The sequence below is a fragment of the Aplidium turbinatum genome, chromosome 3, assembly GCF_918807975.1.
Source record: "Aplidium turbinatum chromosome 3, kaAplTurb1.1, whole genome shotgun sequence".
Taxonomy (NCBI): domain Eukaryota; kingdom Metazoa; phylum Chordata; class Ascidiacea; order Aplousobranchia; family Polyclinidae; genus Aplidium; species Aplidium turbinatum.
This window is the reverse complement of record NC_137474.1, coordinates 6,942,492-7,014,580: the sequence shown is the minus strand read 5'-3', so window position 1 is coordinate 7,014,580 and position 72,089 is coordinate 6,942,492. Positions and strand designations below refer to the sequence as shown.

At 39.5% G+C, this 72,089-nt stretch overlaps 3 protein-coding genes, 1 non-coding gene and 1 pseudogene across 4 annotated transcripts; 3 read left to right on the top strand and 2 right to left on the bottom strand.

The window, feature by feature from the left end:
- The first annotated feature begins 13,764 nt into the window (after positions 1-13,764).
- Positions 13,765-18,478, top strand: LOC145765910 (general transcription factor IIF subunit 1-like). Its single transcript, XM_082577576.1, has 4 exons — positions 13,765-13,980; positions 14,419-14,535; positions 14,740-15,736; positions 15,939-18,478. Exons 1-4 carry the CDS (start codon positions 13,876-13,878, stop codon positions 16,328-16,330), a joined length of 1,611 nt encoding a protein of 536 aa, XP_082433702.1. The 5' UTR covers positions 13,765-13,875; the 3' UTR covers positions 16,331-18,478.
- On the top strand, positions 18,477-33,091 carry LOC145765909 (man(5)GlcNAc(2)-PP-dolichol translocation protein RFT1-like). The gene is made up of 11 exons (XM_082577575.1): positions 18,477-18,601; positions 23,974-24,113; positions 24,319-24,405; positions 24,696-24,987; positions 25,413-25,629; positions 26,055-26,148; positions 29,795-29,882; positions 30,478-30,616; positions 31,064-31,175; positions 31,452-31,598; positions 31,990-33,091. Exons 1-11 carry the CDS (start codon positions 18,524-18,526, stop codon positions 32,261-32,263), a joined length of 1,668 nt encoding a protein of 555 aa, XP_082433701.1. The 5' UTR covers positions 18,477-18,523; the 3' UTR covers positions 32,264-33,091.
- On the top strand, positions 20,588-20,695 carry LOC145767666 (U6 spliceosomal RNA). The gene has a single exon (XR_014288835.1). It is a non-coding gene; the product is annotated as a U6 spliceosomal RNA (small nuclear RNA).
- An 11,835-nt stretch (positions 33,092-44,926) lies between the features above and the next one.
- LOC145766162 (SCAN domain-containing protein 3 pseudogene) lies at positions 44,927-45,640 on the bottom strand (annotated as a pseudogene).
- A 5,733-nt stretch (positions 45,641-51,373) lies between these two features.
- LOC145766211 (ATP-dependent RNA helicase DHX8-like) lies at positions 51,374-55,041 on the bottom strand. Its single transcript, XM_082577876.1, has one exon. It carries the CDS (start codon positions 54,957-54,959, stop codon positions 52,116-52,118), a length of 2,844 nt encoding a protein of 947 aa, XP_082434002.1. The 5' UTR covers positions 54,960-55,041; the 3' UTR covers positions 51,374-52,115.
- Between the last annotated feature and the right edge of the window lie 17,048 nt (positions 55,042-72,089).

The window sequence follows — 72,089 nt, the reverse complement described above, 5'->3', positions numbered from 1 at the left end:
GAAGAGACTCTAAACCAGGACATGTCGACACTTTCGGCATACCTCCAGAGATGGAGACTGAAGCTCAGCGAAACCAAAACAGTGACGACAGCCTTCCACTTAAACAACCGGGAAGCGAAGCGTGAGCTCAAGATCAACACCGATGGAAAAACCCTGCCCTTCTGCCCAAACCCTAAATATCTAGGGGTAGTCCTGGACAGGTCGCTCACTTACCGTCAACATTTGGAGTCACTACGCAAAAAGATCTCAACACGCACAGCTTTGCTAAGGCGTCTGGCCGGCTCAGGCTGGGGAGCCGGAGTCGATACCTTGCGCATTGCCACCATCGCGCTAGTTCACGCTCCAGCAGAATACTGTGCACCTGTCTGGAGTCGCAGTGCCCACTGCCATCAAATTGACACTGCCATAAATGACGCCTTGCGTATCGTGACAGGATGCCTGCGACCTACACCATCGGAAAATCTCCCTGTCCTTGCAGGCATCCAACCAGCTGAGCTTCGTCGCGAAGAAGCTATCCTGTCTCTTTCTCGTCGCGCTACGAACCCCAACCACTTGCTCTACTCAAGTCTCTATGAGTCTGTGAACGAGAAACCTCAGCGACTGAAATCGAGACACCCATTTGTACGTGCCGCACAACTCCTGATGAAAACTGCTGAAGACCAATCCATCAGTGCGGCTACCTGGGCGGACCACCAATGGAGCTCGGAGTGGAAGAAGAACTCTTCAAGACTCCAAAGTTTCATCTCCGACACCGGCAACCACCCAACCGGAATGCATTTGCCAAGGAAGGCCTGGGTGCGGCTCAACCGCCTGCGTACTGGCGTCGGACTATTCCGCTCGAACATGCACAAATGGGGGATGGCTCCATCCGCGATTTGTGAGTGTGGCAAGGAGGAACAAACCGTAGACCACACCATTTGTAATTGCGCCATCTACCATGCGCCAAATGGTGTGCGTGGTCTGCGTGAACTGGATGACAAATCAATTGAATGGCTGCTCGACACCTGCCCAAACATCTAGACCGCGTCGCCGCCACTGCCCAAGGGTGGTAAAAGGCAGAGCCCCTCGACCCTTGGAATGGCGAAGAAGGTTCAAACGAAGAAGAAGAAGCAGGCACTCTTCGACGAGTGGGTGATGTTAAAGTGCCTACCGAAAACTCACAACAATTTTTGGATGATGTGACAAAGTTGCCAGGTTGGCATATTTTATGCCAAATTCCACAAATTTGGCCTTATTTAAAGTGGTTTGGCATCGAAAAATGCTGTTTGGCATATACGTCATAGTTTGGCATATTTTTGGCCTTTTTATTGTTGTTGGCATCAGGGATGCCAGGTTGGCATTTTGAATGCCAAATTGACATTTTTTTAGGTTATTTGGCATTTTTTGACCAGTTGTTTGGCATTTTTTCCATAAGTGGACCTGGCAACTCTGTGATAAGATGTTAATTAAGCAGGTTTGAGACAAGACAAGACGATTTTGGACTTGGCGACCTTACTAGGCTATCACACACGCCTGTTCCAGACGGTTGTTCGCCTGGTCAAACGTCATGTAGAAACCGTTCGGGTCTACTGAATATTACGTCATGGAAATTCCTAAAACATGAGCCAAAATTGCACCATCGTCCGTAAGACTCGTGTCAATCCTGTTGAAACCGGTTTAAACATGAAATGTTGCGTCGCCTTTGAGTTATCACAAATTTTTCTGATTCATTCTCGAAGTTGTTTGTTGGAAGTCGGTCGCACATTTAACTGGTTTATTTGGTGCTTGCTAGCTGGACAAATTCTCCGTCTTTTATCCAAGTAATCTGTATCGTAGTGACAGTTTTGAGGTGTAAGGCGTTGCACCAGCCATTTCGATAGCCGCGGGCTAATTTTACAGAAATACACTGTTTGAAAAGAAGTTCAAGTGTGTGTTTCTTCGGTCATTATATACAGACGAACGGATTCGGGAACTTTATGTTAAAATTTTCCCACGAAGAGATTATGGTTTACCGCTGTGACCATAAAAAATAAAAGACGAGTTCTTGTCAGTTGGTAGGTCAAGAAGAAATTAAAACAAAAAAAATAAAAGACGATTTTTGTCAGTTGGTAGGTCAAGAAGAAATTAAAGCAAGAAAAATAAACGACGAGTTCTTGTTAACTGGTGGGCCAAGAAGCACTTGAAGGCATAAAAATAAACGACGTGTTTGTTGTCAGCTAGTGCAGAAGAACTAATTAGAAGTACAAGAAATAATAAAAAGAAGATTTGTTGGTTGGTAGTCTACACTCTTACAGAAGCAAAGAAAAGTGAAGACATTTCTTCTCAGTTTGGTACAGAAGAAAAATAACTTTGACAATCATTGGCAAGAAAGAAGATTAAAAGACAATCCATCTGTGCTTGTAGATTCAAGTGGAAGAATCCAAGCAAGTTTGTGGACTTTAGGACTTCATACTCGTACAGCTACGGTATCGTGCATTTAAATTCTTTTTTGTATTTTTACTGTCTTTGCAGTTAAATTTTTTATAACTACTGTAGCCTAATAAATTTGTGTGTTTGTGTAACTTAATTTTTTTTTTTTAATTGTTAAATTTAGCCCCAACATTTAATATGTCTACACTCGGTGGCGACAAGGACTCGACCGCCGTAGACTCGACTGAGTTTAAGCCTGATGATGTTCTTTGCGGTCGGGCAGGCCATTCTGGGGAGGGACCCATTAACGATGAGGCTAAGTCAGTTCGAGAGGCCCGGCATCTTAGACGGGATATTTTGACTGAAATTGGGAAACTTTCTGTAGCCCTAGGTTCTTTGAGTGATAAGCAGGAACTGTTAATTTTTAGATCTAAGTTATCTACTTTAGAAGAGGAATTACGGCATTTCCATGCTCTTTTGACTAAAATCTTTAACTCTGCAATCTTGGCAGAACTTCGTGATAGGGTAGATCCCGAATTTAACTCGTTAAAAAATAACTTTGAACAAAAAGAAAGTGAGTTCTCAGATATGTTGGATGCTGACATACATCCTGAGGATAGCGCCTCAAATGTAAGCACTAGGATGTCTAGGACTTCGTCTCGGATAGTGGCACAAATTAACCTGCAGCTAAGACGAGAGGAGCTCCAGATACAAGCTGAGGCCGAAGCGAGAGCTGCTGAGGCTGCCGCGAGAGCTGAGGCCATTCGAGCTGAGGCTGCCGCGAGAGCTGAGGCCGAAGCGAGAGCAGCTGAGGCCGCCGCGAGAGCCGAAGCGAGAGCTGCTGAGTTCGCACTCAAAGACGCTCAGTTGAGGGCTGAACAACGTAAAGAGGTAGTTTTAGCTGAATATCGATCAGAGGTGGGCTCTCGGCGTAGCTCTAAGAAGGGCTCTTCTAGGCATTCCAGAAATGAACATCAATCGCAGTTTAATTTACATAACCTTTTCCAAACGCCCGTTCAACCTGTGAGTGGACCAGGGCAATCCACACGTTTTCCAGCTGTTTCAGGAGGTCTCGGGGCCGCGGCTAAGGGTCTTCCGAATGCTGTAGAGCTAAGGTCTGCGAATTACAACCGAACTCCTCCCCCAGAGCGTACAGGTCACGGGGCCGCCATTAGTAGTAATGCTTTGCCCCCTTCACAGTTTTCTGCACCGCTAGGTTTTGATCGCCCAGCTACACGTAATTTGGGTGGTTGTGAGAGGCGTATTGCGTCTCCTGATTTTAACGTGTGTGAGGATCGTGGTCGGGCTGTGCATGTGACTGAGCCCACTCAGCCCCTTAAGGGATATAGCTTGTCTTCTCCCGCTAAATCGAATTCTCAACAGCAGGATTGCATATTTGAATACCAAAATAGTAGGACGTTTTTCGATAAGGCGGCCTTGATTGGTTACGATGGTAATAATATGCCATTTATCTTCTTTAAAAATCGTGTTACGGCCTTAATGGCAGCTTCGCCCTTTAAGGGGACTCGTTTGACTTTGTTACAAGCAGCTTGTGTTAGGACAGCTGCGCAAACGATTGCTAATTTGGTTTCTGACACCCCTGGCTTGTCAGAGGAAGACAGGATAGAAATGTCGTTAGCTCGCTTGTCCCAGCGTTTTGGGGTTCGTGGAGGTCTTTTTGCAGAACCGGAAATTAGAAAGTATCGCTATGGTAGCAAATTGACTTCGACCTCTTCCAGTGATCTGAAAGAGTTTAAAGATGAATTATCGCAGTGTTTGCTTTACGCGCAAGCTTATGGTCAGCGTGACAAATTGGAAGGACGTTTTGTTTTGGATTTGGCTAAGCGACTCCCGTTTGACGCTAATCAGCGTTATCTTGACTTTTTAGGTGATCAGTATGGTGGCACTGATGAGCCTACTTTTCAGAGTTTGTTTGAATTTGTAGTACGGGAGGAAACGCGTAAGTCGACTGATTTTAGCATTATGCTAATGGGCGATTCTGGTGAGTCGCAGCATTTTAAAAAGTTTGGCAAAGGAAAATTGCCTTCATGTCCGGTTAGGCAGACGTCGGTAAAACCCCACGATGATGTGATGTCAGGGAGTTCGCAGTACTGGACTGTTGTTGGCGCACCGCGCGGTGGTGAAGCCAGACGTAAAAACCTACCGGCATGCATTTGTTGTTCGTCACGTGGTCAAGTTGAATATCATTTTTTGTCTAATTGTAAAGAGTTTTTGCGCTTGACACCTAAAGATCGGAGAGATGTCATTGTGAAAGCTGGCAAATGCTTGAATTGTTTGCGCCAGCATATGGTTAGGGATTGCGTTCATGCAAATAACTGTCGTAAGTGTGGGCCTAACAACGATAGGAAACACTATTTTCTTCTGCATGATTTTTATGTGACGTCACATGATTCTCTGGATTCTGTTGGGAAAGATGATGCTCGTGCCAGAGTTCCTGTGCGTAATGTTAAGATTGGAAATGTTAAAGCAGCCTTTAACCGCGTTACTGCTGCTCGTGTTTTGAATCCAATGACTGGCAAATCGAAGTTGGTGTATTGTCAGCATGATCCTGGTTCGCAGTTGACGTTTGTTTCGAGTGACTTGGTGTGTGAACTTGATCTTAAACCGTACGATAAAGCGTCGTTTAAAATGGATACCCTGGCTGGTCAGAAAGCTACTTGTGCTGACCTTGTCAAACTCAACATCCAGTCGTTAGAGACAGATGAACTGTTTTGTGATATAACTTCCGTGGTTAACCCAGCTTGGGCTGATGATGTTAAAACTTTACCGCATAAACAAGATTTAAATGGTTTCCGTCATTTTCATGACGTGAATATGTTTCATTTGAATGATTGTAGTACTGTAGATGTACTGATTGGCAACGACAACGCTTATTTGATGTGTGCAAAAGAAGAGCGTGTTGGTGAAAATCGTAGTGAACCACATGCTTTGCTCACTCCTCTCGGTTGGTTGGCTTGTGGTGGTAAGTCACCCTTAGATGAAAGCGTTGCTAAAGTGTGCAGAGTGCAGACGTCTTCAGAGTCGGATGTCATCTCTGGCTTTCAGCGTAAAATTGAGTCTCGTGATATGGAAATAGCAGACCTGAATAAAGTCATTCAGGATTTGACGTTGCAAAATGAAACCTGTGAATTGTCTCGCAATGATAAGTTGGCTAGAGAACTTGTTGAACCAAATATTGAGTTGAAAGATGGTCGATTTGAGATACCTGTTCCGTTGAAGGAAGATATTGATCTACCTAACAATTTTGTGTTGGCGTCAGATAGAGTTGCTGCTTTAAGGAAGAAAGCTTTAAAACAACCTGAACTTCGTGATTTCCTTACTGACACCATGAAAGATCTTAAATCAAATGGCTATATTGAGCGTACTGGTGAAGCAGGAAATGTCAAGGGATTTGAATGGTATTTACCGTACTTTGTTACGTCACAATTAAAAAAGCGCATTGTTTACGATGGCAAGTCTGAATTCCGAGGAACTTGTGTTAATGATGTAATGTTTTCGGGTCCTGACTTGTTAAACCCTCTGGTAGATGTCTTGGCTAGATTTCGGCTTGGTAGATTTGGTCTCATGGCTGATGTGACTAAATGCTTCTTTCAAATAAAGTTACCTGAGTCGCAAAGGGATTTGTTTCGTATATTGTGGTTTGAAGATGATGACCTTGAAAATGGTAGGATGGTACCATTTCGTTTTTGTGTACACCCTTGGGGAATAAAGAGTAGCCCGTATATCGCTTGCTTGGCTATAAAGAAAATGATCGAGCAGAATCCCAGCAGTGCTGGTGAATTGACTCTCTGCAATATTGCAAATAATATGTACATGGATGATTTTATATTTTCGGCTGATAGCTTAGAGGAAGCTCAGCAAATCACTCATGAATCAATTGCTTTGTTTGATAGCCGTGGGTTTAAACTTGGTAAGTGGAGTGCTAACAAGGAGGCTATGATTGTCTTGTCAAATTTGGATAATGAGATGCTTTCACCTTTGATTCGTGACATTGACTTTCAGACTGAAAATATGACTTTGCCATCAGCGAAGACATTGGGTTGTGTGTGGCAAACCGAGTCTGACGAGATGCGTATCGCATGTTCCTTAAAGCCCTTAACTAAACACACGCGCCGAAGTATGCTCAGTCAGCTTGGACAAAATTTTGATCCGCTAGGCTTTGGAGCGCCATTTTTTCTAAAAGCACGCCTTATACTTCAGCAATTGGCGATAGACAAGTTTGATTGGGACACCGAGGTCCCTGATAGCTTTGTTAAAGAGTGGGAGTCGTGGCTTCGCTCTTTGGACCTGCTTAAGGATTTTTCGTTACCGAGATGGTATTTTGCAAACTCTGGTGTGTGCAGTCCGGATGATATTGTTTCATATCAATTGCATGGGTTTAGTGATGCTTCGGCGCAAAGTGGCGCCTGGGAGGCAATGGTTAAACAATTTAAAATTGCATTTTTTCACATTTTGGACTCTTCAATTCGTAAGCCCAAATTTATTGAACTGCTTACGTACACAGGCAGTGCCGTTCGGATCGTGAACGAACGCCCTTTGGTACCTTTGAGTGACGACCCTAGGGATTTTACTGTCATCACCCCTGCCTCACTTTTGACCCCATACTTAGACCCATACTGTGCTGTTGGGCAACCACATGATCGTGACCAACTAAGAAGGGATTATCGGTTCAATTTGTCACTTTCTCATCAGTTTTGGAGTAAATGGATCGAATTTTACTTGCCAGGTCTTCAGGGCCGGAAAAAATGGCTAAAAATGGCCGAGAATTTGGAGCCTGGTCAACTTGTAGTGGTAGGTTCTCTCCAGGACATTGGTAAACGTGGGAAGTATCAACTTGGGAGGGTGCATGAGGTAGTTCCACAAATTAGGAAAGGGAAGCCTGTGGTTCGTAGAGCTAAAGTTGCCGTCTGCAACTATGATGAGAGTACGGGGAAAGTGAAAGTAGACTATGTGTTGAGGGATATTTCGTGCCTCGCCCCCGTAAAGAACACCTAAGTGTTATAGGGTTTGAGCCTGGTTTTGTCTGCGGTGGCCGACACTTGTCTGAGCCCAGAACAGTCGGTTATTATCGCAATCATTGTATATAGCCAGAGATGGGCAAGATCACCAGTATTCGTGATCTTGAAGATCAAGATCAAGATCACCAAGAATAGGTGATCTTGAAGATCAAGATCAAGATCACCAAACTATGTGATCTTGAAGATCAAGATCAAGATCGTGATCTTGAAGATCAAGATCACTTTCAAGATCACTTTTTGTGTACTTGAAAAAAAATGAAGTTTTTGATCAATGATGTAGTAAAAAATAATCACTATAAGCAACCTGGCCTGGGTAAAGGTATATAGTTGGTATTGCTAACTTTTACTTTTAACTACTCGATCGCTGGCCTAAGAATTGTAATAAGTTAGTGACTGTTGCTATCAGGCCTATCAATTTTTGACGTAGTTTGCGTAGAATCGCAACGTCACACCCAAGGCCGAGGTTAATTACAGTAGTAAGTTACTGAAAAAGTCGCAAAATTTGAAATTGTTTGTATACTTTTTATTTATAATAAATGAAAATAAATAAACTTTAAACTGCATAATTTTTTACCAAATTTTTGTCTGGTTCATGTGGGAGTTTTTATACGTGTTAGGCTTACTAAGTAGTTTTAGCTTTCACTGTAATATGTCAATGTTTATTGCACCATTTATCCATCTTGCAACCTTGATAGTCTTGATACTGTTGTCTGCTATCAAAAAAGTTCAGAGGTTTGCAATCAGACAAACCGCTCCATACTCAGACCCTAAACAAGTCTTGGTCTGGTTGATTTGCTGCAATAAACCACTTCGCATGACCAAAGTCGGCTGGAGTCCAGATTTTTTAACACCGCCATTCTAGACTTTTGAAGCATCTAAAATTAGGTCAAAGAAAGCAAACATTTCTTTTAATTCACACATGGAAATTGTGAACAAAGTTAAATCATTTTTTATTATACGTCAACATAAAGTACACGGAAGTTGACTTCTTTATTATGACCAACACAGAAAACTTTTTCAATTTTGAAATGGCAACACTGACCAGATTAAATGGAGACTTTAAATCGTTTTTTGTTGGACACATATCATATTAACAGTGGCTTAATGTTAGTAGTTACCACTAACTACTTTGTGCAGTACAAGTTCTAAAAAAATGCCTCTATCTACTAAGTAAACTTCAATTTTAAAGTGATCTTGATCTTATTGTTCTTCAAGATCAAGATCACACAAAAAAAAGTGATCTTAGATCAAGATCAAGATCACCAAAAAAAAAGTGATCTTGAAGATCAAGATCAAGATCACGATCTTGATCTTCAAGATCACTTGTGATCTTCAAGATCAAGATCATGCCCATCTCTGTATATAGCATCATTTTTGCGTGTACCTAATACCTATGGTACCAATTTCATGTATCGTCGTGTTTATTCTTATTGCTGTTCATTCTTTGCATGCCCTTTGTATTTGCGTATTAACTTAAACGTGAGTGATTCAAACAATTTGTGTATCATGTGTTTTTATTCATTGGCTCAAAATTGTCGTCAATTCTTTTTTAGTTATGCCATGTCAGACTGTCATAACTAGGGGCCGCTATGTTCCAGACGGTTGTTCGCCTGGTCAAACGTCATGTAGAAACCGTTCGGGTCTACTGAATATTACGTCATGGAAATTCCTAAAACATGAGCCAAAATTGCACCATCGTCCGTAAGACTCGTGTCAATCCTGTTGAAACCGGTTTAAACATGAAATGTTGCGTCGCCTTTGAGTTATCACAAATTTTTCTGATTCATTCTCGAAGTTGTTTGTTGGAAGTCGGTCGCACATTTAACTGGTTTATTTGGTGCTTGCTAGCTGGACAAATTCTCCGTCTTTTATCCAAGTAATCTGTATCGTAGTGATAGTTTTGAGGTGTAAGGCGTTGCACCAGCCATTTCGATAGCCGCGGGCTAATTTTACAGAAATACACTGTTTGAAAAGAAGTTCAAGTGTGTGTTTCTTCGGTCATTATATACAGACGAACGGATTCGGGAACTTTATGTTAAAATTTTCCCACGAAGAGATTATGGTTTACCGCTGTGACCAACGCCATGCCGATGTGCAGCTTTTAATTCGACCGGTAGGCTAGCCTATCTGCCACACATGATAGGATTTAAAATCCTTACTAGAATTTGATAGTTTGAGCAACAGTTGAAACTTATAGTCGTTATGTATATATTGTGTGATATTCTTAAAACAGTGTTGAGATTAGGAGCGTTGATTTGCACAGCAACCAAACCTAGCCAACTTAGTGAACTTACCCACCGTACAGTTGACTCTCACAACAAAACAGTGTAAGATAACCAATTATGAAACTAAAGCGAAGCTAGAGCGGGTGGTTTTGCCACCTTTTCCCGTTCATTGACGTGTTGGTAGGTTTATATTGACTACGGTATGATGGTTAGTATTGGTATGCCACCGATGTTGTCCCCTAAACACGTCGTCCCCCCGATGTCGCCCCATGCCGATGTTGTCTCAGGTCGATGTCGTCCCTTGAAAACGGTGTTGCCAGATGTTTAACTTTTTTGTTTATTTAAATGTTGGTAAAAATTAGGGTTTTTCAAAACGAACTTTGCAAGTCGAAACGAAATTTTGCAACTTTTTCTTTTTTTTAGAAAACACTGAAAAAAAACAATCATATAGCCTAGAAATTAATTTTTATTTTTGAGATGTATTATAATCGAATAAAATCAGAGACTTTTAAAAGGTGCAACCTAGTTCGTACCCTGAACAGTTTATACCCTCAGTTCATACCCTGAAAAGATCGAGAGAAAAAATTAAAAAAGCCGAAGTCGGTGATCGCAGTTTAATAGCACAAAGCCGAACTCGCTGATCGGAGTTTCCGCAAACAAACTCGAGGGTTAGGGTTTGCGGAAAAAAAAAACTGCGGAAAATATTTGCGGAAACTGCGATCAGCAAGGAGAGAGAAACCTTTTATTTTGTCTGCTGCAAAAAATAGGGTTAGGGCATAGATTACTCTATGGTTAGGGTAGGGTATAATGGGGTAATTCCGGACATGGGGTAATTCCGGACAGCCTGGGGTAATTCCTGTTCTAATCGTATTATCAGTTTATTTTATTTCAAAACAGAAATATAAAGAATAAATGCACACGTAAATACAAAATATCAAAGTAAGTAAACAACACAACGCAAACAAAATACAGTAGAATTCGGTTAATCCGGATTCGGTTAATCCGGATCTTCGGTTAATCCGGATCTTCGCCTAATCCGGATGAAATTGGAAGTACAAATGATTTGTAATCTTTTTCTTAAGAAACAGCTTCGGATTATCCGGATTATTTAATCCGGATCTTCGCCTATTCCGGACAAAAGTTGCGCTTTCTCTATCGCTTTATCCGGATTTTCCCGACAGTTTTGCCATTTTATGCTAAAACGTAACGTGGCTTATTGCGAGAAATTTCTTATCTATTGTTCCGTTAATGTGACGCAATAAATTATTGCGGATTTCTTCTTTTCATGAACAGTAATCCCTCCTAACGCAAAATTCGTGCGCAAATGCCCAAACTCGTACTGTCACTTGAAAAGATGTCGGTGGAATTTTCGGCGGTATGTCGGTGATGTTTTTCCAATAGAAGACTAATGTTTGATTTTTTGTAAGTTTTCCAAAGAAACTCGTCTTCCGTAACTGTTTTCAAAAGTTTTGAGTGACTACAGATTATTCCGACACGCATGTCTGAAGATATAACTTTTGCCAGTGTGTTCTTGCGTTAGACGCAGAGTCTACAAATACAATCGTTTTACATGCATAGGCTACTGCATTTCAAAAGAATTCTATCGTTAATATGGTGATCGCGCGTCTCGGAATTGACAGATGACCACACTAATGCGTTCAATTTCGGTGATTTTTACCGATACCCTTCTATCTAGGTAACGTCAGGCTTGATAAAAACCGTCATCGGTTAATCCGGATCTTCGCCTAATCCGGATGGAATCGCCGGTCAAATCGAATCCGGATTAACCGAGTTCTACCATGGTTCTACTGTACATTAATGCGTTCATGAAGTGACTTCCCCAGTCCAAGGATAAAAAAAAACATTCAAACACAATCTTTTTCAGAGTGAGCAAAATGTTCCTTTTTTATATACATATAATTTAGCTTTCGAGCGCCAAATGTGGTAAAATACTGAAAAAATAAAGTTGCTGTGTTGTCCGGAATTACCTGTAACGGTAGGGCTACGGGGAAATTCCGTTTTTTGCATTAAAAGTGTGCATGTCCGGAATTACCCCACAGACGGGGTAATTCCGGACAGTTAGGCACTGGAAAAGTAGGCCTCATCTTGTGGCCATCTTAAAATTATTTTAGAAAATTGCTGTAGCATACTATTAACATATGCGTGAATGTCTTAAATTTGCATTGGGGTCGATTTAAAAGTATAACACGTGAGCAATGGTAATCCGAAAACGGAAATTTTGTTCGGAATTACCCCGTTATGCCCTAAAGGTTAGCGGAAACTGCGATCAGCGAGGGTTAGGGTTAGAGAGCATAGATTACTCGATTGTAGAGTTAGGGCCGAGTTAGGGTAAGCGGAAACTGCGGAAAAATGTTTGCAGAAACTGCGATCAACGAGGGTTAGGGTTGGATGCAACCTAGTTCGTACCCTGAACAGTTCGGACCCTCAGTTCGTACCCTAAAAAGATCGAAAGAAAAAATTAAAAAAAGCGGAAGTCGCTGAATGCAGTTTCCGCAAACATTTTAAAATTTTCCCCCTGAAAAGATCGAGAGAAAGATAGCACAAAGCCGAAGTCGCTGATCGCAGTTTCCGCTAACCTTAACCATAGGCTAATCTATGCTCTAACCCTAACCCTCGCTGATCGCAGTTTCCGCAAACATTTTCCGTAGATTCCGCTAACCTTTACCCTAACTCTAACCATAGATTAATCTATGCTCTAACCCTAACCCTCGCTGATCGCAGTTTCCGAAAACATTTTTCCGCAGTTTCCACTAACCTTTACCTTAACCCTAACTATAGAGCAATCTATGCTCTAACCCTAACCCTCGCTTATCGCAGTTTCCGCAAACATTTTTCCGCACCTTCCGCTAACCTTTACCCTAACTATAGAGCAATCTATGCTCTAACCCTAACCCTCGCTTATCGCAGTTTCCGCAAACATTTTTCAGCAGTTTTGCTAACCGCAGTTTCGGCTAACCCTAACTCTAATCATCGAGTAATCTATGCTCTGCTCTAACCCTCGCTGATCGCAGTTTCCGCAAATATTTTTCCGCAGTTCCGCGATTTCCGCTAACCCTAACCCTCGAGTTTGTTTGCGGAAACTCCGATCAGCGACTTCGGCTTTGTGCTATTAAACTGCGATCAGCGACTTCGGCTTTTTTTAATTTTTCTCTCGATCTTTTCAGGCTACGAACTGAGGGTCCGAACTGTTCAGGGTACGAACTAGGTTGCACCCGTTAGGGTTAGAGCATAGATTACTTTATGGTTAGAGTTAGGGTAAAGGTTAGCGGAAACTGTGGAAAAATGTTTGTGGAAACTGCGATCAGCGAGGGTTAGGGTTAGAGCATAGATTACTTTATGGTTAGAGTTAGGGTAAAGGTTAGCGGAAACTGCAGAAAAATGTTTGCGGAAACTGCGATCAGCGAGGGTTAGGGTTAGAACATAGATTAGTGGTTAAAGTTAGGGTAAAGGTTAACGGAAACTACAGAAAAATGTTTGCAGAAACTGCGATCAACGAGGGTTAGGGTTAGAGCATAGATTACTTTAAGGTTAGAGTTAGGGTAAAGGTTAGCGAAAACTGCGGAAAAATGTTTGCGGAAACTGCGATCAGCGAGGGTTAGGGTTAGTGCATAGATTACTTTATGGCTAGGGTAAAGGTTAGCGGAAACTACGGAAAAATGTTTGCGGAAACTGCGATCAGCGAAGGTTAGGGTTAGAGCATAGATTAGTCTATGGTTAGGGTTAGCGGAAACTGCGGAAAAATGTTTGCGGAAACTGCGATCAGCGACTTCGGCTTTGTGCTATCTTTCTCTCGGTCTTTTCAGGAGGAAAATTTTTAAATGTTTGCGGATGCTGCAATCAGCAACTTCCGCTTTTTTTAATTTTTTTTCTCGATCTTTTCAGGGTACGAACTGAGGGACGAGGGTACAAACTGTTCAGGGTACGAACTAGGTTGCATCCCTTTTAAAAATGGTAGCCTACCAAATTGATTGTTTTTTTTTGTTTCCTAGAAAAAAATTTCTATTGTTGTATATCAGTGATCACATACTAGGTGCCTGAGGTTACTATTAGCTAATCAAAAGGGTTTTGTTTGTGCATTTCAGGTGTATAATATCAATTTTAGAAAACAGACATAATTTGGTGCATTTAAGTATTTATATACCGGTACTTGTACTGTGCTGTTGCACAGTTGACTGAACTAGGTCTATTTTACAAAGTGAGAAATGAGTTCAAGAAATGCAGATGAATATCTTGTCTCTGTTCCTAAACCTGGTGCAAAAAAGTACAATGTAATGAGGTTCAATGTTCAAGATAAAATCGATATCCGGGTAAGCAACAACAATAATATTTTTGGGGCTGTATATAATAGTTATTTATTTGTTTTTTTATTGTATATACCGTGTAATTTTACTAAAGTTCTTGGATTATGGCAACAATAAGTAAATATCCTACTGTTGAAAAATTTTTTGGTTGGCCTAAATCTCCACCAACGTAAAATTCACTTAAAAAATGGGGCTTGTAGGTTTTAAGCCGCCTATGATTTTATGAGAGAACAATACGGAAGAGGCATTGTTGACCATCGGGCGGCTTAAAACCTACAAGCACCGAAAAGTGTGCCATTGCTCAATTTTTTTCAGTTGTGGGATATTTTATATTCTGCTTAGGCTTTAGGATATGATTTCACCAGATTTATGTTCTAGAAAGATCATAACATGTATCTTTAGTAATGATAAATTAACAGTTTTTACATCAATGTGTTTTAATAGAAATGGGTCAATGCTTCTCTCTCTCGAGATATGAGTGCAAAGAAGATTTATGAAGAAGAAGAAGTTTATCCTGAGTTTGGTGAAGGAAGTGAGTATGGAAGGAAACAAAAAGAAGAGGTTTGTTTTGCATTTTGTTTCACTTCGCTCTGTTATCATTGCAGTTTGAAGTTTTTATGTTCTCATTAGAATGTTTTTTTTTTTTGAGAAGAGCTGTTAGTCCTTATTTGGCGGTTTTGTGTTGGGCTAATAATAGAACAATCCATTTTTTGCCTCTAACTCTTTAAGTTGCTTTCTTACATGTTGTGTACACTTGTTTTTCAGGCTCGCAGATTAAAGTACGGCATCAAGCGCAATAAATTTAATGTAGAAAACCAGCCATGGAATCTTACTGTAACTACTATTGACACACAAACTGATGTGAAAAAAAAGCCAAATGGGAAAAGTGATATCAAACCAAATTTAACTACAAAGGATTACTGTGGAAGAAAAGAAGGTGGCATCGGGGAAGGGTCCATGTATTTTATTTTTACACAGCGACCAGATTTCACATTTGAAGCTCTCCCTGTTGAAGATTGGTACAATTTTAAAAGAAAGATTCACCACCGTACTTTAACTGACGAAGAAGCTGAAGCTGCATGGGAGAAACGGGACAAAATTGTGAACCATTTAAACTACATGGCCAGAAAGCGACTGCACATCAGTGATGAGGAGGAGGGTGGAGAGGAAGGAGCAGGAAAATCTGGAAGTATAAAAGTTACCAAGAAAGAAAAAGGGAGCAGTAGCCTTATGATTCATGACAATGAGGACTATGAACTTTATATGAGTGACAGCAGTAGTGAAGATGAGGAAAATGACGGTGACAAAACCAAAAACAAAAAAAAGAAAACCAAAAAACCAACACCTGAGGAAAAAGAAGAAGATAAAGAGGAGGCTATTGAAGACTCTGATGATGGTGAGCATGAAGGCACTGAAGTTGCTTATGCAAGTGATATAAGTAGCGAAAATGAAGAAATTAATGATTCCAAAGTCGTACCACGTGGACTTGATGAGCTCACGTCCTCTTCAAGCAGTGAAGATGAAGATGAAAACAAAGCTAAAGTTGATGCTGCCAATGTAGACAGCAAACGTTCTAACAAACCACCACGAGGCAGTGACGAGAGTGCCTCATCATCCGATTCTGGTAGCGACATTGAAGATGAAGATTCGTTATCAAAAAGCGCACTTTTTATGCAAAAAAAGAAAACTCCTCATAAAAACAGAAAAGAAATGAAAAGCAATTCCAACAGCAGGTCATCCACTCCAAATAGTGAAGCATCGGGTATGATTTTTGTAGCTCTTCTCTCATTGGTTGTATTATGTTAGTAGCACTTACTAATATAAAACTAAAAGATGTTAGAATAAGAAACACACTAGAGTAAAATTATTTGTGCTTTAATGTAAAAATGATTCAACAAAACAAGAAATTACTGCAAATTCTGCATGATATTCAATAGTCTATAATGATGTCTTGTTGTGTTTAGGGTCAAACGTTTATTCAAAGCTGCAAGATGTGTCTAAAAAGTTGGAAGATCAGTCACGTGTGACAGTTGGAAGCAAGCGTAGTGCTGTTGCTAGTGAGGTTGGGTCAGCAAAGCGACTGAAAATGGGCCCGAGTGGTTCAGGCACAAGTGCTCCAGGCACAAGTGCTCCTATAAGGGAGCTGTCCCAACACGGCATCACTGAAGAAGCAGTACGACGCTACCTTATGCACAAGCCAATTACAACCAAGGACTTGCTGAAAAAGTTTAAAATGAAGAAAACTGGTTTAAGCAGTCAGCAAATAGTTGACAAAGTTGCCAAAATCTTAAAGAAACTTGATTTGCAGCAACACAAGATCAGTGGCAAAATGCACTTATTTTTAAAGTCGTCATAATCGTCGCACAGTTTCACACAAGTTAACTCTACGCTAAGCGTACTTTCTGCTGTTTATCTGAAACTATACCAAGAGAAAAAAAATAGAGTTTGAAAATGCAAGAGAGTGTTAAATGCCAATACTGCATCAATATCTGCATTGTACAATGTACATATACCACTTTAAACGCGCGTTTTCATTGTGCATAGCTATTTTGCCTTGGCGTTTATTCATAGTGCACCATGTTGTAATAGTCTGAGATAGTGTTGGGCGATATTGAAAATAACAAAACGATACGATATTTGAAAAAATACTCGATATTTCGATACTTTTCGATATTTTTGTACTAATTAAGAAAAGAGTTTCTCAGTCTTCGAAATTAGTGTCGGCAATTGCCGAGGTGATTGCCGACGCAGATGCATGAATGGCGCATTAGCGTCGGCAATAAAAATGCCGAGGCCACAAGAGCGCTTGTAAGGTTAGGGTTAGATATCCCTCCCAGTCGTTATGCCACAGCCATAGGTTTGCTCCTTAGTCAACACCCTGATGGAGCTCTGCGAAAGAGGCGTGTGGATGGGTATCAAAGCACAAAAGCGGGAAAACGTGGACGCTTCATTGCGAACGGCAAAGACAGTGTAGATTTACAGCCAAGCGATGAGCCTCTTGATGTGTCCGATTCCAGTGATGACACGACAATCTCATCCTCCGATACAGCATCTGATGATTCCGATTCTGACACCTAGTTCTTCATCAAGCAGACTTTGTGTTGCTCGCAGTATCCCAACTGTGCCGAAATTATGTTAGTGCATACCTAAATCGAGGCAATCTTCTCGCAGGGGAGCGATTAATTTGTTACCGGTACTTGGTTGAGCAATTAACGTTATTTTATGATAATTCAACGTCGCTAGATGTCGAATTAATGTAAAACAAACGTAACTTTCTTATTGGGCATTGTTGTTACGCAATATAACCAGCCGGGAAAATTAAATCGATTTGTGCTGACTCGAACGTTGAATCAACCCAAAATTAACTTACTTTTCCTCCTCGTGAGTTATTCAACGTGAATTACCGTAACAGCGTGCGTATCGCGTTGCTCGCTTTATCGCTACTTTTGGTATTATTTCATCACAACAAATCACACAGTGCGGCCGTGATAGACTACTCTAGCATATTTTTCGCTTCTCGTTTTCCATGTTTGGTACAATTTTTTTCGTTATAAACGTTCACAGCAATTGCCGAGGCAATTTCAACTTTTGCCGTTTGGCTTTGGCAACGTTTTTGTAGGGGTTTGCAGTTATGAGTTATCGAACGATATTGAAATAAATATCGATATTGAAAAGATATCGTATCGTATCGAAAATTCGATATATCGCCCAACACTAGTCTGAGATTCGGCGTTCTGAAAATTGAATGAGGCTGTTCACCTGGCATTTAGTTAAATAACATGAAGCGTTATACTGGTGCAAATTAAGCTAAACTATCACAAGATGTATAAAGTGACAATCTGCTTTTATTCCGACGTTTCGTCAATCAGACACGACTGCCCTCTTCAGGGCGCTTAACCAGGCAATGATCAATAAAAGCAGATTGTCACTTTACACATCTTGTGATAGGTTAGCTTAATTTGGTGTTCTGTTACTGTAGTTACTTTCTTTGAAACTTGACACTTCTTCATGGCATGTTTGTAGGTCATATAGCATTGCTGCACTGCCATTGCTTTAAATGTGCAGTGACGTTAGTAGAGGTTTTTACTAAAAGTGACAAGCAGAGCTCAAATTTGTTCACTAGCCATGTATTTTTTATGCAACTGATCTACATACACACAACATATTGACAATTTCGGGCCCAATTTAGAGACTTCCATGTCAGCTTTGCTTTTGCGCTAGAAACGCCAAAGACATCGTGTATATGGGCATGCATGTATTACGTACAATTTTGGTGGTATAGCCAGGTAGCAAAAAGTTTCTTTAAATGGCTATTTGGCACATCAAAACTTAGTGTTTTAAGCTATAACGCATTCTAAACCTAACGATCGTCCACCATGTAAACAGCAGGTGGGCAATAGGAAATGTGACTTTTAATCTATCATTTTGACTGGAGGAGATGACAAAGTGTCACGGCATTTTACGTTAAGTATTATATTGTGTAAAACTTGTGTTACTGTTGCAGGATTTTGTTTGGGTATAAACCACTTTTGTTGTATTGTAATTTAACATGGCCAAGTCTGCTAAAGAGCTCAATGCAGTCCTCTCAAGTGCTTCTAGGTTGGCTTCATACAACATGATCTTGCAGGTAATTATTCATGTTTTGACTTAACAGAAGCAGCCCTGTAGACTTGTTTCATATTTGGGAAGTGAACTAGGCTTCACATTAGACTTGGGGTGCTGTGCTGTGGTCGAAACATAGATCAAGGACCAAGGTGTTTGTTTGCCATTTAGAGCGTATACCACTATACCACTGTGCAGTAGCAATGTTTCACAGTATTGAAAACTTTCACAGTATGTTATTGTTTTTTTTGTAGTGTAAATCAAACTAAAAATGCACTTTAAGCATTACAGCTGTGCTGATTTGTTTGAAAACGTAACAAAAGAACTACCGAGTCATTCCATTATAATTCAACAAATGGTGGACACCACCATCTCTTAGATTTTCTTTATTTTTACATATTTGGTACATACTTTAGAATAATATTCATAACTGTTAGAATTTTTTTGATACCTTGTGTCGTTTTCAAGTTATCGCAATTTAAAATTTGACATTTTTGCCACTAGTGGCGCCATTGTGCGTGGAAATATTTTGAGAAAATGCTCTAAAGTCACCATTTCTTGTCCAATTATGATGAACAAAGTGTCTATTCTCATGTTCTCATGGGTGAGGAATTCAATTATGCTATTTAAATATCAAAAAAACAATTGCTTGATATGAAAATCCTCATGTTATTTTTTTTAAATTCCTCAAACTTTAAGGCCCACTCCCCCATGATTGCATAAATTTTTTTCTAATTGGCTCCATTTTGTAAAGTGATTGTTTATTTACCAAGAAATGAAAAATCTTTCACTGAACTTTTCTCTAAGTGCTTTTATCACATTAACTGTTAGCATGCCCATATTGCAAGCTAACAATAATATTTAAGCTAATTGTGAAGTTAGGGATAACAATTATGACTTCAGAGCCATTATGACTTCATGAAGACATAAAAATGATGTGGTTAACCTCAATTTAAAATAAGTAATATCACACCACATCAGAAAAATCAATTTATTAAAATATAGAGCTTTTGCCACACAAGTGTGGCTTCTTCAGTATAATCTTATTCAAATAGAATTATATTTGAATATTTTCAATCGTTTCAATCTTATTCAAATAGAATTATATTTGAATATTTTCAATAGCTCCTATTCGAATAAGATTATAATTACAGGCTGATTTTATGCAACCTGTAATTATTTACGCAGTACTCCACCAGTTAGCCTTGGCAGTTAGTCTTGGCCAGTATCTTAGGCTACTGCAGATTCATTTATTTATTTAGTGACAGTTTTTAGGTAATGCTTTTTTATGTTTGCTTTTTAGGCACTAATGATGCTCTATAGCAGGGGTCACCAACCTTTTTTGCATGCAGGCCACTTTGGCACCAAGGAGAGCTGTGGCGGGCCGCACTAATAAAATGTTTGGTAGGTTGACTCTTATGCTAGAAAAGAACGCATTTCGTACCCAGTATCCAGCGTTACATGTTGTTCATATTTATGTTGGAATACCGCAGCAACAAAATTAATCGAGCAACGCTACTGCCAGGCCAAGCTCCTTTTACAACACTTTTGACTTTTTTAACAATGCCTAATAAACGAGGCCACTTGTTTTGTGCACTTATAGCGAGGCGAGCGGTTTCATCAAAATATTCATCGCCAAGCAAGAGTGGTGTTGTCACTCCGCTTCACACAAAAAAATCTTGCAATTAACAATTTCAGTAAACAAGGAAATGTTTGACACATCGCAATACAGGCAACAATAGTTACCTGTAAACATATCAGCGAAAAATAGGCTCCAATAACAGGGAGAAAGAAACCAGGCACTATGAAACAAACGCTTGTGGAAATCACCGAAAAATCGTAATTCTATCGTAATTCATGAACAGTCTTCCCTCTAAAAAAGCAATGAGTTGGTTTTTTATCCTTTTTGTGAGAGTCTATAAAACCGTCTTTCTTTTATTATAGACAAATGTCACTTGCGATGCTTATCAGCGTGGCAAGAATTTGTTGATTAACAACATTTTGCAGTAGCCTACTTGCTTCGGCAGTACATATACTAAAATTGGAACGATATAGAAAAGATTAGCATGGACCCCTGCGCAAGGATGACAAGCAAAATCGTGAAGCGTTCCATATTTCTTTAAAAAAAACAAAAAAACATTTTGCCGCAAGTTACTAAGCTAAATATATTCATAATACAATCAGAAAAAGTCTTTAAATTTATATATAATATTTTGCCAATTTATTATAAATTGAATTGGCACACCGACCTATTTTGCCAACAAAAACTTGCATAAAGATAAGATAACACTGCTCGTGAAACACCATAACGTTGAAACGCACGCTAGTGTTTACATGACATTTGCAAACTTAAAATAAGCAACCCTATGCTCACAGACAATTTCGAAATTCGAAAACAGACGTTTTAATCAACCACTGGGACAGTGTGGCTGGACATCGCATTGGAATAACTTTAAGTGACCCCCACCTAGAACTACAATCTGAATGGTCTGTCGGTGGAATCGTATGCAGAGCGAAAATACGCTTCCCGGAAAGTATTTTTTGCCTTCGTGCTCTTTAACTCCTCAAGAAAAGTATTTTTAGTTATACTTGTACGCTGATACCTTCCGCGGACCGCAGCGATACAGCGTGGCGGGCCGCCACTTGGTGACCCCTGCTCTATAGTTAGAGCGAAATGCATATGCCAATAGGGCTCTGCTGATTTTCCATGTATTTTTGTAATAAAGAATGATTAATTGATACTTGATGGAGAATCGCTGGCCTGCTGCTTCTTAGTCAGGAGATTCCCTAGCCTATCCTTAATGGAAATCAATATATGTAACTTCACAATAGCTTAAATATAATTATTAGCTTGCAATAGCTATGCTAACAGTTAATGTGATAAAAGCACTTAGAGAAAAGTTCAGTGAAAAATTTTTCATTTCTTGTTAAATAAACAATCACTTTACAAAATGGAGCCAATCAGAAAAAAATTTATGCAATCATGGGGGAGTGGGGGGACCTTGAAGTTTGAGGAATTTAAAAAAAATAACATGAGGATTTTTATATCAAGCAATTGTTTTTTTGATATTTTAGTAGCATAATTGAATTCCTCACCCATGAGAACATGAGAATAGACACTTTGTTCATCATAATTGGACAAGAAATGGTGACTTTAGAGCATTTTCTCAAAATATTTCCACGCACAATGGCGCCACTAGTGGCAAAAATGTCAAATTTTAAATTGCGATAACTTGAAAACGACACAAGGTATCAAAAAAATTCTAACAGTTATGAATATTATTCTAAAATATGTACCAAATATGTAAAAATAAAGAAAATCTAAGAGATGGTGGTGTAAAATTTCTTCAAAATTTGTTGAATTATATTTGAAAAGAATTTAATTTGGAAAGATTGTACTTGTGTATACATACTTGAGGTATTCAAAGCTTGCTTGCACTATCAGTGAGATGTTTTCAATACAATTTGTTATACGGCATCGCATGCATTCAACGACTGATTTTTACAAACCCCCTTTTTTTGGTGAATATTTCCATTCCAGATTCCATTCCTTGAAGATTCTTAAGAAGAAGCCGCATTATTGCTTTCAACGACGTTTTTTGGTTGCTGGTGTTGTGATTGTAAATGTAGTTTCGACAATGGATGTACTGCTCCAAGTTAAGCGACAAAAACTCGAAGTGGATCAAAAGAAATCGAGTAATGAATCTGCCCCAAAAGATTGTCAAGACAGCTCAGAGATTGCAAGCTCTAAGAAAGAGTGGCGCATATCTCCTGTTGTAAGTGATGAGCTGCTTGCTACAGATGAAAGTATTGGGCTTGTGGAAGGTATTGCTGCGTCCATAAAGGATAGGCAACAAGCTAAACCGATTTTATTACATCTGACAGAAAAATGTCCTTTGGTTGACTTGCAGCATGTGAAGAGAATTCGTAAGTTCTCCGATTCAAGTCATGGCGACGTGTTACAAGTTCTTTTGTTTGTTGCAAGTGATGAAAAACAATGTGACATATTGGGAAAAATAAAAAAATTGATGAAATTAGAGACAGACAAAGCTACCTTTTTCGATATTCTACCTTTTTTAAGCAACATCAGAGCCACGATAGAGAAGTTTGTACTTGTATCTGTGGCCACCAGGCCCCCACAGACTCGAGCTCAGTTTGAGCTGGCAAAAATGCACTGGCCTATCTCCTTCCACGAAAACAAGGCAATTACAGATTTGCTCAACTGCAGCATGTTTTCTGAATGCGATTTAAAAGACATTGAAAAGAACATGAAAATCGCGATCTCAACAGCAAAAGCTGGAAAATCTGTTACTCAGGGCTCTATACACGGCGTAGTTGTAGTTGATCCAACCACAAACGCTGTTGTAGCTTGCTCTTACGATTTGAGCCAAACAGCATGCCCACTATCAGACGATTACAATTGTGTACACCCACTAAATCATGCTGTGATGGTTGCTATTGACTTGGTAGCACGGTCTCAGGGTGGCGGTGCCCATACTTATCCTTTTCTGACCACGTTTACTCAACCAGGTGAAGGCCTTTACTACAGTAAATCTGAGAAACAATGCGAAAAAAGTATCAACCGCAATGAAGATGATGAACAACCTATTACTGCTGACGATGATCAATATTTAAGCGTGTGTTCAAAGTCTTATCTTTGCACAGGCCTAGATGTATACTGTACTGTAGAACCTTGTGTGATGTGTTCTATGGCATTGCTGCATGCAAGAGTGCACCGTGTCTTTTACAGCGTGAGCCATCCCGAAGGTGGTTTGGGAACTGTGTATAAAATACATGCCACCAAAAATTTAAATCACAAGTTTCAAGTTTTTAAAGGAGTGTTAGAAAACGAATACAAAGATTTGATAAACTGACGATTCTGTGCTCTTGAAACTGTATTTTGTATTGCGCATGCGGCTTTTACTATCGCATTTTCAGGTTTATCTATTTTGTTGATCTATTGTATTTTTATATGACCTCTACCTAACATAAATTACCATAAAAAAGATTATAGAAATGTGGAGATTTGTAGAAATAATTAAGGTCCCGATGGAACAACAGTAGAAGACGCCATGCGCGAGTTTCACCCATGTTTGAGATTACCGGTGGTGCCTATCCAAGTTGTCTTGAGCGGGAATCCATCTTGTGCACCACTGATATCCCAAACAAGGGTGAAACTCGAGTATGGCGTCTTTCATTTTCGGTTCGATCGGGGCTTTAATTCCATAAAAGGGATGTTTATTGCCAGTGTGCTATTACTGTGTGTCACACTCCAAAATTTGCTTCTTAAAATCGATCGCTATTGTTTTCATTGTCAGGCTTCTATAAATTTCACATCGATTGGTTCTTGCAGTAATTGTTAACTTAAGATGGTGATGATGTGATGCGGTATTTCAGTTGTCCTTCAGAGTCCTTACGTTCCTCCTGAACGCGTTCATGCTGAGGTACGTGACGAAAGATATCCTTGGCATAGTCAACGTGCGGCTCCTTCTCTTGTACAGCACTGTGCTGTTTCTTTCTCGGGAGGCGTTCAGAAGGTAGAGTTTTTGAAAGTAATTTTGCCCTGTTCTAATATGCTTGAAATCAAAATTTCAATAAATTCTTTGTGTTTTTTTACAGACCATATATGTAGAACATTGTGTTGTTTTCGAGCACTGCTAACCACACTAACCAGTATCATTATCTTGTAACGTTATAAACTGGTAACAATGCCCCTATTATAACAGTTTATTTCCATTTAAGAGCCTGTTTGAGCACTGAAGTGGCATCAGAAAGCAAGAAAAAGGATTCAATCAAATGGACTCAAACCATAAACCTATTGTGGTGTATGTAAGTCCATATGTTGCGCAGTACGCTCGTTTTAGCGATTTGTGCTCGTCACATTGCGGTTGTTCACTTGTAGCGATGACGTCACCGCACTCTGATACTCTTCATGGTTTTGCATAAGTTTTCTCACACGTTTAGATACTGAAATTGAATTACGTTAGATGGTGATGGGCCATGTTAAAACCACCTCTAGGTTTTGCTAAATAAAATATCAAAATTTTACGTTTTCTATTAATCTCACTGTGCGTTTTGATGCATAAATTGTTAGTCACAGAAAAATCACTATTTTGCAGAATTCCGGTTGGGCTTCTATTCACAGGCTTGAGTGTTTATTGTTGGATCGAATTCCTTGAAGTACCTGATCCGTCCGTGGTTTCCAACTACAGACTGGCTGTCATTGTCTTTGGATTCTGTTCCTGGATTGAGTTGACAGTGGAGCCACTATGGGTGGTCGCTCAGGCGTTTTTGTTTGTAAAATTGAAGGTGGCTGGCGAAGGCTTTGCCATCCTTGCAAAAAGCCTAACTATCCTACCTCTGGTCGTGTATTTTCCACATTTGGGCCTGGTATCTTTTTGCATTGTTATGGTACGTTTTACGGATAAGTGCAGTTGTGAAATACTGATATATTTTGAATTATATGTTATCTTTTGGGCAGCTCGACAAAACTGCATACGAAACATTCAAGCTGCAATATCTCAAGGTTTTTTTGTATCGGCTTTTCACATCAGAGTGAAAGCATTGCGTCAAAGATTTTCGTTTTCTCGAGATTTTTGATGAGTTATTTTTTGCTTTCTGTCTTATTCTCCAAACACCCGGGAACATCTTGAATCAGGTGGTAAAAGGATAGACCCTCGGTCCCAGAGGCTCACACCACGACGAAGAAGATTTATTCTAATTTTCAATCACGCACGTCTACTGTATAGATTTAGATTGAAAAGTTTACACAAACGTTACCATAGGCTACTAACCAGATCTTTTAGTGAAATCAAAATTTTAGAATTAATGTTTAGGTCGTGTTTTCCATTACCTACATATCAATCTACTACGGCTATTTCATTTGGTTCATTGCCAGCGGAAAAGCGAAAAAGTTAGACGATTTTCCGTTGCAAAAAGTTAGAGACATGTTTCCGAAGCGAATACCAGAAGCACCGATGGTCAATTTTCTTGATGCTCGACTTACCATTAGCTTTATCAAGCAATCGATTTTAAAGCAGTTTCTTACTGAAGGTGAGAAGGTTTTTGCTGTTATTTTTTTTAGAATTAATTTCAGTTGTGAGAAAATATCTTATCAAACCCACTTGCGCTACGTCTGAGGATGGGTTGTGTAGGGCCGAATTGCAATATTAACCTAGTGGGTGGATGAATTTCGGTATTAGGGCTTCATTGTGTTTTTGCTTGGCATTTTAAATGTATTCTTTAAACAGTGATAAGTGATTAAACTGTCGTTTTTACAACGTCATTCGTGTGAAACTTATTCTAATTCTGCTGGGTTTGAACGGACAAACTTTAATCGACTGACGCTTTAGTCTATCTTGACAGCAAATCAGTTTTTTTTACGTTAATACCTCCACAGACTTTGGATTATTGCAAAAAAGATTTTTCCAACTATTTAAGCACACCTGACCAGTGACCATGTTATTCTTTGTTGACAGGAGAGAAGTATGTGATGACCGTACTCAATGTGTTAAGTTTTTCCGACCAAGGCCAATATGATATTATAAACAACATTGGATCATTGGCAGCAAGGTAGTAGTAGTAGTCCAGTTTTAATCCGGTGATGTCCCCGTTATCGAGGGTTACCGAAGGTAGACATATGTTTTTTAATCAAGACGTTGCAATAAGAAAACATTTGATGAAGTAACAATGTAGGCTAGTTATTGCTTTTATTGAAATGTTTAAATTATTATTATCAAAATTGTTATCACAGGAGTTATCATAACACAAAAATATTTTAAACTTTTTTAAGGAAAGCGTAAAAACTACTAAACAATTTTGTCTAGTAAACAGATCAGTGAGACGGTCATTCGGCAGGGCTCAAAGAGTCAGACAGAATTTTTTTTGTCTTGTGTAATGGTGCCACCATACTTAATACAGTAGTCCCCGGTTAGTATGCCCACCCATAGGCGTCGATTTTTTCTTAGAACAGAGGAATTCTGGGTGGGCGAGAGTTTTCAAACAGATTTCATTGAATGTGTATGTTCGCAAATTCGCAATGGTTAGTCTTTCTCACAAAGAATATGCAGTATGCAGCAATTAAGCTTTAATAGGTTTGATGTTTGCTTTCTTGCGCCTTGCGATCTTATGAGCGCTGCTAAACTAAACAAACTTCTTTTATGTTTTCCTGTGCGACCTAAAAAGCGCGTGACGCATGACCTGTTATCTTTAAAGTGGCACCTTCGGATTTGCCGCAAAATGTTCGGACAGGTGACTGCTGACTGTTCCGTTGGTCTGCGGCAGATAACCGATTGTTTTACGAGGCCCACAAACAGCAGCTACAGTAACAAGTACCATCAGGGTTAAGACGCATCCACTGGAATTCGGAAAAAAGCTTCCTTTGCAACACACGACCTTCCCGAGCCGGAAGCTGATCCGGCATCATGCTAACGTCAAATGGAGCAGGTAGAGATCCATGGCTCATGCTGTCTTCTACAACTACCGGTGCATTGCCTGAGACATTGACTTCACAACTGGCCATCCTTGAAGCACTGCTTTCTTCATTAATGTCATCTCTACGTTCATTCGTGCTGGACGTGGCTTCTTCAGCGTTATCATCTCGACGCCTTTTGGAAGCTGGTTTTAGTGTTTGGCGATATATCGAATTTTCGATACGATATCTTTTCAATATCGATATTTATTTCAATTTTGTTCAATATTTTAACTATTACAGCTCTAACTCGTAACTGTAAACCCCTATAAAAACGTTGCCAAGGCCAAACGGCAAAAGTTGAAATTGCCTTGGCAGTTGCTGTGAACGTTTATTACGAAAAAAATTGTACCAAAACATGTAAAACGAGAAGCGAAATATATACTGTACATACTAGAGTGGTCTATCACGACCGCACTGTTTGATTTGTTGTGATGTAATAATACTATCATCATCATCATTAAGTTCCTTCCTCTCGTCGAGGGTTGGAGGTAATGAGACGCCAAGTTTCTCTGTTGTGAGATTTTTTTACTGCAGTTTTGTAATTAAGTCCTGACCAGTCTTCAATATCATTAGTCCAAATTCTTGGTGTTCTGCCCCTATTTCGTTTGCCGTTCACTTTTACTTCTAGTAGTTGTCTTTGAATAGAATTATTGCGAATGTGGCCAAAATATTTCAATTTTCTTGATTTAATTGTTTGTAGAATTTCCATGTTGGTTTGTATTCTGGATAGTACATCTTTTCTAATAATACCAAAAGTAGCGATAAAGCGAGCAACGCGACACGCTGTTACGGTAATTCACGTTAAATAACTCACGGGGGAGAAAAGTTAATTTTGGGTTGATTCAACGTTCGAGTCAGGACAAATCGATTTAATTTTCCCGGCGGGTTATATTGCGTAACAACAATGCTCTATAAGAAATTTACGTTTGTTTTACATTAATTCGACATCTAGCGACGTTGAATTATCATAAAATAACGTTAATTGGTCAACCAGGTACCGGTAACAAATTAATAGCTCCCTGCGAGAAGATTGCCTCGATTTACGTATCCACTAACATCCACTAACTAATTTCGGCACAATTGGGATACTGCGAGCAACACAAAGTCTGTTTGATAAAGAACTAGCTGTCAGAATCGGAATCATCAATCAGATGCTGTATCGGAGGATGAGGTTGTCGCGTCATCACTGAAATTGGACACATCAAGAGGCTCATCGCTTGGCTGTAAATCTACACTGTCTTCGCCGTTCGCAATGAAGCGTCCACGTTTTGCTGCTTTCGTGCTTGGGATACCCATCCACACGCCTCTTTCGCAGAGCTCCATCAGGGTGTTGACTAAGGATCAAATCTATGGCTGTGGCATAACGACTGGGAGGAATGTGTAACGCTAACCTTACAAGCGCTCGTGTGGCCTCGGCATTTTTATTGCCGACGCTAATGCGCCATTCATGCATCTGCGTCGGCAATCACCTCGGCAATTGCCGGCACTAATTTCGAAGACTGAGAAACTCTTTTCTTAATTAGAACAAAAATATTGAAAAGTATCGAAATATCGAGTATTTTTTTTAAATATCGTATCGTTTTGTTTTTTTCAATATCGCCGAACACTAGCTGGTTTTAAGAATCCGCGAATAGATGTTTGACTTTGCTTCATGTTTAACTTTTCAATAATGAAATGACAACATCGCGCAGTGCCACAATTTATACTCAGCAACAAGTTTGTGAGGAAAGATTTGTAAAAAGCGATTGTTTCAGTACGTCTTTAGTTTGTATCGGTTATTTTATTATAATGTTCATTATGATGTCATATTCATATTCCCTTACGCTGACCCGGAGCTGAAGTTTGATTGCGACGTAACGAAAGTGAGACCATTCGGAGAAAAGATCAAACGTGGCTTTTTCTCACCAGGAATTGCCAGCGTGTGGCAGTTGCCGTAGCAACAACAATGCAGTGAGTAGGCCTACCGCCTTTTTTTCAACGCAGTGTTGTTGCGGAATTGCTTTGTTCTGTCCGATACACAGCGAGAGACATAGCGTAAAACAAGAAGTTGCGCGGCAGTTGGTTGGATAATTCAGCGTTTAACAAAAGCGGAAATAATTGTAACGAACACTTCATAAGTGTCATGGAAACAGGGTGGGCGAAACATATTTTGCCCACCCTCGTTTCACGGCCGGGTGGGCGCCGCCCACCCGGCCCACCCTATTTCGACGCCTATGTGCCCACCCGCTTAATGAGTCCAAAACTGAGGTGGGCTTCTTCTTCGTTTGAACCTTGTTCTTCGCCACTTCAAGGGTCGAGGGGCTCTGCCTTTTACCACCCTTGGGCAGTGGCGGCGACGCGGTCTAGATGTTTGGGCAGGTGTCGAGCAGCCATTGAATTGATTCGTCATCCAATTCACGCAGACCACGCACACCATTTGGCGCATGGTAGATGGCGCAGTTACAGATTGTGTGGTCTACGGTTTGTTCCTCCATGCTCCATGCACACTCCTCCATGCCACTAGTAGGTGGGCTTAATAAGTGGGGACTACTTGTTTATATTAAAATTTGAAATTCATTTTTAAAATTGTGCTCACAGGCGCTGTACAGTGCACACGACAATATCAAGCAAAGTCTTCAAGCAAAGCGGAAAAAATTCTCTCGAAGCCGTGTTTTCATTTGCAAAAACGAGATTAAATCTCCTTGCTAGATCCAACCAATGCATTGCTTCGTGTTTAATTGACTTTTACTTGTCTTCTCTATGCAGGTTCCTGTTCCTACCAATTGAAGAAAGTTTTTACCTATTCTTTACGAAGGCGCTCAAAAGAGGTGAACCAGCAGACAGGCAGCCTTCGGTAATAACATTGTTTTGGCGTTTTATCGATGCACAATATTGAACTCTATATATGAATTGTTATTTAAATCGTGAAGATTAGCTTACACAGTTAATAAACTATGTTGGTGTAGTAGCACCACTAAATTATTGTCTGTGTTCATTTTACGTACAATCGCAGCTGCTATTATTTTAAAAGGTCTTGTTAACGTTGTTTTTACATAAAAATGCGACATTTCGCCGCTATGTCAATTAAAGCACACATTCCCAGACATCAGATCAATCGTTTTTTACATTGATTTGCTGTCTGAGTTTTACCTTTACCAAGCTTCACATTGAACTAAATTGGTATTTAAGAGCAAATTGGACCGGCACCTTTCCTCCATAGTAATGAAGATATACCCGAATTCTGCTGCAGTTGGCAAGCCTTTTTTTTGTCAGAGATGGTTTCTATTTTCTCTTATTCACAAGGTGGTACTGCTATTTTGCATTTGCATCATCAAATGGTGGAAATTGCATTGCACAACAATCTAACCTCTTAGCGTAATTGATTCAGAACCGATTTCGCTATAATAATAATAGCATCTTCGGCTTATTCAAATTTATTCGCAATGTAGGACCAAATTCGAGCCATCACCGACGTTTTGTTTTGCCTGCTTCGTTTTGTTGTGTTGATCGGCGCGATCATCATGTCGTTTGGAATCCCATACTCGGAGTTGCTTTTAGACATTTATGGTGGTTCCATACTAAGTCAAGGTATGTACTTTTACGTCAATCTAACGTTGCGTCAAAGTTACGTTACATTCAACGTTACGTCAATCTAACGTTGCGTCAAAGTTACGTTACATTCAAAGTTAAGTCAATCTAACGTTGCGTCAACGCCAATTTTACGTCAATTGAAACGGTCTGATAAAGGACAACTATTTGCCAGCTAGATTAGTCTCATTTTAAAGTTGCGTACGGTTTTGCGATGTTGTGAAATTAAACCGAGAGTTTTATTTCTGCAAGTAGTCCGGTTGCAAGTTGTCATTATTCTCGTTTCATAAATATCAGTAATATTTTTTCAAACTGCTGTAATTTTCATTTACGTCTGTGATGTATTTCTCTTGCAAAAACTTAGGATCGTGCTGATATTTGACCACTATAGTGTGTTTGGATAAATAATTGCGAAATATCTTCACTGAATCCGGTTTCATCCGGCAGGTACTGGTCCTTTGCTGTTGAAGGTCTACTGCGCTTATGTCTTGGCTCTTGCTGTAAATGGAACGACAGAATGTTTCGTGTTCGCTGCCATGAGCCAAACTGATGTAGAGCGGTAAGTGTACAGACTCCTCACAGCGACTGGTCTTTGACTGTAACCCTTATAAAGCAGTTGTGTAGTTTACAAATATGCTTCTATCCACCTTATAAATTAGTCCTTTTTTACATTGATACAATGACTGTAGACGTTGAATCAATGTAAAAGGGACGATTTGCTGGTTGGATAGTTGTTCTCTTTGGGTGAATACCAAACAGTTAGCAGTTAGCGCTTTATCATAACTTGTTTTGCTTAGTCTTTTCTTCAACTCCCTTATCTCGCTTACTGATTTAGGTACAACAAGAAAATGCTTTTATTTTCTCTTTTGTTTTTGACGTCGTCTTACTACTTAACGCGAGCCGTCGGATCTGTCGGGTTCATTTTGGCAAACACCCTCAACATGTTCGTCCGTATCCTGCATAGCATCGTCTTTATCAACAGGTAATCTTACTCTTGAGTGATGAGATTGTCCTGTGTTTTAAAAAGAAACTTTATCTCATTTGAGGGTCCGCTGGAACAATAGACTCTTTGTTTCGTTTGCTGAGTTCCATTTCGAGCTAGCAAAGATTTTCTTTACGTCATTTTAACGTCGACAAGTGATTGAATTGAGATAACGGCATGCTCGAAGATAGATCCAAAAATCGGCTTCCTTGTTTTCCTGTTCATTTAATAAATCACATTTTGAAATACCGTGCATAACTCAAGACTGCAAATCAGTCATTTTTACATTGAATCAATCAGATGTTAAATCAATACGAAAAACGACTAATTTGCTGTCTAAGAAGCACTTAAACATGGAATTGATTAAATCCTTACCTTTTCTATATTCCAGGTTCTATTCGAACCTCTCCGTCCGTTCCCCCTTGTATGGTATACTCCCCAGTCCGAGCGTCGTAGTTGCTCTGCTTGCTTCGGGCGTTGTCTGTGTATATTCAGAACATCTGCTTTGCTGTGGACAAGGATGGTTGTATCGGTTCACTCATATTGGTGTTGGCGCCTTATGTTTGACAATTGTAGCTGGTTTGATCTGGTTCAAAGAAACTGAAGTTATTTCGTTTTTGCGAATGCAATATTTTTCAAAATTTGATAGAAAAAAAGCAGAATAGAATGTTGTAATTTAGCCTAATTTTTGCTTCTTTAACGTTTTTACCTATGCAGTATGCAATATAGTGAAGCGTGCCCAATTATTTAAGTAACTGAAAAATCTATTGTTTAGTTGTGTGTACAAACCTTTCATATCGATGAGTGGAAGCGTGTCTTGCTGTCAACGAATTATTTCAAGGAAATATGAAAATCGGCTACTTATATTTTCGCCGAATTGACTGATCAGTTTCTTGACTAAGGTTTAAGTTTAGTTTTTTTATACTTTGTTTAAATTGCGTTTAGGTTTTGTGCCGGTGCTAGCTACAGACATTGACCTTGTCACCCAAACACTTATTCATGCACGTTTTGAACTATTCAAGGTTTTGCCACCTTTTCCTATTCATTGATCTTCTGAAATATCACTTATTGCTGGCTTTGTGTTATTCGTCTGGACAAGTTGAGAATGAACAGTGAACTAAAAGATTATGATTATATTATGACGCACTTTTTTAGGAATCGACAATGCTTCTGCGTGCTTTCGATTATTATCGTTTTTCTGCGTAGGCTATTTTCTATCATTCTTTACCACCGTAAGTGTTGTACCATAAATCAAGATGAGTGGGGGGTGGAGCATGCAAACCCAATGGAAATTCTGAGTTGCAACCTATTGCTAGACTCTTTTGACGCATAGGTCATTGTATGCAACCCTCAATACGAGGAAAGATCGTAATGATGATGACTTAGCTAAATGGATTCTACATCATTTAAGTAGCCTACGATGCCTCCTGTAAAATCTTCATAAGAAATTTCTATTTACGGGAATAACCAACCATTTTACTTCTGCGTAATAAACATAGAAAAAGAAGTTTCCGCTTTCGTAGCTTGCTTTGTTTTGTAAAATCTTTTAAGTCTTCCCCTTGAAGTTGAAATTGTTTTGTATTTGAAATTAGACATTCGTACAAGATAAGCCTAAATACAGTAACTTTCCGTGCATGCTACAATGCATTTAGGCAGTGGCGCCGCCAGACCTTCAACAATGGGGGGGCAAAAAATGGACAGTGCAAGACAATAGCGTAGTCAAAAATTTTGGAAAGGGGGGTGTTGACAGCCGGCGGGCGAAGCCCGATGGCGTGCTCGCCGAAGGCGACACATAGGGGTGTTCAATTTCGATTATTTGAATATTCGAAATTCAATTTATTTTCGATTTCCGAATTTCGATTTCGAATATCACAACTATTCACCAAACTGCAAAATGTGATTTTATTGTAAGAAACGACATGAAAATTCGCTAGAAAACGCGAAAAAAAGCCATGAAAATTTGCGAAAAAATAACGTCTACAGCTCCAGGCCCATGTTGGTGTTTATGAACACAAGCTGATCGACATGGTCACCCGTCAGTCGGGATCTCAACTTCGTGACGATCAGGCCAGCTTTTGAAAACGATCGCTCCGCTGGAGCCGAGGTTGCTGGGATCCCAAACACTTCAAGTTCATTTTCACAGCGAGCGATTCACTGCCGCGACATTTCACTGCAGAATGCAGAGGTTTCGACTCGAAAGCGACATCGAGTATGTTTGCAAGCGCATCAAGCTAAACGCACGCTCCGTCTACGTAAGCAAATTATGTTGTTTTGGGGTGCATTCGACATCTGATGACATTGAATCGACGCAAAATGGTAGATTTTTGCTATGTCCCAGGAAGCAAAATTAGTCATTTTTACATTGATTCAACGTCTGCAGACATTAAATCAATGTAAAAATGACACATTTTGTTGTCTGGTGTTGAATTGTAGCATCGCAACTCGTTCTAGTGATTATTTATAGCGAAGCTGTTGCGGTTTGCATTCAAAAAATGTTTTCCTGCTGCCGATCGCTAGTTCATCTATTGTTTTATGTATCAATACAGCATAAAAAGTTGCCCACACACAGAAATATGCGCAGGCCCGTAGCCAGCCGGGGTAGCCAGACCGCAGAGCAGGCAACTTTTTTTCAGGGGGGCCTCGCCCCCCCTGAAAAAAAGTTCTCCTCCCTTGGCATAATCTCAATATTCTCGGGCAAAAGCTACAATTATAATGATTTTGCATATTTAAATTTGTTCGCCCCCCCCCTAAAAAAGTTGTCCCCCTTGCTCTGCGGTCTGGCTACCCCTTGCTCTGCGGTCTGGCTACGGCTCTGCCCCCACGGCTTAGGCGCCTATGGATTCGGTAAAAAATGGATAAAACTGCGACAAAGCTCAGCCTACACTTTCTGCTATTGCACAACCTAGCTATCTTTATTCTTGAGAAATTTGGCAATAAAAATGCCAACCTGGCATCCCTGGTGCAGGACTGGCCGTTGGACCCGCGAGAGCGTGTGATAGTCACGTGATCGACGATGCGCATGCGTCGAAGTCTTTTTTCGCTTGCAAAATGAGACAAGACAGATTTCGCGCCACTCGCGTTACTTTCAACCGCGTTCAGCCGAAAGGGCGGCTATAATTTCGAATATGTCCGACACGAATTTCGAATATCACCATAATCGAAATTGAACACCCCTAGCGGCGGGGGGTCTGGGGGGCCTCCCCCAGAAAATTTTGAAAAATTACTTTCAGTTTGGTGTATTCTGAGAGCATTTTCAACAAAATTGTGGGTATAAATATTTCTGTAAAATGGTGCTGTCCGGTGGCATAGCAAAAGGATAAGATCACGTTTTCTTCGGCATTTTTCGGAAATAAAGCTAAGTCTCTATGTTTTCTTGTTGCTAATTCCAGACTGAGATATTTGAATGTTTGGTATTGGCAAAACTCGCTCTTTTAATGCAGTTTTGTTTAAAACTAGGCAAACTTTGTTTTAGAGACATAGGTTGGTTGCTTTTTTTTGCGAGATTATTACAGTTTTATTATTTATCAATTTTCTCCTTGGTTGATTCAAAAAACGATCTTATTCCGGTAAGTCACTAACTTTTATGCTCTGAAGTCAACCCAAAGTTTAGAAAATGTAACGTCTGTTCCCGACAATTTTCACCAAATCAAACGTCATATAAAAACCGTTCAAGTCTACTGAATATTACGTCATGGAAATTCCTAAAGCATGTGCCAAAATTGCACCAGCGTTCATAAGAATTGTGTCAAACCTGTTTGGGCCTGTTTGGGCCTGTTTAAACAGGAAATATTACATCAGCTTTAAACACCTGTTGGAATGACTTCATAATTGTCTTTCATTATTGCGTCACAGTACTGCATACGTGAATTTGAGATATTGCTATCTATTCTGGTCATTCGTAAAATGATTGTTTGAAAGTTGGCCGCACATTTAACTGTTGGCTTAGTGCTTGCTAGCTGGACAAAGGTTCCGTCTTTTATCAAAGTAATCTGTTCTGTAGTGACAGTTTTCAGTGGTGTACGCGTTGCACCCCCTCGTTTTTGGTAGCCGTGGGCTAATTTTTACAGAAATACACTGTTTGAAAAGAAGTTCAAGTGTGTGTTTCTTCGGTCATTATATGCAGACGAAAGGATCCGGGAACTTTAAGTTACAATTTTCCCACGAAGAAATTATGGTTTACCGCTGTGACCATAAAAAATAAAAGACGAAGTTGTTGGTTGGTAGGCTACAAAAGCAAAGAAATAATAAAAGAAGATCTTGTTGGTTGGTAGTCTAAAGAAGCAAAGAAAATTAAAGACATTTCTTCTCGGTAGGCAACTGAAGAACTTTAAGCTAAAAAGTAAAGACATTTCTTCTCAGTTTGGTACAGAAGAAAAAATAACTTTGACATTCATTGGCAAGAAAGAAGATTAAAGGCAATCCATCTGTGCTTGAAGATTCAAGTGGAAGAATCCAAGCAAGTTTTGTGGACGTTTGGACTTCACATACTCGTACAACTACGGTATCGTGCATTTAAATTCTTTTTTGTATTTTTACGGTCTTTGCAGTTAAGTTTTTTATAACTACTGTAATTTTGTGTGTTTGTGTAACTTAATTTTTTAATTGTTAAATTTAGCCCTAACATTTAATATGTCTACACTCGGTGGTGACAGGGACTCGACCGCCGTCGACTCGACTGAGTTTAAGCCTGATGATGTTCTTTGCGGTCGGGCAGGCCATTCTGGGGAGGGACCCATTAACGATGAGGCTAAGTCAGTTCGAGAGGCCCGGCATCTTAGACGGGATATTTTGACTCAAATTGGGAAACTTTCTGTAGCCCTAGGTTCTTTGAGTGATAAGCAGGAACTGTTAATTTTTAGATCTAAGTTATCTACTTTAGAAGAGGAATTACGGCATTTCCATGCTCTTTTGAGTAAAATTGTTAACTCTGCAATCTTGGCAGAACTTCGTGATAGGGTAGATCCCGAATTTAACTCGTTAAAAAATAACTTCGAACAAAAAGAAAGTGAGTTCTCAGATAGGTTGGATGCTGACATACATCCTGAGGATAGCGCCTCAAATGTAAGCACTAGGATGTCTGAGAGCTCGTCACGGATAGTTGCACAAATTAACCTACAGTTAAGACGAGAGGAGCTCCAGATCCAAGCTGAGGCCGAAGCAAGAGCTGCTGAGGCCATCGCAAGAGCTGAAGCCATACGAGCTGAGGCTGCCGCGAGAGCTGAGGCCGACGCGAGAGCTGCTGAGGCCGCACGAGCAGAGGCTGCCGCGAGAGCTGAGGCCGAAGCGAGAGCTGCTGAGGCCGCCGCGAGAGCCGAAGCTAGAGCTGCTGAGTTCGCACTCAAAGACGCTCAGTTGAGGGCCGAACAACGTAAAGAGGTAGTTTTAGCTGAATATCGTTCTGAGTTGGGCTCCCGGCGTAGCTCTAGGAAGGGCTCTTCTAGGCATTCCAGAAGTGAACATCAATCACAGTTTAATTTACCTAACCTTTTCCAGACGCCTGTTCAATCCGAAAGTGGACCTGTACAATCCACATGTTTTCCAGCTGTTTCAGGAGGTCTCGGGGCCGCGGCTAAGGGTCTTCCGAAGGCTGTAGAGCCAAGGTCTGCAAATTACAACCGAACTCCTCCCCCAGAGCGTACAGGTCACGGGGCCGCCATTAGCAGTAATGCTTTGCCCCCTTCACAGTTTTCAGCGCCGCTAGTTTTTGATCGCCCAGCTACACGTAATTTGGGTGGTTGTGAGAGGCGTATCGCGTCTCCTGATTTTAACGTGTGTGAGGATCGTGATCGGGCTGTGCATGTGACTGAGCCCACTCAGCCCCTTAAGGGATATAGCTTGTCTTCTCCCGCTAAATCGAGTTCTCAACAGCAGGATTGCTTTTTTGAATACCAAAATAGTAGGACGTTCTTCGATAAGGCGGCCTTGATTGGTTACGATGGTAATAATATGCCATTTGTCTTTTTTAAAAATCGTGTTATGGCCTTGATGGCAGCTTCGCCCTTTAAGGGAACTCGTTTGACTTTGTTGCAAGCAGCTTGTGTTAGAACAGCTGCACAAACGATTGCTAATTTGGTTTCTGACACTCCTGGCTTGTCAGAGGAAGACAGGATAGAAATGTCGTTAGCTCGCTTGTCCCAACGTTTTGGAGTTCGTGGAGGTCTTTTCGCAGAACCAGAAATTAGAAAGTATCGCTATGGTAGCAAATTGACTTCTATCTCTTCCAGTGATTTGAAAGAGTTTAAAGATGAATTGTCGCAGTGTTTGCTTTACGCGAAAGCTTATGGTCAGCGTGATAAATTAGAAGGACGTTTTGTTTTGGATTTGGCTAAACGACTCCCGTTTGACGCTAAGCAGCGTTATCTTGACTTTTTAGGTGATCAGTATGGTAGCACTGAGGAACCTACTTTTCAGAGTTTGTTTGATTTTGTAGTACGGGAGGAAACGCGCAAGTCGACTGATTTTAGCATCATGCTAATGGGCGATTCTGGTGAGTCGCAGCATTTTAAAAAGTTTGGCAAAGGAAAATTGCTTTCATGTCCGGTTAGGCAGACGTCGGTAAAACCCCATGATAATGTGATTTCAGGGAGTTCGCAGTACTCGACTGCTGTTGGCGCACCGCGCGGCGGTGTGGCCAGACGTAGTGACATACCGGCATGTTTTTGTTGTTCGTCACGTGGTCAAGTTGAATATCATTTTTTGTCTAATTGTAAAGAATTTTTGCGCTTGACACCTAAAGGTCGGAGAGATGTCATTGTGAAAGCTGGAAAATGCTTGAACTGTTTGCGCCAGCATATGGTTAAGGACTGTAATCATGCAAACAACTGTCGTCAGTGTGGGCCTAACAACGATAGGAAACACTATTTTCTTCTGCATGATTTTTATGTGACGTCACGTGATTCTCTGGATTCGGTCGGTAAAGATGATGCTGGTGCCAGAGTTCCTGTGCGTAATGTTAAGATTGGAAATGTTAAAGCAGCCTTTAACCGCGTTACTGCTGCTCGTGTTTTGAATCCAATGACTGGCAAATCGAAGTTGGTGTATTGTCAGCATGATCCTGGTTCGCAGTTGACCTTTGTTTCGAGTGACTTGGTGTGCGAACTTGGTCTTAAACCGTATGATAAAGCGTCGTTTAAAATAGATACTCTGGCTGGTCAGAAACCTACTTGTGCTGACCTTGTTAAACTCAACATCCAGTCGTTAGAGACTGATGAACTGTTTTGTGATATAACCTCGGTGGTTAACCCAGCTTGGGCTGACGATGTTAAAACTTTATCCCATAAACAAGATTTAAGTGGTTTCCGTCATTTCCATGACGTGAATATGTTTCATTTGAATGATTGTAGTACTGTAGATGTACTGATTGGCAATGACAACGCTTATTTGATGTGGACAAGAGAAGAACGTGTTGGTGAAAATCGCAGTGAACCGCATGCTTTACTCACTCCTCTCGGTTGGTTGGCTTGTGGTGGTAAGTCACCCTTAGTTGAAAGCGTTGCTAAAGTGTGCAGAGTGCAGACGTCTTCAGAGTCGGATGTCATCTCTGGCTTTCAGCGTAAAATTCAGTCTCGTGATATGGAAATAGCAGACCTGAATAAAGTCATTCAGGATTTGACTTTGCAAAATGAAACCTGTGAATTGTCTCGCAATGATAATTTGGCTAGAGAACTTGTCGAACCGAATATTGAGTTGAAAGATGGTCGATTTGAGATACCTGTTCCGTTGAAGGAAGATATTGATCTACCTAACAATTTTGTGTTGGCGTCAGATAGAGCTGCTGCTTTAAGGAAGAAGGCTTTAAAACAACCTGAACTTCGTGATTTCCTTACTGACACCATGAAAGATCTTAAATCTAATGGCTATATTGAGCGTGCGGGTGAAGCAGGAAATGTCAAGGGATTTGAATGGTATTTACCATACTTTGTGACGTCACAATTAAAAAAGCGTATTGTTTACGATGGCAAGTCTGAATTTCGAGGAACTTGTGTTAATGATGTAATGTTTTCGGGTCCTGACTTGTTAAACCCTCTGGTAGATGTCTTGGCTAGATTTCGGCTTGGTAGATTTGGTCTCATGGCTGATGTGACTAAATGCTTCTTTCAAATAATGTTACCTGAGTCGCAAAGGGATTTGTTTCGTATATTGTGGTTTGAAGATGATGACCTTGAAAGTGGAAAGATTGTACCATTTCGTTTTTGTGTACACCCTTGGGGAATAAAGAGTAGCCCATATATCGCTTGCTTGGCTATAAAGAAAATGGTCGAGCAGAACCCCAGCGGTGCTGGTGAACTAACTCTCTGCAATATTGCAGATAATATGTACATGGATGATTTTATATTTTCGGCTGATAGCTTAGAGGAAGCTCAGCAAATCACTCATGAATCAATTGCTTTGTTTGATAGCCGTGGGTTTAAACTTGTTAAGTGGAGTGCTAACAAGGAGGCTATGATTGTCTTGTCAAATTTGGATAATGAGATGCTTTCACCTTTGATTCGTGACATTGACTTTCAGACTGAAAATATGACTTTGCCATCAGCGAAGACATTGGGTTGTGTGTGGCAAACCGAGTCTGACGAGATGCGTATCGCATGTTCCTTAAAGCCCTTAACTAAACACACGCGCCGAAGTATGCTCAGTCAGCTTGGACAAAATTTTGATCCGCTAGGCTTTGGAGCGCCATTTTTTCTAAAAGCACGCCTTATACTTCAGCAATTGGCGATAGACAAGTTTGATTGGGACACCGAGGTCCCTGATAGCTTTGTTAAAGAGTGGGAGTCGTGGCTTCGCTCTTTGGACCTGCTTAAGGATTTTTCGTTACCGAGATGGTATTTTGCAAACTCTGGTGTGTGCAGTCCTGATGATATTGTTTCATATCAATTGCATGGGTTTAGTGATGCTTCGAATCAAGCTTTCTCTTCTGTTGTTTACTTACGTAGACTGGTTAACGGAGTTCCGAGTGTGTCTTTCGTTCTGGGTAAATCTACCATTGTTGTAAAAAATCAGTTTTCTTGGCCGATAGCTAGGAAAGAGCTTGTTGCCGCTTTAAATACAGCAAGACTCGTGAAGCAGGCCTACGAGGCATTGAAGATGCCCGACTGCAGTAAGTATTTTTTGGTGTGATTCTCGGACTGTGTTGCAGTGGGTTAAGAACCCTGATTTACGTTTGAATAAGTTTATTACGCGTCGAGTTGAGCATAATTTATTGTTGTCTGGAGCCCAGGATTGGCGTTTTTGCCCTACCGATATGAACCCAGCTGATGTTGGCACAAGGCCAAATCTTATTACAAAGAAAGAGTTTCGAGAGTTGTGGTTAAATGGTTCTAGTCTTCTCTATCAGTGTGAAGAAATTCCATCTGTAGAAAACCCCACTCCAGTACCTGTCCATAGCCCATATCTTCGTGACGAAGAGGGGTCGCTTGACGTTGGACAGGGTGGCCTTCACAGATTGATCGAGGCCGCACCTTCTTTGTATGTTATGAAAAAGAGAATCGCTTATTTGGTTGCTTTTGTTGAATTTTTGTGCTGTAAAACGAAAAAGCGTAGCTTTATGAAGCCAAAACTGGACGCCTCTTATCTTAATAGAGCCTTAGACTTAACTGTGAAGTTTGTTCAGAAAAGCGTGTATGGCGATGTGTTACATTTAATGACTAAACGATCGCCGGATGCACTTGAGGAAGTGATAAAGCGGGGTAGTGTTGGCGCTTCGCAACGTGAGAAGGAACGCTTGAAAGGATTGCGTTCACTTAAAAAGTACAGACCTTGTGTAGATGATGCTGGTGTAATCCGCATTGAAGGGCGCTTAAGTAATTCTCCCGAGATTTCTCTAGAAGCAAAGCATCCGATTGTTTTGCCTTCGAAGCACCCCTTCACTAGGCTTGTTGTACTGTCGCATCATAATCGAAATGCGCACTGTGGAGTACAGCACACTTTGTTGTCTACGCGACAGAAGTTTTGGATCGCTAATGGAAATGCTTCCGTGAAGAGGTATCTTAATGATTGTGGTGTATGTGCGATTGAGAAAGCTCGGCCTATAAGGCAGCTCATGTCTGATTTACCTTTGTCTCGCACAACTGCCCATAGGAAACCCTTTTTTGATTGCGGCTTGGACTATCTTGGACCATTGACCTTTGTTGAAGGTAGGAGTCACAAAAAAGCTTGGGGACTCTTATTCACATGTATGGCATCTCGCGCTATTCATGTTGAGCTGGTTACGTCATTGTCGCTGAGTGATTTTTTACTTGCCTTTACAAGGTTTACAGATTTACGTGGGCAGGTTAATGCTATCTATTCCGATAATGGAAGTACCTTTCAGGCAGCATCTAAGAAGTTACCCGAGTTGATAGAATCAGCTGAATTTCACAACGCCCTGAGACAGAGAGAGATAAACTGGGAATTTATACCTCCGTATGCTCCGGCGCAAGGTGGCGCCTGGGAGGCAATGGTTAAACAATTTAAAATTGCATTTTTTCACATTTTGGACTCTTCAATACGTAAGCCCAGTTTTATTGAACTGCTTACGTACACAGGTAGTGCCGTTCGGATCGTGAACGAACGCCCTTTGGTACCTTTGAGTGACGACCCTAGGGATTTTACTGTCATCACCCCTGCCTCACTTTTGACCCCATACTTAGACCCATACTGTGCTGTTGGGCAACCACATGATCGTGACCAATTAAGAAGGGATTATCGGTTCAATTTGTCACTTTCTCAGCAGTTTTGGAGTAAATGGATCGATTTTTACTTGCCAGGTCTTCAGGGCCGGAAAAAATGGCTAAAAATGGCCGAGAATTTGGAGCCTGGTCAACTTGTAGTGGTAGGTTCTCTCCAAGACATTGGTAAACGTGGGAAGTATCAACTTGGGAGGGTGCATGAGGTAGTTCCACAAATTAGGAAAGGGAAGCCTGTGGTTCGTAGAGCCAAAGTTGCCGTCTGCAACTATGATGAGAGTACGGGGAAAGTAAAAGTAGACTACGTGTTGAGGGATATTTCGTGCCTCGCCCCCGTAAAGAACACCTAAGTGTTAGGGTTTGAGCCTGGTTTTGTCTGCGGTGGCCGACCCTTGTCTGAGCCCGGAACAGTCGGTTATTATCGCAACTATTGTATATAGCGTCATTTTAGCGTGTACCTATGGTACCAATTTCATGTATCGTCGTGTTTATTCTTATTGCTGTTCATTCTTTGCATGCCCTTTGTATTTGCGTATTAACTTAAACGTGAGTGATTCAAACAATTTGTGTATCATGTGTTTTTATTCATTGGCTCACAATTGTCGTCATTTCTTTTTAGTTATGCCATGTCAGACTGTCATAACTAGGGGCCGCTATGTTCCCGACAATTTTCACCAAATCAAACGTCATATAAAAACCGTTCAAGTCTACTGAATATTACGTCATGGAAATTCCTAAAGCATGTGCCAAAATTGCACCAGCGTTCATAAGAATTGTGTCAAACCTGTTTGGGTCTGTTTGGGCCTGTTTAAACAGGAAATATTACATCAGCTTTAAACACCTGTTGGAATGACTTCATAATTGTCTTTCATTATTGCGTCACAGTACTGCATACGTGAATTTGAGATATTGCTATCTATTCTGGTCATTCGTAAAATGATTGTTTGAAAGTTGGCCGCACATTTAACTGTTGGCTTAGTGCTTGCTAGCTGGACAAAAGTTCCGTCTTTTATCAAAGTAATCTGTTCTGTAGTGACAGTTTTCAGTGGTGTACGCGTTGCACCCCCTCGTTTTTGGTAGCCGTGGGCTAATTTTTACAGAAATACACTGTTTGAAAAGAAGTTCAAGTGTGTGTTTCTTCGGTCATTATATGCAGACGAAAGGATCCGGGAACTTTAAGTTACAATTTTCCCACGAAGAAATTATGGTTTACCGCTGTGACCAACGTCATAGAGGTTATAAGAGTTAAACTGACTGGTAAAGCGGTGGTCGAATACCTTTGTGGCAGAATTAGTGGTGCGATACTGACGAGCCCAGCCTCATGGGCGAAACACGGTGTCTATCGCTGTCAATTCTTGCTACAAATCGGCTGCTGAGAAACATGTCATAGAGGTCATACATCTTGATGAGTGTCAAACAAAAAGCTTTGAGACAATGAAGTTACTTTAGGCTATTTCTGATATATTCAAGTTTTGTATAACGAATAGCTGTTTAGATGTTAATCTAGATCGAACAAGCGATCTCAGCAGTTGCAGATGGCTTGCATCCTTGCACAGTTTGACGAGAAATTACATCATAGGCTAAAGCAGGGGTCGGCAACCTTTTTTGCTCTGCGGACCGGTTTCAAAATGAAATTTTTTCGCGGACCGGTCTTTAAAAAAATCTAATGTTCAACCATGAAAATTTATTGCAGCTCATATACTGTAATGTCATTATTTAATGTGGGCCTTGGGCTTGTTTTGCCTCAACGAGACGATCCCACCTAGGAAATATAGAACTCAACGACACCCGCAATGTTTCTCTCACGTCCAATCTGTTTCGCGGTTTCGTCTTTGTTGCTGCCATTACAGAAAATCCAGACTCGCATAAATAGGATGTCGGAAATGGCAGCAAGGTTTTTAATGCTTTTATGGCAAGGTCAGGGTATTCCGGCAAGACTTTCATCCAAAACGTTGGTAGAGTCGTTGTATGAAAAATAACTTTCAAGCTACCGTCATTAGCAATATCCAGGAGCTGGTCCTGTTGTCGAACAGGTAAGGTCGATTCACCAGGTTTGAAAATAAATGGATTACGGATCCAATCCTTTGCATTTCGAGGGTCTTTAGCGCTTGGAAAATAGCGCTTGAATTCTATTAAAAGAGTAGCCTACGCAAGTGTCTGCTCACAAGTTCGGAGAACTCTTACTCAGGCTCACTGTCTTTCAAAGTCTCTGCTAATGTTTGAAACATGTCAAAAACCCCTTTGTTTACGCGCTGCTCCCACAATTTTAGTTTTTCTGTAAACGCAGCCACTTTATCTGCCAACTTGAATACAGTTGTCATTTTGCCCTGAAGTGAAAGATTTAGTTCATTGAGCAGATTGAATATGTCACACAAGTAGGCAAGTTTGAGAACCCATTTTTCATCAATAAATTTGCTAGCAAGATCTGAATTTTTCTCCAAAAGAAACCTTTGCAGTGGCTCACTTAGTTCAAAAACTCTGTTCAGTGATTTTCCTCTGGTGAGCCACCTTACTTCTGTGTACAACAGAAGGCATTTGTGCTCGGCATCCATGTCCTCACATATCTGCTCAAACAGCCGAGTGTTCAGTGCATGCGCTTTTATAAGGTTGATCATTTTTACTACATCATTGAATACACTATGAAGCTCGGATGATATTTTTCGGCTAGCCAGCATTTCTCTGTGAAGTGTGAATGAAACAATGAGTGGCCTCGCACTCTGGTGCGACCTCCTTAATTCGAGCAGTCAAACCAGACAGACGACCAATCATGGCTGCAGCCCCATCCGTACACAGACCGACACAAAAAGACCAGTTTAGTTTCCCTATGAAATACTCATTCAGAGTCTTCCACAGTTCGGAGGCTGTGTTTTTTTTTGGCAAATACAAAGCACATAACATGTCCTCATGAACATCCTCTTCATAAAGATATCGAACAAAAACTAGCAGCACAGCTTTGTTTTCCATATCAGTAGATTCATCACGCTGAATCGCAAACCATGGTGACTTCACCAACCGCTCTAACAGTTGAGCTTCAATGTCTATCGCCATGTCCTCAATACGTCTCGCAACAGTGCGCGCAGAAAGCGAAACCTGCGCTATCTTTTTAGCTGCCGATTCTCCTAAAACTTCACGGCAAATATCACTACACGCTGGTAAAATCAATTCTTCTCCGATAGTAAATGGTTTATTAGTCTTAGCGACGCGGTGAGACACCAAGTACGATGCTCTTAGTGCATTTGGCTTTGTTGATAAACCTGTCCTTAGTAATCGTTTTTCAGCTTCGTGATCACTTTTTCTTCTTTCAAAAAAGTCCAAAGGTTTACCTTTTAGTTCGGGATGTTTTGTGTGCAAGTGCCGAATTAGTTTTGAGGGCTTCATAGCGTCGTTTGATAACTTGCTGTTACAAATTAGACAGAGCGGATAAGGTGTTTCGGAATCACAAGTTGAAATGAATCCGTACTTTACATAGGACGACTTATAATGGCGAATGAAAGAAGCCTTCCTTTTTTTTGAGGTTGTAGATGTAGACCCCTCGTTTGCGACATCAGATTTTTCAAATACTGTTGGCCCACGGCCATTTCCAAAAAAACTCAACATAGATGTTTGTTTTGTACTCATTTTTCTCGGATAAATCTGTAATATTTTACCAATTAAGTTTCAGTAACAATTTCTTAGGTCCATCTAATTTACTGAGTGTCGGAATGAGGGTTAATTCACCGTACTACAACCAAAAACCAAATCCAAACCCTAACCCCAACCCTTACTTAATTCTAACCCTAATTCCGAAAAATCGGATATTTCGATATTTTCCTTTCCGACGTTAAGTGTCGGAATTATGGGAATGTTACGGTCTACGGAAACCTAACACTAATCATAACGTTCACCATAAACCTAAATCTAATCCTCAGTCCTCACCCTAAGCTTACCCATAACTTCCTGATAAATTAGCTTTTATTCTAAATATTCCGATACTCCGACGCTCTTTAAATTAGTTGGACCCCAATTTCTGTAGCAGCTGCTTTGTTAAGTGTTATGCTGGTATTACAGTCTAGTCCTACCATAGTTTGACTTTATGAACTTTTAATCAATAGTCAAACTGCTACTCCCAAAAACTTCTGCACTCTATCTTCTAATTTCACACTCACAAATGAATGGTCAACGTAAAAGTTAAGTCACTCTTTTTGAAAATGAATCGCACAGTCAGTAACTGTTGTAAAGTGGCACCTAGAGAAAAGTTACTATGACGTAATAACAGCATTGCTGCCTCGCCAGTCTCAACAAGCTCAAGAAAATGCACGTGGTAGAGGTTAGCAAGTTTAATGAAGAAAGGACGCCTCTACATGTGTATTGATTAAAAAGATTAATTTGAATTTTTATCAGTTAATCTTAGACCACTATAATAATTCTGAACGTTCACTTAATTTGTAAAAGTATATGAACTCTTCGCGGACCGGCTATGAACTCCTCGCGGACCGGCAGCGGTCCGCGGACCGGTGATTGCCGACCCCTGGGCTAAAGCTTTTCTTGTAACAATGTGTTAACATCCGTAAATTCAATTTGAAAGGTTGAAACCCCCGATCCCCCTTTCCTTGGCTACGCCACTGGTGCAAGACATGCAAGACAGTGGTACAAGCCCGCAACCAGGGGGGGGCATTGGGGGCATTTGCCCCCCCGAAATTTTTTGAAAAAATTTTCAGCGTTCTATGCAGTATGAAATGTAGCCTACTATGAATAAACGTACGTCGTACACGTACAGCCATACTGTAGAGTGTAGACCATAGGCGTAGCCAGGGCTGGGGGGGCGAAAGGGGCCATGGCCCCCCAAATTTTCAAAGCTTGAATTCCGAAGTTGAGCGCTTTGTTGAAAATATAATAAAATTTGTAGAAATTTATAACGTTTTCCAAGACATCTGGCTATGAACACCACAAGGACTTGTTTTAGACCAGTGGTTCTCAACCTTTTTTCTTTCGTGGCCCATTTTTGTTTGCATAAAAGTTCTGTGGCCCATTCAGTTTTTATGTAAGAAAAAATTTACAAAACAGGTTTATAAACAAAAGCAGCAGAACATTGCCTTTGGAATGTTGCTGGAATCCCCTTGTTGAGTCCAGGCGCTGACGCTTCACAGTATCTTCTTTTCATTAAAAAAAATTCACATCTTCATCCTTCTCCTTGTAATTTGGATGACTAAGAACCTTACAACATAATACGCATTGTCCTTTTTCTTCTCTGTTATCAAAAATTGATGTAGGCTGCATACTGAATGTAATTTTTATCAAACTTAAAGCTTCAAATGCTGTATTGTAAATTCTCCCCAAAATAATCCACAAAACAAAATGCTGCACGTACTAAAAACGCGGATCTGCAGAAGTTCAACAAGGCTACCGCTTATAAAGATGGCTTAATTGTAACCACAAAGTAGTAGTCTATTACATCATACAGTGTTGTAAAAACTGAGTTGATGTAAAATTGTACTGTATGTTGCAATAATTAGATAGAATGATGATTGCCACTTTGTAGCTAAAAACAGCAGCATCATTCATTGTAACTAAACAAACACACAAGTGTAAAATTGACTATAGTGACAAAAATGAAACAAAATGTTTCAATAAATCTTTCATTTTTTAAAATATGTCTGTGGCCCACCTCAAAATGCTTCTATGGCCCACCAGTGAGCAATGGCCCACTGGTTGAGAACCGCTGTTTGAGACACACAGAAAGACACCAATAAATTTTGCAAATCGTAAATCGCGCAAAATTTACTCGATTTACGTTTCCTTTAACTAATTTGTGGAAGCAATTTCAGAATGGCTTACTCTGTTGGGTTTTTGTGTAGCTGAGTTTTTGGTGTTCTCTAATTCTATCCGCAGATTTTGCCCGTTCGTGTGTAAGAGCTATCTTTAATAAGTTAATAGCTGTTTATCTGTTAATAAATTTCATACAAATATTATCCTAAAAGTGTTTCCAGAAAGCGCTATAATCCATTATTTGAGTGTAATTTTGCAAAAAATTTCCGGGGGAGCATGCCCCCGGACCCCCCTAGAATACGCGTGCGTTCGGCACGCTCTCACCCCCACCAGTTTCATTGCTTCCCCTTGCTCAACCCACCAGGATACGCCACTGCACATCAGGTGGCGATGTCTTAAATCAAACACTTTGTCGTTCTCTTCAATTCATCAAATATTTGGCCCCTCCAATTTTTTTTCCTGGCTACGCCACTGGTGTAGACTATCGAAACCGAAAGTAGGCTACGCTGGTTGGAAGCCATGCTAACGATTTTGTTTTGTGGACATTAACTTAAAAATGTCACAATGCATCATTTTAATGTTTGTTCTTTGATAAAAATTAAATGCCCCCCCCGAAAATATTTGCTGGTTGCGGGCCTGCAGTGGTATATTATTTAATTTCTCTTGTTTTCTACCAGGGCTGGAAAAAATGTTTACCTTCCCGGGAATCTGTTTTTTAGAGAAAAAATTTCCCGCGGCTTACAATCACGATAATAAGAACCTTATATTTTACTGATCTCCGGAGCTGACGTAAACCTTAAGTCATGTCGACATTTTCTTGATGCCCCCTTATCGAAAATTGTTCTTTGTAATACCGCTTTGAAGGAGGATTACGACTATGAACAAAAGAATAAATTTTAAACTTCATTTTGAATTGAAAAGATATGACGTAATGTCTTCCAACCTTAGTTATATATTTTTTCATTACGTAACGTCTTGTAGGAATAAATTGAAAATCAGTATGATCACTCAAAATGAAAGCAATGGGACTACGAATCCTCACTAAACCAATCAATCAATGGTCTTGTTGCACCGAAGATGACAACCTTATATTTTACTGATCTCCGGAGCTGACGTAAACTTTAAGGCATAGATCTGTTGACTCAATGCAAACCCTTTGAAGGTTGGGGGGGGGGGCCTGTCAATTCAACTTTTTTGTATCAACAGTTGTATCTCTAAAACCACTGAGGCTGTGCCTACGAGATTTCTTGACTTTTCCTAATTTTTATTCATCTCTATTGAGCTGAAATTTTGAGCGAATAAAGGTTATAAATTGAAAGATGTAAGGCATTTCTCAGCACATCCTCTGAAATATTTCATATTTTATTGTGAAACATTTTTCCACCAGCTGGATGAAATTAATTTGGCCCATGTCTCGTTAATCCTAACTGTTTCACAGCGTGAAGGACATTGGCTGTATGTAAAATAATGTAAAAAAAATTAATCACAACATTACAATGCACGTTATTCATTAGCCTACTCTACCAAAAAATAATGTGTAAACTCACGCTACAAATTACACTCATAAGTGACCTCAACATTTCAACGTCTATGAGCAGTTCTAAAATCCACATCGTTTTAATTTTCGGATATGCTCAGCGTGAATACTTTTACAAAGTGAATCGCAAATTTTAAAACCGTGCCAAAATAACAGAGATAGGCCTATCACTCCTAAAGCATAAGAAGAATCGACAGTCTCCCCCCCAAACTGAGCAAGACTCCAGGAGCCCAACCTTCTAAGGGTTAAAAGTCATGTCAACTTATTCTTGATGCCCCCCTTATCGAAAATTGTTCTTTGTAGTACCGCTTTGAAGGTGGATTACGACTATGAACAAAAGAATAAATTTTAAACTTCAATTTGTATTGAAAATACATGACGTCATGTCTTCCAACCTTATCACATTTTTTTCATTACGTAATATTTACCACCACCAAACCACTTTTGACGATCGAATTTGTTAATTTATTTTTCGGTAAAATGTTTAGATGATGTCACGTCATTACGCCGATTTGAGATATAATTTCATTCATGACGTCGTATGGATGAAAAACTTTTACAAGTTTTATACTCTGCTGAGATTAAAGAAGAAACATAAATGATAAATATTGGAGAAATTGAGTCTCCTTTACAACTTAAGAATCGAACAACTCAAAACTGCTGAAACAAAACGTGTTGTTTAAGTGAAAGAATCACTGCAAGCAACCAATGCCAAAATGCGCGCGGAAGATGTCATGGGAGTGTGAGATATCAAAAATTTAACAGGTTGTTATTTTTCTACATCAATGTGACGTTAGTTAAAACTTTAAAAAGTCTATATCTTTGCTTCTGTAGAAAATCTTTTTATCTACTGTACAATTTAGTCATCAAGGTTTTCTATACTTTTTTTTAAAGAGAGAACTTTTACCCCCCCCCCCCCCCCCTTGCAACTTGAGTTGAATTACTTGAGGTTGGGATCCAAATATTAAAAAAAAAAATATTAATGTTTTAATAAAAAAAAAAGAATTAAAAAGATGATGCCCAAAACATGGGGGGGGCAGCTGCCCCGCCCCTGCATTTAGGTAAGATGCAATGTTTATATTTCATTTGTAGCAGCTTCGGCTTTTTTCCAACTCTGGGATGTAGCTAAGCAAAAGCATTGCTTCAAAACAGCTAATTAGGTGACTACAAAAAATGCAGCGCTGTGGAATTTTCTTCCTTTTTATTTTAAATTTTTCTGAAAGTGTTGCGACCATGCCAATTTCTCTTCAACTTAAAAACTTGTTTTGGTTTCAAGCACGTTTGCGTTTTGTCGCTTCTACCTTTTTCTCAACCTTTGCTATGTTGACGTGTATTGTTTTCGCTGTGATGGTCACAAATTAAAACAACAAAAATAAAACAATTCAGTGGCGTACAGCGACTTTCTTTTGGATGTGCACTTTTTTCAGTATGATTTTTTTGGCCATAAATATCTCCAAAAGCGAGTCATCGATTTAATCAAACTATTAATTGGAAGGAGCCTAGAAGGGGTGCGACTGAAATAAATGTAACGCCTCTCCGCTACACTAGAAAAAAGTAGCGCGCTACTGCCTACCTCTGGTTACATGTAGCCTATCTGTGGCACCAAGTCCCAAACAGCGGATCATCTTCTTGAGTGCCCAAAGCTGACCGCCCAGTGCAGGCGCAGCAAGTGGAGTTTCTTCTTCATCTTTCCCTTTTGTTGGTGTCAAATTCGTATGTTTACTTTGCCGTTCTGTACATGTTTGCGCCAGCAGCAAAAAATAAAAATTGAAACCTTTCAATATACAATCTGTCGCACAAGATTGTGTCGATCTGTGGTGTATCAACCAAATTTAGAAGACTCGATAGAACAAGACATAAGTTAACAATTGGGCGCTATTTCGAGTAAACCAGTGTTTATTGGATGCAACATTTCTATAATGAACAGGTAACGATCACATATAACAGGTACCAGTAGGCTAAACCTAATAGGCTACATGTCAACTGTTGTCATAGGTTTTCCATTTTATACCGTGACTGATACGTTGAGCAATGCTTTCTAGAAAAAGAGCGTTTCTCAAACAATAGCATATGTTCTACATGATATACTGTAAAACATACAGTGTTGTCACAACCACAATGCACCCAACAAAAGACACTTATAGTTAGACTAACGGCTAAACATCGTAGCCTAAACCTAAATCAGAGACATAATAACTAATAAGCCTAACAAGGTGTAAATCCAAACAATATATACTTAGTAATAGTATGGACTGACGTTATAAATCAGCGAGGCACTTTCGACCTCACACCACAGCTGGCAAAATAGATTTAAAAAACACCACAGGCCTATGTACAGACAATGCGTAGATTACTTACAAAAGTGAACGTAAGTTCACAAGAGGTAGAGTGCAATTTCACAGCTCATAAGGTAGTTCATAACGTACTGCAAGTGTAAGGTTATTACAGCAATCTTTACTTCCCTTCGATCGTTATAGCTACTGTATGCATTTTCAGCGACCTACACAAGAAACTGCTCTGCAAGCCACCAACTGAAAACATTTTCAAATTGTAAAGCATCTAAGAGTCTTCTCAGCGACGTCGGTAAGCACGGGAGATTCTCCAAGAATTCGGTTCTTCGTAGCGATTGTATAACGGTTCAAGTCTGAGCTGTTTCTTCTGCTTGCTTAACCTCATTAGGTCTCCAGTTTTGAAAAATTTAGGAGCAAACTCTACGAGCCACTTTGAATCAATTGCAGTCACTTCCCGCATGTATTCTTTAGTAGTCAAGACGAGTTCGTGATAAACAATCCATTCAGGCTGCCTTTTGAACAAAGCACTGCTAGGGTGGATATACACAACTTGCTGGTCGACAACGGTGCGGTATCCTTCTTGGGGGTCTTTCTTAGCAGCGTTCCTGAAATAGCCACTGCATATGGCTTTCTGTATTTTGACAGTGTTTTTTCCACAAGTTACAACGTCTAGTTTGTGGCGATCCATAATTCCAAGCATTTGTTTTCTGACATCTTGTGCTCTGCGTAACGTTCTCGCTTGGACAAAGTTTTCAAAACACCATGGATTACTGAACTTATTGTGCTTCCATGAGTTATAAACTGCAAGTAGTGTCAAATGGTCACCTTCATTCTGATGAAACTTAGCCTTCTTTTGATCAGCGAGAGCTTGTTTATCTTTGGGCCTGTAAAAAACATTCTGCACAGACAGCATTGACACAATGGTTAAGATTTCGTCACTGCATGATAAATAAACAGACATAATTAACATTTTGCAAAGCATTGGATCTAAAGGAAATTCTGCCATTCTTCTGCCCAAACGTGTCAGCAAACCTTCATCATCAAGGGCACTAAGCTGATAAAGTTGTTCCATTGCAATAACTAAAGTTTCCATGGGAGGTGGATCCATGAAGTCAAACGAAAGGAGATCATTGATTCCCATTGCTTTTAGAGACAAAACAATTGAAGCTAAATTTGTTCTTTGCAACTCAGGAACTGCAGTTACTAGCATTTCGTCTCGGTATGCTCGCTCAGTATAAAGCCGGTAGCATTTTCCAGGGCCAGTTCTTCCGGCCCTTCCTGCTCTTTGCTTCGCCTGTGCTTGGGAAATTGGAGTGACAACAAGTTGATCTATTCTGGTTTTGCTGTTGTACACTTTCTGCTTCACAAAACCAGGATCTACTACATAATGGATACCATCGATCGTCAGTGAAGTTTCAGCAATGTTTGTTGCAATGACAACTTTCCTACTGCCTGGAGGAGCTGGATCAAAAATCCGAGTCTGCATCTCTGACGGAAGAGCCGAATAAACTGGAAGAATAATGAGTTCTGGAACATCTGGACCTAGTGATTTCATTCTTTCGAACAGAATTTCACATGCAGTGTCAATTTCCTCCTGACCTGTCAAAAATATCAGTACATCTCCTGGTGGTTCAGTGAGGTGGATCTGCATAACAGTTATCAAAGAAGCATCCAAATAATCTGGCTCTGGTTTTTTAGTGTACATAATTTCAACAGGAAATGTACGGCCAGGGATTGTAAAGATTGGAGCTCCAAAAAAATACTCTGAAAATTTCACAGCGTCTAAAGTAGCAGAAGTGACAATCAGCTTCAAATCTTTTCGTTTTTTGACAGTGGTTTTCAATAGTCCAAATAAAACATCAGTGTGAATTGTTCTCTCATGGGCTTCATCAAGCATAATCACTGAATACTGTGACAAGTCAAAGTCAATAAGGCATTCTCGCAACATCATTCCTTCTGTCATGTACTTGATTTTGGTTTCTTGACTAGTGCAATCTTCAAAACGAATCGTGTAACCCACTTCCTGGCCAAGCCTACAACCAAACTCTTCAGATACTCGTTTGGCTACTGACATCGCAGCTACTCTTCTCGGTTGAGTGCAACCTATTTTGCCATGTATTGTATAACCGACTTCGGCAATGTATTGGGTGATCTGAGTAGTTTTTCCAGAACCTGTTTCACCAATAACAATGAGCACTTGATTATCTTGTATACCTTGGACCAACTGCTCTTTTAGTTTGAAAATGGGAAGACTTTGTCTTTGTTCCACTATACTAAGCTCAGTTTTTCGTCCGAATGAACCTTTTGTGCCACCAAAAGCCTGTTTTTTCCACTCCGGTATATCAGAAACTGTTGTGCCAGTTCCAGCTTTGGCCTGAGATGTTCCTTGACCTTCTCTATTTGGCATTGGATCTGTCCAGATCTTGTTCAGTGTGGTGGGTTGCGTTTCTAACTCTGCTTCTCTCTGTTGCTGTTTGATTTCCCTCCGCTCCTGCGACAATGCACCTTGCATCATGGCAGCTTTGGACAATGATCCATCTGGATTCTTCACAATACGCACTGGACACAATACGCACTGGTCAATGCTTTGCTTCGTAAGGCCACTGAGAAAAGGTGGTTCTTCTTCAACCAAATCGATCTCTAAATCTTCATTATCGCCATCTGCTTTTGCCAAAACTCCTGTTTCTTCATCAAAGTCTAACAGATCTGTTGCGGCCACGCAACCAGCAGACATCATTTGCTTTATCTCCCAGCGCTCAATATCTGAAACTTTATTAATCCGCGTTGGTGACGATGGTCCATCCATAACTGCAGCATCAGGAAGAGCCATATCAATAGGCTGATCAGGATTTTTACAGAGGGGTTTAGGGTTGGGTTCTTCAGTTTGAATCCGATGAGTCCTGTTGGGGTTGATGTCTTCACCAGTGTTTTGGTCCACATCTTTTATTGTTAAACTTATTTTTTTCCCAGAAATGGAAAGAATTTTCACCTTGCATCTTTGCCCTCTTTTAACAGCATCTGAAACATTAATCACTCTTCCTTCATTTCGAAGTTCAGAAATATGAACTAATCCTTCTTGTTTTGTGTGAAAACAACGCAGTTGCACAAAGCATCCAAACTGCATAATTGAAGTAATTTTTCCATCATATATATCACCAGGCTGTAATTCCTTTGTTGAGTATCGTGGTGAATGACTCCTTGGCTTCCTCTCCCGTCTCCCATCATCTGCATACTCATCTATTTTTGATGAATAATGTGATGCATCACAATCTGACCGATTATTTCTATTTTGACCCGACTGTCTTTGCTTGTCAATATGATCATGCCTGGATGAAAAATCACAATCACGTCTCAATTCAAGACCGTAGTCATGTCTTGACTTAAAATCAATATCAAGGCTAGGCAAGCAATCTTGTTTTAATTCTATCGACTTATTTTTTTCTGTATTTTTCTGCGTTTTTTTAGAGCTGGGCAGATCACACCTGGAGCTAGAAGCATGATCATGTCTGGAGTCAGAATCGCAGTCATGTTTTAATTCACGAGCGTAGAAATGTCTTGACTGAAAATCACTATCATGTCTGGGATAAGAATCTTGTTTTGATTTAATCAGCTCATTTTTTTCTGTTTCTTTTTGATTTTTTTTAGCGTCAGGCAGCATCCTATGGACGAGAGATAACAAATTTTTCGTAAAAGTTTCTGGAAAATCTGCACCATTCTTTTTCAGAGCCTTTGAGAATTTAGAAATTTTCTTATGCCTTTTAGCAAGATTTATGATGAATTCTGCAAGATCTTTATCATTCAGTCCCAAATGATTATCAAGTTCTGTACATACTTTTGATACCAAAGATAAGTATTCCAATATTTTCAACTCTTCCATTACATAAACGGTATAATTTTTTTAGTTTGCTGGTAAGAATGAGGATCTAGAAAATTAATACCTGTACAAGTTATCTAGTGTTCTACCTCAACCACAAATCGGAACATAACCTAATGCTGCAATCCTTATACCGCAGGGCGCCATTCAAAAAAGCAAAAGCGGAAAAAAAGAAAACAAACTGGTCTGTGACAGAAGGTAAATACTTTGTATGTCAATGGTGTGAAGCACCTATCCAGCAAAACCTCGAACAAAAATTGTACCTAATTTTTTCAGGATTTATTCTTCCACATGTTTATGTTTAGTACCGTATTGTATATCTGATAACTTGTTGGACGTTGGTGTTCACCGTGGCATCCGTGTGGTTTTACTGGTTCTTTTTATGCTGGCCTGGACCACATGGGTGCTATGGTGAAAGCTGACAAGCAGTGTTCCCTCTAAGGTGCGCAACTGAGCAAATGCGCAGTACCACCAGCCTATTTGCGCAGTAAAATCTCATTCTTGCGCACTTGCAATTTCCAAATTTAAAAGTAAAATGATCTTCAACATTATTTTTGGACAGAACGCTTCTGCGCTTATCGCATTTATACCGTGTGCTGATGCACATGACGTGACATGAGCATACAGTACTCTTTTGTTACATCACAATCCTTTGTCTTTGCTTCACAAACACTCCACACTTGTGGATGCAACTAACTTTGTTACTTAGCTTGCAAAAGATAGCCTATTTTCACAAAGTTGGTAATTCATTTTATCTCAGCATGAAAATGCTCATGCTCACTAAATCAAATATTTGCTCCGCGTAAAATTTTCTTAGAGGGAACACTGCTGACAAGTTTGCTAATATTGTTATTTCTTTCATTGTGTAACATTCTGTTTGTTTCTTACCATAAGTCAAGCTAACTGACGTTAATGAGCCTAGCGCTCGAGGCACCAATTTTTTATTTTGTAATACTTTGAAGCACTCTGCGTGAGCGCTGTAGGGGAAGGGAAGGTAATTTGATACACTTTTAACATTTTTGCCTGTTAACTGAAAACTACGTGACACAAACTATTGACTTTAAACTGAAATGAAAGTCTGATCCCTTACACACTTTTTAAAAACATTTTCACTTTTCTATTTTTATTATTATTTTTTTAATTGAAATTTTAAAAACGTCACTCAAATGTATCAATTTACCTTCCGCGGAAGGTAAATTGATACACCCGGAAGGTAATTTGATACAGTAAAACTAACACAGAAATCCCCTTTGACAGCAAAGCAATAAATGAAAAGTTAATATGTGGTTGGCGTGCTTGGGTCCAAAGACAACTGTTGAGGCCCATGTGTGCGGCGAAGCTTCTGCAGCGGGATGGACATGGGGAGGATGATTGGCTGGAGTTCTTATTCAAGGGAGGTGCTTTGCGCTGTTCTCATTTTTTGACAGCAGATAGCGTTTAGGCCTACGAAAGCCTATATAACAGTTGTTTCCCAAAGTAGCAGGTCTAGTTAATAAAGAATAACTTATTTAAATCAACTAGATCAATGACATTTATTACAGTCACAAAAAAGAATTTAATATACTGTATCAATTTACCTTCTCCGCATGTATCAATTTACCTTTTTCAGAAAAAGTTATAAAATTCTGATTTTTGTATGCTTGGATGCACATTGCAGAAAAAGCGTGACATGCCCTTGAAGTCTTATCAATGAACTGTCAAATGAGTTTGGTTTCATCTTTCGAGAACTTTTCTTTAATTTCCAGACGAAAATATTCAGGACTTAAAAATTTTACGAAAATACTCAAAAAACACACTTTTACAATTTTATGCCACAAAAGCACGAGTTAGCTGCATGATGCAATTTTTATAGGCATTATTTTTACAGATCTTCCATCTAATGACAATATTTTAGACTAATATTTTTTGTACATTTCTGTAGGGGGGCTGTATCAAATTACCTTCCGTATCAAAATATGATGATGATATGATGATGATGATCAAACTACCTTCCCCTCCCCTATGTACCTAGACTCTACTCAAATTGTTAACGCAACTCTACTAACTCCTAATAGATTTAACTTGAATGGTTCACTTGCGTCCTCATTAACTTCTAATATTAAATTGTGCAATCACTATGATCCTGATACTCCAACCTTCAGTAATAATCGACAAAAATCGCTACTGGTATTGCACGTTAACATCCGATCCATACAAAAAACATTGATTTACTACATGAATTTCTTGAATCCTGTAAGAAAGCCCCTGACGTCATCTGTATAAGTGAAATACGGATTAGAGATGAGCCATGTGTAAACATTTCACTTACTAACAGGTTCATCATCATCATAATCATCATAATCCATCGTCGGTTTGTTCCCCACTAGTGGGGGTGGCCAATTGTTTCCGCGCAGCAATTGTTTTTATCCCTTTTCTCCATTTCACCCTGTCTCTTGCATCTTCCTCCTTCAGTCCGACTTTTTTAAATTCATCCTTCACTTGTTGTTTCCACGTTCTTCTTGGACGACCGCGTTTCCTCTTCCCATCCACCTTTAGATCTAGTGCCTTTCTAAGAAAACTTCCTTCCTCCCTCCTTATCACATGTCCATACCATCTTACTCCATTTGCCCTTGCCATTTAGTCTATGGTCTCTCTCATCTCTAGCATATCCAACAATTCTTCAGTCCTTTTTTCCCTTCTCGTTTTCACCCCACACATTGTTCTCACCATTGACCTTTCCGTTCTTCTCAGGATTGCCAGTTCACTCTCTCTCAATACCCATGTCTCGCTAGCATATAGCATTGCAGGCCGCACACAGCTCCGATATACTTTTCCTTTTATCCTTAGTGAAAATTTTCTGCCATACAACATTTCCCCACATTCCCTGAACTTTGCCCAGCCCAATCTTGCCCTTGTTGTCACCGCTGCTTCACATCCACCACTTCCATCTATCCGATCACCCAGATAACAGAAGTCTGTCACTGTTTCGATGCCATGGCAGAACTCATCATCATGGCCTTCCACTTCATTCCTTCCTTTACTGCATTTCCCACAAACAAAACACTTCGCCAATCTTGTTGCGGCTCTCTTGACATTAGCACATCTTGCATGTACCCACTTTCCACATTCCTTGCATTGCATTTCTCATCACTCTCTTGCCACATATTCCACAGGGATCTACTTTGCTCTCAACAACTGTTCCTTCTGCTCCACTCACCATCACTTTTGTTTTTTCAAGATTCACCTTCATACCCTTGGTTATGATTTTGTATTCAAAAATTCTCATACCTCGGCAGGAGGAGTATTAATTTATATTTCGAATAATTATAAATTGCTGTGCTAGCTGAAGATGCTATTACTATAGCGAAATCGATTCTTAACTTAATAAATTACACTAAGAGGTTAGATTGTTGTGCAAATGCCAGCATTTGATGAATGCAAATTAGCAGTACCATCAACATTGTAACAGAATATCAAATTGAAAGTAACGACTGTGAAAACCTATGGGTTAGCATTGATATAGACGGTACCCGGACATTTTGCTGAATGGACATTTTGCCGAAACTCCTTTTTGTGTTATATGTAATGTATCGATATTCTCCACAGTGTGTTTTAGTCTATCGTTCACAACCTTAGTCCTTTCGGCAAGTTGTCCATCGGCAAAATGTCTTTCGGCAAAATGTCCGTGCACGGATATAGACTCTTCTCAATGTAAGCTTATACGTAGGCCTAATTGGAGCAGTTTATCGCCACCTTAGAACTAGTCAAACTAACTTTGTTGGAGTGTTGGTGCTACTTTGTCCAAACTAAACAACTCGAAGAAAAATACTTCATACCCGGAGATTCATGCTCGCTTTATCGCTACTTTTGGTATTACAGTACTACATCACAACAAATTAAACAGTGCGGTCATGATAGATTACTCTAGTATATTTTTCACTTCATGTTTTGGTACAACTTTTTTATAATAAACGTTCACAGCAATTGCCAAGGCAATTTCAACTTTTACCGTTTAGTCTCGGCAACGTTTTTGCCGAAGTAAATATATGCTAATTTCGAAGACTGCAGGGGCTAAATCTTTGTAGAGGTAGGCTAAGTCATTTGTAATAGGTAGCGACGATGTCGTCCCCTGCCGATGTTGTCCGTTGCTGTTGCATTTCAGCTCGATCGTCAATGCGCGTGTTGTTCCCAGTGAGTGATTATGACTAACGCTGCCGAAAAGACTTGATATTTGCTGGGAATACGCTTTTTTGATGAAGCGTAGGCTACAAAAGCAGAATTGCGAAAGTAGGCTATTACATTTTCAATATTTATTGTGGTGTTTGTTACGTTATTCTTTCAGTTTGGTACAACTTGAGGAATTAGTTGATAAACAGACAAAAAAAAACAATCAATTTGGTAGGCTGCCCAGCACCCAGGCCTCGAAACTGAAAGCGGCCATCGCCGCGATAAACCTACAAAATCCGACATTTTGTTCGCCGGATCTCGCCCTTCTGTCGGTCGCATTTGTCCACCATGAAGTTCTGAGAAAATTTTTACACAAGCGGCCTTGTGAATAAAGTACTTTGCCACTTATAATCAGAAAGGATTAAAAAGCAGTCAAAGCACTTGATAAATCACAATACACACTGTCTATGCTTGAATTGTTAACATTATTGATTGACCAAGCAGCTGATGTCCGACGATAAACAGGATGCAAGTGACATCACAATACACTTTATTGATGGGATAAGTCATTATTGATGTGTGTCGAAGTTCCGATGGCCGCCATGTGCTTGTGATTAGCCGCCGAACAGCTTGCTTCAGTCGGACACGTTTGGCCGCCAGAAAAAATTGTTTCGAGGCTTGAGGGCTACCACTTTTAAAAGTCTCTGATTTCCTTCGATTACACTTTAAAAATAAAAATTAATTTCTAGGCTAGTTGTTTTTTTTCAGATATTTGCTAAAAAAAGAAAAAGTGACAAAAATTTTGTTTTGACTTGAAAAAGTTCAGTTCAAACAACCTTAATTTTTACCTACATTTTAAATAGACAAAAAATTGAATACCTGGGAACACATCTTTCAAGGGACGACATCGACGTGGGACAACATCGGCATGGGACGACATCGGGGGGGACGATGTGTTCAAGGGACGACATCAGTGGCATCCATTTGTAATGTAGGGGATTGGTTTGTCGTTGTTTTTAGATAATGTAATTTTAATTTCACTGACTTTAAGATCATATGTCATAGCACATGATTACGGAACTGTGTTTCGAAAGCTAGTGCAATTCGCTGTTACCGTGTCACAGCAAACTCGCAGCACCAGGCTAAAACAGGTTGTTAATATCTACATTGTAAAGTAATTTTAATTTTTTGGCAAAACTTAAGAAATTTTAATTTGTAATACAATATCGATCCCTCTGAACAGCGCACCCTCAACAACAGACACAAGAAATAACCAAGTCTTGCATCATTCATGTCTTGCAATACATGACATCATTCGTGCTCATGGCTTTCAGACTTACTTCAACAACAAATTGATACAAACAACTGCAACATAACTAACAATTTAGCAAACAGTTATAAAAGAAACAACAATTGATGTTAAAATAGTCCAGTATTGATACACCAGGAGAAACATGACAGATAAGACAGCAAACGCAAAAAACTCTCACAGCCTGCACTTTCAAACAGAACTATAAACTGCTAAAACTAATTTTGTCATCTAATATCCAAATACTCACTACAAGATTATATACTCGAAATTTGTGGTTTCAAAGCGAAGTACCGGTAGGCTACTCAAGTACTCATACTAACAGTAGAAGTATGTGACAGGTATGGTACTGTAGCCACTTTAAAATGACAATTCCGTATAAGATCTGTAAGACACCGCCAACCAATCAGAACATATGTTTTAAAAGTGACTAGAAATGTTTGCAAATTTTCTCTGTTTTACCTATAACTTTCTGATTGGTCTAATGATTTATTTGTCTTGCTAAATTTTTTTAATAGTTTAAAGTGCCTCTGACAGGTAAATAAATTCGGTAAATTTACCTAAGATACCAAAGAGATGACACTAACAAACTTTCCTGACCAGTAAATCGTAAAAAATATCAATAGGCTACTAAGTTACACGCTTGCAAACTTTCGTTCACTTTCGGCAAATCTGGCAATCAGTCAATTACAAAAATAAAAACGGCAACACCGCTGTGACGTCACAGTAAGCGGGAAGGATACATTCTTTCTCTGTGGTGACTTCGTAAAGTATAGTACGGCTACTGATCAAATAGGTTGAGTTTATTTTTATCAAACAGCATCTCAATTCAATTGAAATTGCAGTTTCATAGGGCTACAATTTTGATACTTTTTTATTTGTCCTAATCTGGCTAGGCTATAGCCAGGCGCGGATTTATGGGGGGGGCCCGGGCCCCCCCCCCGAAATGTTGCGAGGAATTATTGTTGAAATTCTATGTATCCGCATCAAATCGTTTGATATGCGTCTACACAACTGATATTAGTCCCACGGCAGACTTCACTTATCTGGGAGGGGGGGGGGGTAATTTTTTGTTATTATTATGGTTAAAATCATCCATCGATCAGACTCCTTTATTCCGTTATACAACTGTAAATGCATTTTAATAGCAACATTTGTTGGAGCTGACTCAGCTGAAACCAATGCTGAACCAAATGACGTCAGTTGAAACAATCTGAAACCTTGAATGGCTGTTTTATAGTTTTTAGCCTTCATTATAATTTCAATCAATTGCCGTCTATGCTTGCAAACATACAAACATCCAATTGGTCATGGACACTGCATACAGGGTTTTAAACCAGATTTCAAGTTTACTTTGCATGCTTAGCAATTTTTATTCAAGCAAAATGTATTTTTCAAACATTCACAATTGATGAAATGGCTGTTTCTTTTAATGTATATTTTATTTTATGGCATATCGTATATGTCGTAGTATAGTGGCGTAGCCAAGGGGAGGGGGGGGGTTACAACCCCCTCCCCCTTTGGCACGCGTGTGACATCACGATATTGAGAATAATGCTTTCAGTCTCTGTTTCTCTAAAATAAAGTTTTCCTAATTTTAAACGAAACTGCATTAAAAGAGCGAGTTTTGCCAATACCAAACATTTAAATATCTCAGCCAGGAATTAGCAACAAGAAAACATAGAGACTTAGGTTTATTACCGAAAAATCCGAAGAAAACATGATCTTATCACCATTTTACAGGAATATTTATACCCACATTTTTGTTGAAAATGCTCCCAGAATGCACCAAATTCAAAGCAATTTTTCAAAATTTTCTGGGGGCTGCCCCCCAGACCCCCGTCGCTGGGTGTCGCATTTGGCGAAGACGCCGACGGGCTTCGCCCGCCGGCCGTAAAAACCCCCCCTTTCAAAATTCCTGGCTACGCTACTGTCGTAGTATCATTGTTAATATCTGTTTTATCTTTTTCTTTCTGTTTAATTGATTTTCAAATTTTCTGGCCCCCCCCGAAAAAAACTCCTAGATCCGCGCCTGGCTATAGCCATTTGCACTTTGCAGTGTAACAATAGTATCTCCCAAACAGTAGCCTACCTTTAATTTATGGTTGAGGCAATGCCTACAAATTGCTGTTTATGTGACAGTGTCAGTGACAAAGACCGTGTGCTTTCTTTTCACACTTTCCCACAAAACAAGGTGCTAAGAAGAAAATGGTCAAAGTTTTCTTCAAGTGTTCGAAAGTGGGATGGGCCATACAAAACTAGTCGTATTATGTTCTCTTCACTTCAATGAAGATGATTTTGTTAATACCACTGAAGTAAAAATGGGCTTGAGCGAACTTTACATTTTGAAAAAATCTGCCATACCATCTATAAAAGTAGCCTAAAGATGCAACCAGTTGCTGATGATGATTCCAGCACTTCTAAACAACAACGTTTACAAAAACGTACCCTTGCACAGGTAAAGTGGGCTTTTACATGTATAGACTCTGCTATGTAGCCTACGTAACTGTATAACTAAGATTTTGTTAACACTGGCAGTCTGGCACTGACAACTTGCATTGCGCAAAGCTCACTGCTTGCAGTTTGATGCTCTCGGAAGCAACAATCGGATTGTGCTGCCGTCATGCATTGTTTGGTGAATCCGAAACAATTTTCTAGATCCAGATGGCCGTTACACCGGATTTCAATGGCCAACTGAAGGCACATTATGAGAGAGAGAGAGAGAACTTTTATTTATTTTTGAATAGTGATGATGATTTAAATATGAATGATGATTCGTAAATTTCTTCATTTTTCACTTCAAGTATATTTTAGGTTTTGTAGGAATGTATCCAGTACAGTTTTATTAAACTGCAAAAACAAAAAATCTTTGAAAAAAGCAACCGCTTGTATCAAATCCGACCAAACTGTGATCCACCAATTACATCTAGGAAGCGTTTGTTTCATCTGTCGTTAACGACGCCCACTTAGGATGACGTAATACCACCAAAGTCGTCCCAGAGCAGTGAAATATGAGTTTCGCCTGTGGTGGCGCTGCGGAACAGTCGTTTGGTATAAATTACGCCCTAACCAGTCGAGCCACGAGGTTAAGATTAAAAAGTTCGCTAAGTATAATTCTGCGCTAGGAAATGCTTTAAAAAGTTACTATACTTGGATCCAACCTGTCAGGGGCACTTTAAGCTAGTGATGGCGCGGGCAGGAAAAATCTGCCCGCTACCCGCACTGCAAAAATTCTGAAAATGTCACACTGCGCCCGCACCGCACCGCAAAAATCTGAAAGCATCACAGCATACTTGCACAAGTGTATGGAAAATACGAGTGAGTCTATTTTATAAAATCAAATTTTGGATAATTGGACAGTATCAGGAACTTACCACAGTCATTGACCTTGATAGCTAATCGCCTGAGTTGCCTATTCTTGAATGTTGGGTCCTAATCTAAGTGAACTTGCTGAAATGTTTTTCTGAATGTCCTTCTGAAGTTGGATTAGTTGTTCTCACCCTTAAATGATTAACTTTTTACAGCTACTGTACTTAAACAGCACAGATGAAATCGGTTAATTGCATAAACTGTGTTATCCAATAAGGTTCCTAAATTTTCGCTCATGACATCCACTGTTTGCACTACACTTTGCAGATAAAATATAATGAAGAAAAGCTTCTGCTACGTATTGTTTTCATTGTGATGGTCAAAAAAATTCTGAACTAAATACTGACAAGTGACAACAGCCTTGTTGCTGACTGGTTTGACAAGGACTCAACACTGCATTGAACAGTGTTGCCAGCAACCAGATTCCCATAAATGAACTTTCCTGTAATTCCCCAAAAGTTTTACTATTTTTTTGCTGATTATCCTAATTTTAACTCTCGAAGGTGCAATGCTGAGCAAGGCTCATTAATTCTACGACCTTTGATTTACTAAAACTTAAAAGGCATTAAATATGCCAAATTTATGTAATTGCAATTTTGATTCCAATAAAATGTTTAAAAGTTTAAAAAATTTGGCAAAATAATTCATCTGGCAACATATTTTTCATGATGCCTTTCTTTGGATTTACCAAATTTCCACAACCTGTTATAAACTCGCTAGAACAGTTATCCCACCGCATTGTTCAACGATACATTGAGTTCAAGCTTGAAAAGTTTGTTTAACCATGCTACCGAAAAAAAATTTTTTTTCAGTTTTGTTCTTTTTTTCTTCATTATTTATACGCGCGCCGCGCGGTGCCCGCGCGGCGCGGCAACGTCACCGCGTACGCTGCGCGGTTGACAACACTAGTTTAAGCATCTATAGATGATTCAAGTGCCTACCTGCAATCAGGGCCCACAAGAGGGGGGGACAACCGGTGCATTGCACCGGGGCCCGGTGAGTTCAAGGGGGCCCGACAAAATATCTAAATTCACGCGTTAAAGTTGATTTCAACGATTTTGCATAAAATATTGTTTTTATATTAGTTCCGTATGTTGATAGGGCCCCCTCATGGGTATGCCCTTTTTTAAAACTACAGAATTTTTAATGTTTTGAGTTCAGGGGGCCCGACAAAATGTTAAAATGTGCGTGCTCAGGTCGATTTTGCATAAATTATTGTTTTTTATATTACCGGTTGTGGTTTCATATTTTAATTGGGCCCCCTCATGGGTATGCCCTTTTTCAAAACTACAGCATTTTCAGTTTTTTTAGTTCAAAGGGCCCGACAAAATCTTTAAATTTGCATGCTCAGGTCGATTTTGCATAAAATATTGTTTTTTATATTACCGGTAGTTTCATATTTCGATTGGGCCCCTCATGGGTAGGCCCTTTTTCAAAACTACAAAATTTTCAATTTTTTTAGTTCAAAGGGCCCGACAAAATGTTTTAATTTGCATGCTCAGGTCGATTTTGCATAATATAGCCTATTTTTTTTATATTAGCGGTATTTTCATATTTCGATTGGGCCCCCTCATGGGTATGAATGAATATTTTAGTTTATTTCAGTGTTAGTGTTTTAATTTCAGTGTTAGTCTGGGTGTTTTAATGTGAATATTTAGGTACGTGTACGGCATGTTTTAATAAGCAATTGATTGATCAGGTTAGGTTACAGTCATACAGAAGGTATTCTATGCATTTGCTGACATCTTGTCAATTTATGACACAAGCAAGCAGTGACTGTTATGTGTAGGCTGATCATGTTGAACTGGTACAATTTTAGTTGTATATATAATCTTGTTTAGCGTAATATTTTAAGAGTTCAGAAAATAGTAAAAAGTATTGAAATATTGTTAAAATACTTAGCAAGAAGTCGTTACTGTCACTTTTTCAGTACAGAAATGCTCAAGTATTTTTTGTTTTGGATATGATACTAATTACATGTACTGAAATCATGGAACTTGTCTAATATAGCCTGAGACAGTTACAGTATTTTTGAGTTTTTAGGACTTGTTGAATGATTTTGCTATATTGGAATGCAAGCAAGTTTCATGGAGGCAATGCAGGAAAATAATTTTGTCCTTGTAGCAGGGCCAAATGTCATAACAGTCTAACAAAATTCGAAAAAAAGTTAAAAGATTAGTGGAAGTGTGATTTTTTGAGTAAAAATCATAGATCTATACTTCTGTTGAAGTGCAGTTTCTTTCAACTATAGACAGAATCAGAAGTGTCCTAATTGCAATGCAGCTTACTTTTTCCAGCACTGCAGAAAGGTGTTGACTGTTGATTTTCAAAACTAATGATTAGTATATAAACAAACATTTGTTTCGAAGAAGTTTTCCTTTTCGTTTGTTTTCACTATTTATTTTTTAGCAGTCTTCTCCAGCCAGGCCAAGCCAATCTTACTCTTGAATTTCAGGAACAGTGTCAATATTGACTCAAAACAGCCATTCTGTCATTATGCAGGGTATTTGTAAAGGTCTCGATACATAGTATAGTGATAGATGTAGGTGCATTTATATTGATAGGACTTAAAAATAGAAATATATTCAACTTTGGTTTCTCCTGACCACTTGCTGTAGAAATGAAGAGAAAGTGACCCTCCATCATGCGTGAATGCAGTTTCACTCAAACAAGCAAAGAAAACTAAAGGAGTAAAAATAAGAAGCTGCCTATTGATCCTGAAATAAAGTTGGTATTTCTTGATGTCATGAACAATAGCAATGCATTCATCCAAGTTTGGTCTCCTAGTCTCTGCTGATTTTAAGGTCAGAAATGATATTGTACGGTATGTTTATGTAAAGGTGTATGCACACATATGCAATGCTACTTGTATGTCAGCCATGTCGGATAGTGTTGCCATTTTTATCTTCAAAGTGGCTATTTTTATCCACTTTTTGCCATGGTTACAATCAGGTGTTGCCAGAGTTAGGATTAAAGTTAGGAAGGGGTAAGGGTTAGAGTTAGGAATAAGGTTAGGGTTTTGATCTTTGACCATGACTAAACATTTTTTCCAAAATACAAGTTTTTGTTTTCAACAGCTATAAACGTTTCCTCAAATTAAAGCAGAATTCTTTATTTGGCAACGCTATTGAGGCTATAGTTACACTACATAGTGTAACTATAGCCACAGCCTTTTATCTTTGTATAACTAGTGTGTATCTGTGAATTTAAAGTCATAAACACCACTACAATACTGCATTCTTTGTGAAATAGTGGAGTGGTAATACTTTAACCTAATGTATTCTTTGTAGTATTTTTAAATAGGTCTGGTTTTAAAATAAAAACACTGTGCGGAACACCATGTATTCATTGGCCTTGTGGATTAACGCGCACCGCAAATTTTGCTTGTGATTTGTGAGATATCACGCGACATGTTGCGCTGGGGGGCCCGGCAGCAAGATCTGCACCGGGGCCCGGCAGGGCTCTTGGAGGCCCTGCCTGCAATGTTGCCACTCTATTGTTGTGGAAAAGTACTAGATTTGACTGAAAAAAACACTAGATTCACAAAAAAAACACTAGTACGATAAAAATACGATCATTTACAAGCAAAATGTACAAGAATGATAACCAATGGCATTAGTGAGTGTTAAAAAGTCAAAATAGATTTCGAACTAAATTTACTTAAAATAAGGAAATTTCCTTGAAAGTGAGAGCTCTGTAGTTGATACAAATTTCAGATGTGTGTTGTGTCTGTAATAGAGTCACAAGGCATGCCATGTGAATCACTCCTTTGTTTTACATTGTTGAGATATTGTATCTTTTGTGCAGAGCTTTGTCTATAAAATTTAATGTGCACTTGTAAATAACCTGTTTGGATAAGATCCTTGTGTTTTACCTTCAAAGCTCGAGTGGAAAGGTTACAAGAGCAAAATAAAATGGTCCCTCGTCTTTTACCATTATAGCCTAATCCACAGCCGAAATGTAAGCGACTAAGCGTACCAAAAGGTGAGGCTACTTTGAACACTTTTCACAGTTCTTTACATGTATATTTTAATCTCAAATTAATTCATCATTGGGTGCAACCGGACAAAAAGCACATTGTTCACTTTGCAAAGTGGTACTACAAACACATTGATGCAATCAAACAAAACAATAGGTAGGGCTACTTTGAACACTGTTCAAAGTTATGCACACCAACATAACGCTAACTCGCTAAAAAACACTAGATCTAGTGGAAAAAATCTAGCAGTGGCACCACTGCCTACCTGGCTCCAGAGTGACTCAGTAACATGCAGCGTTGCCAGATGCTGGAAGCTGCTTGGCACCAAAAAGTAACTAAAATATCACCAGATTGCATTCAATTTCACCAGATATTTAAAACACCCTAAATAAAGCAATTTGGCCTAAAAATACAAATATTTTTTGAGACATAAGACTAAAATGAAACAAATATGCAAAGCATATGTTTTGTCACACATTGCATACACGGATTATACTGTAACAGTAGCAGTCATAATTATCAGTATAAACATCAAAAGTTCTTAAACAAAAAAGTTGTTGTTTTTACTTTAAAAGCGGAAACTTTTACTGCCAGGGTTAAAATGCCCTCCAAGATGCAATAACAACCAGATGAAAAAATTTGAAAGACTTATGCATATCCTATCCTGCACAGGATATCCATAAAAATGAAACAATTAAGTGGCCACTGTATGCTTGTGTAGTTTATGTAAGGTCACTGATGTTGATAAACTTTTAGTTTTGGGGCAAAAAACAACCTCCTTCACTAATTTTAAATATAAAACTTGCATTTTTGACAAGTTTTTTTAGTAAAAAGAACTCTCCAAAAAGCATTGTCTCGCCACTGCCTGCAACCATGCCAGTGGCAAAAGCTACACGACTGCTGGTGCAGTGCTGTTGTCAGATTCAAAAGATTGCTTGAAGAGCGCAAAACCTCTTGCAAAACGTTTTATGCACGAGCAGAGATTTAAAAAATTTTGAAAAACCTTGAGTTGTGAATATTTCACCAGATTTCACCAAAACGTTGTCTGGTTCCAAGGTCAAAAAGCGTGATACCAAAGACCTCTAAATTTCACCAGATTTTTTTTATTTGGTATCCTATTTCCCCATCTGGCAACGCTGGTAACATGCCTAAAAAGTAGGGTTGCCAGAGGTTAATATAAAAAAGAGCCCAAGCTTATGCAAAAAGTAGCCCAATTTTTTGGGGGGTTCTAAAATGGAGCCCAAGCAAAGAGATAGGCTATTATAGAAAATTCTTCTACTTAATTTCGCAGACCAATTTGTTCCTTAGCAACCACATAACATTTTTAGTCATTTTCTAAAGTGAACTGCTGTAAATTTTACTGATACTATGAGCTAATATAGTTGTACTGAAGAGGGTTCAATACCCAAAATCGCGATCTGCAACAGAAGAATTTCAATTTGGACTTTGTCATGAACATTGAATTTCCACCCAACATTTTCTATTTCTGTTTCAACTACATGTACTTTAAAAAGTTGTCAATATTACTGCATTTAAATTTTTCATTAAATTAGATGCTTCTGTATCTGCTTCACGCAGATCCTCTATTGACTTTACATTAATCAGGGTTTAAAGTGTCGAAATTCTATTTTTTTCATTTATATACCAAATTGGTAACCCTGCCTGAAGGAGGCCTCCTAAAACGGTGCTCCTCAATGAAATAACTGCGAATCAAATAATAATCCTAAACATGATACTGTACAATTTTTAAATACAAATTTAAATTGTATTTTCCTTTAAAAAGTAGCCCAATTAGGTGCCAGCCAAAAAACCGCGCCCAACGCGAATTTTTGGCGCCTGGAGAAATCAAAAGTAGACCAATTGGGCGTAAAAGCGCCCAATCTGGCAACCCTACAGTAAAAAGTAGCAGAGTGCAAGGTTGCCAAATTCAAATTTAAAAAAGTGTTTTTACTTACTTATCTAAACTTACTTATGACCTAAGTTTTTAATTTCTTGTCATTTTGGATAGCTTCAGTATTATTTGTTTGTTTTTATTTATCCGTCCCAATTAGCCAATTATTATTGATGAGTTTGAGGGTGGCTGCTTGACTTTAAGACCTTGAATAGTCACTTCGCAGCATCCCTTTGCTGGGATGCTATTATTATTTGCTTTTTTTAATTGTGATTTTTTTCAACATTTTTACTGTACATTGTAGCGACGCTTTGCTCATTACCATGCTCACTCATATACAGTCGTGATCTGGACTACAACACCCTTAGGCACAATGGGGGCGAGAGGCGACCAGGACACGATGGTCTTCGGTAATGATTCGTTTATTGATTCATTCCAATTCAGCAAGCATGACGTTGAGCAACAGAATCCAGACAACAAGAAAATTGAACGAAAAACGCCAGAATGATTTACAGTCCCACAACCAGAAATAAACGCACCTCAACAAGACTCTGCCGTCCTTCATTACTTTCAAAGAATAGTGAAAGTTCAGTTCAGTTGTTTCTATTTCTGACCATCACAGCAAAAACAATACACGTCAACAAAGCAAGAGTCGAGAAAAAGGTAAAAGCGACAAAATACAAACGTTAAAACGTGCTTGTGACCGAAGTAGGTTGCTGTGTGCGACGCGAACACAACGGGTGCGGTAGTTAATTGCGCCGGTGACGTCACGATTTTCCTAATCCACCCGGCAGGACTGAGCAACTGTTAAAGCACGCCAACTTGAAGAAATCACTCGGTTTCCAATGACTGCTTCGCAGCAATGAAGTTTATACGGTTTTTCTGTCAAGAAATAACACAACATAAGACACTAGTCACAATTCAGCAAGCACAACAGTCGAACTGATAAACGTACCAAATTTGTTGACAAACAGTTCTCAATCCACTGTACGGTACACAAGTTCCACAGGTTGGCCAATGACGCACTGAATAAATAAATTCGCGATGTTACCTTACACAATTATTACGTAGGCTACCGTACCGTACAACCATAACGCTAGGTCAATAATCATTAAAAAACAAAGAAACGTGGCAATTCACTTGGCCTAGTTAAGATCGGTTTACGAGAATTAATTTCCATTAGGCTGACAAATTATTGGTCAATAATTCAGTAGTAAACATAAATTCACAATTCACGACACAAATCAATCAATCATACAATTCAGAATAATGAACGTACCGGTAGTATGACCGGATCAGTAATGCCAAATGATGCACTTGTACGCGAAGGATTCTATAGTGATTGACTCTGCAATATTTAAGTTTGAAGTATTAGCCTAACAACAATTTACGCACATCAGAGATACGTTACGTTTGTTTACGGTAGACAGTCAACATTCAGCTACAAAAAACATTATTACATCACAAGTACGCTCACCAGTAAGTTGAACTTTGAGATAGCAAGCTGCAAATATGGAATTCAGCCTACACGCAAATAAGTATTACCATAGCAGTTGTCAAACTTAAGTCCTGTAGAAGTACATAACAGAGAAGCAGCTAACAAAGCATAAACATCAATCAATCAACTTTCAGTCACAAACTACAGTAACTAACAAGTTCGGCTAGCTGGCAAACTAGCAGCAAAAA

Coding starts and splice junctions, on each gene's coding strand:
- LOC145765910 (XM_082577576.1), top strand. CDS start 13,876: ATGAGTTCAAGAAATGCAGATGAATATCTTGTCTCTGTTCCTAAACCT. Junction 13,981..14,418: donor AAGATAAAATCGATATCCGG/GTAAGCAACAAC, acceptor GTGTTTTAATAG/AAATGGGTCAATGCTTCTCT. Junction 14,536..14,739: donor GAAGGAAACAAAAAGAAGAG/GTTTGTTTTGCA, acceptor CTTGTTTTTCAG/GCTCGCAGATTAAAGTACGG.
- LOC145765909 (XM_082577575.1), top strand. CDS start 18,524: ATGGCCAAGTCTGCTAAAGAGCTCAATGCAGTCCTCTCAAGTGCTTCT. Junction 30,617..31,063: donor TGGTTCCATACTAAGTCAAG/GTATGTACTTTT, acceptor TTCATCCGGCAG/GTACTGGTCCTTTGCTGTTG. Junction 31,599..31,989: donor AGCATCGTCTTTATCAACAG/GTAATCTTACTC, acceptor TCTATATTCCAG/GTTCTATTCGAACCTCTCCG.
- LOC145766211 (XM_082577876.1), bottom strand. CDS start 54,959: ATGCAGTTTGGATGCTTTGTGCAACTGCGTTGTTTTCACACAAAACAA.